Source organism: Neolamprologus multifasciatus, chromosome 8 (genome assembly GCF_963576455.1).
Source record: "Neolamprologus multifasciatus chromosome 8, fNeoMul1.2, whole genome shotgun sequence".
Taxonomy (NCBI): domain Eukaryota; kingdom Metazoa; phylum Chordata; class Actinopteri; order Cichliformes; family Cichlidae; genus Neolamprologus; species Neolamprologus multifasciatus.
Genome location: NC_140446.1, coordinates 8,959,797 through 9,027,133, shown reverse-complemented (window position 1 = coordinate 9,027,133; position 67,337 = coordinate 8,959,797). Strand labels below are relative to the sequence as shown.

General features: G+C 41.1%; 3 protein-coding genes across 4 annotated transcripts; 1 reads left to right on the top strand and 2 right to left on the bottom strand.

Moving 5' to 3' along the window:
* Window positions 1-6,635: 6,635 nt before the first annotated feature.
* timp2a (TIMP metallopeptidase inhibitor 2a) lies at window positions 6,636-38,211 on the bottom strand. The gene is made up of 5 exons (XM_085171157.1): window positions 37,789-38,211; window positions 28,412-28,512; window positions 28,219-28,327; window positions 10,330-10,454; window positions 6,636-8,649 (listed from the first exon to the last, which is right to left on the bottom strand). The coding sequence occupies exons 1-5, from the start codon at window positions 37,916-37,918 to the stop codon at window positions 8,452-8,454; spliced, it is 663 nt and encodes a 220-aa protein (XP_085027283.1). The 5' UTR covers window positions 37,919-38,211; the 3' UTR covers window positions 6,636-8,451.
* A 2,710-nt stretch (window positions 38,212-40,921) lies between these two features.
* Window positions 40,922-55,926, bottom strand: sfxn2 (sideroflexin 2). 2 transcript variants are annotated; one of them, XM_085171153.1, is made up of 13 exons: window positions 55,833-55,926; window positions 54,530-54,589; window positions 50,177-50,427; window positions 49,233-49,403; window positions 49,039-49,137; window positions 48,287-48,362; window positions 47,885-47,970; window positions 45,202-45,262; window positions 45,051-45,117; window positions 44,902-44,951; window positions 44,773-44,822; window positions 44,639-44,686; window positions 40,922-41,665 (listed from the first exon to the last, which is right to left on the bottom strand). In XM_085171153.1, the coding sequence occupies exons 3-13, from the start codon at window positions 50,329-50,331 to the stop codon at window positions 41,566-41,568; spliced, it is 963 nt and encodes a 320-aa protein (XP_085027279.1). In that variant the 5' UTR covers window positions 50,332-50,427; window positions 54,530-54,589; window positions 55,833-55,926; the 3' UTR covers window positions 40,922-41,565. The 2 variants fall into 2 exon arrangements, with proteins under 2 accessions (XP_085027279.1, XP_085027278.1); XM_085171152.1 differs by lacking the exon at window positions 55,833-55,926 and adding an exon at window positions 54,748-55,224.
* Window positions 55,417-59,151, top strand: arl3b (ADP ribosylation factor like GTPase 3b). The gene is made up of 6 exons (XM_085171158.1): window positions 55,417-55,517; window positions 56,004-56,147; window positions 56,236-56,352; window positions 56,447-56,497; window positions 57,735-57,920; window positions 58,021-59,151. Exons 1-6 carry the CDS (start codon window positions 55,515-55,517, stop codon window positions 58,066-58,068), a joined length of 549 nt encoding a protein of 182 aa, XP_085027284.1. The 5' UTR covers window positions 55,417-55,514; the 3' UTR covers window positions 58,069-59,151.
* The last annotated feature ends 8,186 nt before the right edge of the window (window positions 59,152-67,337 follow it).

The following is a 67,337-nucleotide window of genomic DNA, read 5'->3' as shown; positions in this document are numbered from 1 at the left end:
TACACATATAAAGATAGAGCTGCAAGAAAGATTGCACTATTGTATGAAGTCCTATGTGTTAAGCAGTGTGGGGTAGGGGGTATGTGAGCATCCAAAAAGTATTTGAGTCTCATTTAAATAACCTTGACTAACCCATTTGGAGGTCTCGTGACATAGTTCTCATTGACTTATGGTGGAAAAAATTATCACAAAGTCATTTGTGCAGAATAATGCTTATTACTGTGTACTAATCATTTTTGCCCTTGGGCCCCCTATCAGATTCATTCAGCCATAGCTTCAGTGTATGAGGGGGGGTTTTTTTTAGCAGCAAATTATTCAGCTCTAAGGGTGGTGTCTGAAGCTGGTAACTGTCAAATGAGTAAGCTTTTGGTTATGGGATATTGTGGAGTGTTTATTACACCATTAATCCTCTGGATTAAGGGTCAGAGATGTTTTATTTTGTATCACATAATAGAGCCCTTTAGAAAAGAATGACTAATGGACAAAAAAGAATGTTTTGTTTTTGTCAATGAAGGCCTGAAGGATAAGTGTAGTATCAGTAGAAAGGTAGCGACACTGAAATTCACAGCATTAACGTCAGCAGCATTTGAATAGCAGTGTCGGCAGTAATAGAAGCACCAGGCTGAATCAAAACCACTTCCTAGCAGAGTGAAAAAGCCAGACAAAACAACATTGTGCAAGACGTGTGAAAAATGTCAGCAGTTGTTGTAGCACTCCTTGCATGAGGTTCCTGTATAGACCAAATACTTAAAGCTAAATATAAACTGCATCTGCCATAGAGGCCCAGTGCCACCACTTAGACAAACAATGGCTGAGCTGGCGAGTCTTTTAATTCACAGCATCTCTGCTCTTTCTTTGATTTTCTCTCACACCATTTCCTATACCTCTATTTCTCTCTTTCACCCCCTTCACTCACTAAATTTGTTCGATCCTGTTCTCTCCCGTTTGTCTCCCTGTAGAGCCGACCTCTTTGTGTTGCACTTGACCTCATCCACTCTTGAACTTTTTGTGCCACTTATCGCTCCACGATGTGTGCCTCTTTTTCTCTCCCAGAGCTTCTGTCCTCTCTGTGCAGATGAACAACCAGAATTAGTTTCTCTGTTCAACATTGTTAACCATACTTATGAATGCATGTATATGCATATACATACATATATATATATATATATATATATATATATATATGCAACTAACTCTTAGAAACCAGGCACCAGAGGTGGCACTTAAAGCAGAAAAAGAGTGGGCGGTGTAATGTAAGCAGCTGCAGTGAACCTTTAGGTGATTTGCATATCAAATTAAAAAATACAACACAGCATCAGGCTTTGTTGGTCAGTGAACCACAGTCTGCATATTAATCAGCATTTCAGATGATAAATCCTATTCTGTTAAAACTTCTTCTGCTTATCATTCAAACTATTTCAAATATAAAAACAATAAACAGAGTCTGATAGGTGGGTGATGCATCGGGGCTCACTGCACGTCTTTCCCCCGTTTCTTTGCTTTGCACACACGAGCTTATGCAAAAATATTAAAACAACATTGTTCACGTGACAGACATGACATTAAAGTTCATTAAAGCAAAATCAAAGAAGTAGTGAGAAGTAAAAGTTATATTTAAGTAGAAGTAACAATGGATACTATGTGCAAATTATCCACCATATCCTTCAGGCCAATAGGTCAGACTCTTACTGGCTTCTTTTATGTCTCAAATGGTGACATGATGGCTTTGTTACTGTGAATGCATCGCTCGTCTTCACCTTTTCAGGGCATCTCAAACACAACAACTTCATCAGTGAGCCGGGGGAGTCGTACCCTTGATTGGGTGTCTGAGTCGAGTTTGGCCACAGCCTTCATCCTCAGCTCAGTAGATCACTGAAAGGGACTGGGCATTATCTGGTTGGCTTAAACTGCTCTTTCCTACAAGGGTCGGCTTAGTATGTCCGTACTGGTCTCTACTGCTCCCATGGCATTGTAGCCGCTGGATCTCCAGCTTTGATAGAAGAATAGAATTGAATAGAATAGAATAGAATAGAATAATCCTTTAATTGTCCCACGAGGGGAAATTTGGGTGTAACAGCAGCAGGAAAGACACATATACAAACAAACAGTACACAAGACACAGAACAGAAGCATACACAATTTTTACATATTTACATATTTACATCAAGGATAGTAACATTGTGATTCAAGCACCATCCTTCTCACGGAAAGTAGGAAAGACTGGATTCGTTATCGTTGATCTATTTATTGAGTTTTTGGTTCCTGTTGTATTTTTTTGCTTTCTAGTTTCTTTCTGCCTTGTTTATGTTGTAGTGCTTTCTATGTTCCCTCTATTTCAACTATTATTAAAGTCTGACTTCTGTTTTATGTTTTTCCCCAACTTCTATCACTGTCGTCATGTTGCTTCTGAATGGAGCAGGCAGTTGTATTCAGAAAGGTTAAAAAGGCTGTACGCCTCAGCACTAAGAAGGTGACACATCAGGCTAGCTTCTAGACCTTTTAAGACACTCTCGGGTTGATTGTTGTTGTAGTGCAGAGACGGAGATGAATTTATTTCATTTGCGAGTTGTTATCATGGAAACGCTGGTTTGCTGAAGCATAGACGATGCTCTGAGCAAAAGTGCACTGATGCAACACCGAACGACAGTTGCACAGAGACAAGTTTCAGTGAGCTCAACACTTATCTGGAAATGATGAACTATGTGAAGCCTTTTTTTGCCCTCCTCCTTTGTCAGCTGCTGTTATCATTCACATATGTACTGTCACACAGCTAAATTAAAGTATGTCAACAGCTGTTAGACAGTCACTGTGAAATTAGCACAGACAGTCATGGTTCTGATTACAATTTATCTTGTAATGACTTTAGTCTGCCTCACTTTTCCCCAAGAGCCTCCAGAGATTTCTCAAATTTGTCAACACGTAGAGTAAAACTCGCAGTTTCTGTTGCAACGAGAGAATTTCCTTTGGGATGAATAAAGCTTTCTCTTTCCTGCTTGGTGTAACACTTTGATAGTCCTCTCACTTTTTTATTTGTTTTGTTTTTTTGTTTTTTAACTGGAATATCTCACTGAACTCTATACATTACTGTGATATTTGGCTCGCGGTCTCCAGAGGATGACTTGTAAAACCTTTTTTCCCAGACTTTCTCCAACACTTTTGTTTATGATGAAATCTCAAGAAAACGTATAGCGTAGCATTATTCACATAGGCCTCGGGGAAACGAAAATGAGAAATGCTGAAAGAAAATGCCGGCTTGTACATTTTAAAAATGAACCTGATCAAATTGGGAACGTGTTACAACCTCAAAAGTGTGGTTACCTTCAGATTTAAAATAAGAACAGGGAACAGTTAAAGATAACAGATAACTGCTGGCAGTCTGATGTATGTATGTAGGGACCTGGTGCCAAAGAAAGGAGGTAATAACTAGTTCCATTTTCTGTTGTCTTCCTCTGAATGACCTACACTCTACTGTGTACATCTTAGTATAAAATCCTGGTATTAAATCTCATAGATATTCTCAGTCCTATGTGTTTTGAAGAGGCAGCTGTGCTTGAATTGAAGGCACCTGGATTTATTTTTAAGGTTTGTTTCATCTTCTTGCCTTCAGCTCGAGCACTTAAACACCATCACGACCTGGATGGATGAGAACCTACACAGATGCTATGTCTCCTGATGGCCACTGGGTGGCATTATAACTACACAATTACAGCAGCCTGTGTGGAAACACAAACGTGTAGTGCACCTATATGATCAAAAATGTAATGATGATGGACCAAACTGATACGACTTTTATTTCACTGGGCAAAAAGACATCAGCTGTAAGAGTTTACTATGAGAGTGTGACATCATGTGACTGCAGAGGTTGTGGCTCAGAAGGTAGAGCAGGCTGTCTACCTCCTAAGAAGTGAAAGGCCAGACAGTTGATCCCCGGCTCCAGTCTGCATGTTCATGTATCCTCGAGGAAGATGCTAAACCCTGAGATGCATCTGGGCTACAACTGGGATCATCACACTGATGAGCCCTCACGCGGTTAAAGGCAGGATCTTCTATCATCATCTTTATTGTCACTGGGTATATTAGCAAAATCACATAATAACACATCTCCATTTTTCATCAAACACGCTGCTTTCGCAACACTGATTTGAAATCACCACAAAGTTGCACTTATGAAACTTTACTTGTGAGCTGTTGTTGCTCTAAAAATGTTACACAGTCAAACTTCTTGTTGTTTTCCTGTAAGCTCTGGATTTGCTTCATGAAAGGATGTCAACACTCGGTGACGCAACGTCATTGTCACCTTGTCTCCTCATTTGATCCATCAGGAAAAAAAAAAAGATTATAATATGTAAAATAATAATTTTATTTTGCATTTGAGGATGAAAACGTATTTTATCTCTGAAGAAAGCAACATGTAACAGAAGGTTTAATCTTTGATTTGATATTTCATGTGTACACTTCTAATGGTTTAGTTCTTCCTTCTGTCTTCACCAAGTTGACCAAGATTGCAAAGCAGAGGGTGCCGCAATAACACGCCAACCTCACACACTCCAGACTTACTCAACAGGTTCCGACACAAAGAGGAACAGCAAATGTATTGAAGAGAAATGACATGAACGTTCATATATATAAACATTCCCTTAAATATATACCAAGTTGACCTTAGAGAGAAAGCTCAGAGTAGGAAGAAGTGAAATCCTCTCTGGCACGGGATGATTTATACAATCCTGTTGAAATTACCAAGAAGAGAATGAACAGAGATGACAAAACCGCCCAATCTGGGCTCTGCCTGCACATTTCTCAAATAGTTTCCTAGCTGAGTCGACCACCGCATCTACTCGCCCTTCTCTGTCCAGCCTCGCTACTCACTCCACTCTCACATTTGGAGGACGTCCCTCACACACAGAGTACCTCGGTGGGAAATTAGCAGAAGCCAAATGAAAGCAGAGACTGACTGCTTAACACCAGTTTTAAAAATCTTTGGATATCACCAGTACTTGAATTAAAATATACATGAGTGCGGCAACAAAGCAACCATTTTAATTTATATCTGAAGGAATTTGTAAGAATGTGAGAAGTGCATTGTTTACCTTTGTTTTGACTCCCAAACGTCCCCAGGCATCCTGAGGACCTTCTGAAGGTTTCAGGTGGCACCAAATATGATTGAGAGGAGGCTGAAATATGTATATCAACCTTTATTTTAGATTATAGTTTGCATGTCAGGAGGTTATTTTAAATAAAGTTATTCGTTTTTATAGTATTAATCTTATGTCTATTGTGTCTTTTTGCTTAAGTCCAAGTTTAGTTGACAAGGTTAGCCCATTCTGAGGTACAAGCTTGTAGCTTCTAGTTAATTTCAGAGGCAGCTGCTGAAACCAAGTGCCAGCTGTGGTCTTTTCTTTTTTGGTTATGCTTTGAGTATCTTTAGATTTGGTGAAGAAACCTCTGGTTCATTGGTAATCCAGCCGCTTTGGGGCATTCTAACCCTGCCATTTACACTCACTGACCCTCTGTTAGCTACACCTGCTCATTCACACAAATATCATGTGGCAGCAACTTAATGCATTCAGGCATTTGGGCCTATCCAAGAAAAAAGGTAATCTAAGTGACCTTAAACGTCGTGTAGTTGTTGTGCCAGACTCATTTGAGTATTTCAGAAACTGCTAATCTACTAGGTTTTTCGCACACAACCAGTTTCCCAAGCTGGGACAAGTTTGGTAGTTTACAGAGAATATTCTGATTAAGAGAAAATATCCAGTAAGCAGCAGGTCAGTCCATTCGTCCGTCTTCAGTGTTTCTGGGGACGGAAGTCTGTTTCAGCTGTCAAAGGTTGAGAGTTGAGGCAAATCCCGGACAGGATGTCTGTAGCAGGCCTTCAGTGAAAATCCCCATTTGATGCCAGCAGGCAGAGGGTAGAGGACAGACTCCTGTGAGCTGATAGGAAGGCAACAAAAAGGGTCAGAAACTGACTCCATCATCAAAGATGGAACTGTATCAGTGGTTCAAGCTTCTGCTGGTGGTGTAATGGTGTAGACGCAATTTTCTTGACACACTTAGGACCCCTTAGTATCAACTGAGCATGATTTAAACACTAAACACTGACTATGTCCATCCTCCTATGACCACAGCATACCTATCTTCCAATGGCTGCTTCCAGCAGGATAACACAACATGTCACAAAACAGAAATCATATCAAACTGGCTTCTTGAACAAGAATGAGTTAACTGTACTCAAACAGCCACCAGCTCTCCATCCAATAGAGCACCTTTGGGATGTACAAATCTGCAGCCGCTGTGCGAAATTCTGAGAAATGTTTCCAGCATCTTGTTGAATCTATGGCATGAAGAATGAAGAATTATAGCAATTCTGAAAGCAAAAGGGCCGACCCAGCACTAGCAAAGTGTAAATAATAAAGTGGCCGTGAGTGTATATATAAGCCTTTCATACGGCACTTGATTCTCTAAAGTTTATCGGCCTCACATCCATGGCCATTTATAATCACCAGCTGAGTTAACATGTATGTCATTGGACTGTGGGAAGAGGTCGAAAGAAACCCACAGACACAAGCAGGATGTGGTTAGCGTGACACTTACTTGGTCTCCCACTTGAGGAGAAATGACAACACACAGGCAGCGTGTACTCTTTGAAACTTGTGGTTTTTTTATTTGATAATACTGAATACTTTGTCCTTCGCCCGGACTTACACAAAGCATCAAACACATGCACAGTCCTCTATTCACACAAGGAACCCATTTCCCATTTCTCTATATCTTTCTCCGGTTAATCGCTCTCACTCTCACGTTACTCCAGCGCAAGAGGACCTTCGACACTACAGCTAAAGACATCGTAGACAAAGACAGCGAAAACACACGCACGCACACACACTCACAAAAAAAACCAACCAAACAAAAAAAGACAGGTATAATAATAACACTGAAAAAAATACAAAGTAATGGAAACTGGAAAGAGTTTACTTTTAAATTATGCCTCTAATACTCCATCATATATATATTTTTTGTTAATGTAGCTTGAGGTTTATAAAACAGCACTGTAAACATTAAGTAACTGCTTTCTAGGACAGCTATAAAGCTTTCATTAATAACTGGAAGGAGCAAGAAAGTCAAAGCTAATATTAAGCGTATAAAGACCTTATTTTTTTATTACTCGTGAAATGAACCGTCTGCAAGAATATATCATGAAAACTGCTGTTTGCATTTACAATCAACAGATAATACAAAGACACTGAAATAACATCCCCGGAGCGCTTTTTTTGTTTCTCTTTCACACATAAAATCTGCAAAAAGATCCCTTTTATCCAAACCTTTCACACATCCACTTTTTTGTTCACTGCAAGTACTACTTTATATGTTATGACAAAGATAGCAAGGGATATGCTCGCGCTTTTTTCTGAATATGAATCACCAAAGCACTCAAAATGGGCGAAAAATTCTGCACCTGAGGTGGATCTGTCGGTCGGTCGGGGCAAACGATAATATCTGTCACATCAGAGTGTTCAGGCTCTTGTCTTTACTGGAACTCATCCTCAAAAAGTGCAAATCTAGTTCTAAAGCAGTAAATAATAATAATTATTATTATCAAGTAACAACAAAAGTATATGCATAGGTTCCCTACAGCTACATAACAAAGAAGAGGGGAGGATGTGAAGAGGAAGAAAGGAGGAGGAAGTGTGAGAAATTTGAGATATTTCTGATTGGACTCTGGGGCAGTGGAGAGGTGGTATTTAAATTTAGAGCGCTCATCTTCACGCAGCATAGACTGGTCCAGTGAGGCCGGTGACGGACGCAAAAATCCCCACCCAAAGAAACCAGAGAAGATTGCAAGATGATTCACGATCTTTTTAAAGAAAGCGTGTCGTCGTGTGGGCGTGAAAAAAAGTTCCCGGCGGAGACGATGAGAAAACTGTGAATTAAGAGTGCTCGGAGAGAGAGGGAGAGGGGGAGACAATCATTTTAAACAAAATGAAATGAAAAAAATAATAATAAAGGCAACTTGGAATTTGGCTTTGGAATAAAGAAAACTGGAGGATGAGGTAATAAAAGCAGGAAGATGATGGATAACCAATGGCTGTCTGAATACTGGGAATTGATTGGTGGAGATCAGAGCTGTTAAAAATTGCTTTGAAGGGGCAGGAAGTGCTCTGTCTCACTGAGAATTTTTATCCTCCTGACGCCAGCCTCAGGAGGAAGTTACATCACTTGACCAGTCTATGTCTCATGATGCTGTTTTGTTGTTTTTACAGAGCTGCTGTGTCTGAGAACAACCCCTGAGCCTCTCCAAACATAAAGAGTGACAAAGGGTTATTTTCAGACCAGCAGGTCATTTCTGTCACATTAGCTTTGCCTTTTTTTTAATTATAAAAAAAAATTACTTTATTTCATTGGAATTGTGTACATTTATCTCCGTCAGGCTCTGCGGCGTGCAGTCGCATGTGCTTAGGGGTCCTCGGCATCCAGGAACTCCTTTTTGGGTGGTGCGACGCCGCGGTACCAGGAGCAGGAGCCGTCTGCCCTCTTGACGCAGGCGTAATGGTTGGCTTGGCGGCCGTGCACCTGCTTCTCGATCATCAGGTCTGTCCACAGGCACTCCTCAGGAGCCGAGATTTCACAGGGCAGAGAGGGACAGCGCACAATCTGCAGAAACACAGCACAATCCGCTCTTTATGACATCAAACTATCAGAGATGGGTGTCACCTGAAATACCACTGCTGTTAGAAGACCATATCAAATGTGCCTTAAGGTCTAATCCTCCAGATTTTCATTAAATCAAGCCTCAGTTTTGCTTCTGATGGATAACTTTCAGTGCCAGCGTGCTCATATTACCCAACATCTACCAGGAATTTACTGGAAATGTTACAGCATGTAATCTGGAGTCATTTTATCAGCCTGAGTAGCTGTGGCTACACGCACACATTTTTTCCTCCTGACTGAACTCACGTAGATTTAAGATATCAGGGCAACTGTTTACATAAGATTTGACTGTCACGCGGTTTGGTGTTTAGGCAGCCATGTATCAGTAGATATGCTTTCTTTTTGGCATCTCCCTGAAGATGGATAGCCATCACCTGCTCAGTGTCTTCATTATGGCGGTTTTAACTGTTGGGGCGATCGTGGCTCAAGAGTTGGGAAAAAGCAGAAGTGTATGTTTCCAAAGTTACTTCAACATGGTACAACCACTCCTGTGAAGTATGTGGCATTGTGTTAAAACACACGTGAATGCTCCAGACCAACAAACTGCCAAAATTCCTATGACCGAAGTAAGAGTGTACTTAGATTGTACCTATATGACCATAGCCAGAGTTTACAGATTTATCTCTCCATTTAGAGAACTTAAGCAAACAGAACAAGCCACTATTTGTGCTTCAAATTCAAAGTGTTCAACTTGTGAAACACTGAGGGGCTTTTATTGTGAAACACCCAAAAACATTTAGAACAGATTATTGCCATTTTTAACTTTTAATGAAATAGATCTAATAGATAATTGCCTAAATCATCATTACATCAATAATGAATCATTTGAGACCCTCAAAGTTTTCCATCAGCTGTGTCCTGTAACATTTTGTAGTTTGCAGAAAAAGTTTGCCTGTCGTAAAAGTAGAGCGCCCTCTGTAGGAATTTAGTAAAATGAAAATGCACACCTATAAAAATCATTTGCTATGAGATTTATCAGCATAAGATTGCCTTCTGTTGGTTTTTGAGGTACTGGTTAAGCTAGGTTTTGCCCATGTGCACCATAAAGACTGTAAATCTGCCCAAAAGCACCTTTAAGGGTCGTTAATCAATATATTACTTTGTTCCTATTAAACATCCAAAAATCAGAGATCAGAGTGTGTACAAGCAATCCCTGTGAGGTGAAAGCTCACGCTTCAGTTCTTTATACTCTTGCCGGTGTATGACTTCATAGAGAAGAGATAATCATAATATGGTCATCTCAGCGCAGAAGCACAGAAATCCTGCCCACCCGAGCTTCAAACCTTATGTTTGCGAGGCAGCCAAAAAGAAGGAAGAGGGCTTACAATGACTTGTGGATGAGCTATAAGATCACCGATTATTTTGAAAGAATACAATCAGTATAAAAAAATACGAGGTTGAAAACGTGTAAGACGTCCCTTTTAATCTCTAGAACAATTAATAAAGAAAACAAGAGTATTCAAGTTACATTTACTGCTCTTTTGTTTGTTCCCCTGAATCGTGCCTCGTCTTGTTTGCTCTGCTATGTCTGGATGTGTAGTGGAGGAAGTGAATAGCTGTCTTTTTTTTCCTCCACGCCACGAGATAAACTGTACATGCAAAGGCGGCCCTCTGCTGCCTTACCTTGCAGTCACAGCCCATCTGGTAGCGCTGGCTGAGGCTCTTCTTCTGGGTGGTGCTCAAGGAGTCCCAGGGCATGATGTAATCACACAAAGTCACATGCATGCTGCCGCTGGCCTCGGCCTTGCCTGTATATAAAAAAAAAAAGAAAAAGTACACGTGTGACAGACGAACTTTAGACATAACAATATGCATGGTAAACACCACCATCACCAAGGCCAGGGTGCATCAGTATAAATGTTCTGGAAAAAAATCTGAACTTGTAAACATCAGATGACAGATTCGTGGAAAACCACTGATGAAATCTGTTACTTTCCAGACTGGTGCCTGCAGGCGTCAACACAGGCCACCTGTCCTTGTCAAGAGCTTATGTTTATGTTTCGTGCATAAAGGGGCACCAGTCAAAACAAGCGGATATTTCGAGATGAGATTACAAATCTATGGAGGCTGCACCCCCTCCACTTTGCCACTATCTGTCTGCATAGCAGCTCTCAACACGTATGTCCTCGCAGACGGGACCGACTCTCATTTCAATGCAACTCCTCTACTCATTAACCCTTCGCACTAAAGAAACGATGAATCATTCTGAAAGATGCCCCGGTCAGCAGAAATCAAACTTTCTTTCCCACTGCACAAAGTCGCTACATCTTGAGAAAAGAGAGTTGGGGAGAAAATGCTGGCTTCAGCAGTTCCTCCTCTTACAACTCTCTGTAATTACGGGCCAGTGTTTGCGGGCGCATCTCTGACTGTGATGGAGAAACCAGAGCACGAATGACATCACGATCCTCTGTGTCTCCGCTACTCAGCAAACTGAGTCTCATTCTGACACTGCGACCGCCTATCTTGCTTTAAAAATCGAAACAACCACCACAGGAAGGAAGCTGTGTCCAGGTATAATTATATTTGATGGGCAACACATTGGTGTGCCTCACAACAAGAAGGTCTGCAGCTGGCTGGGCCTTTTCTGTTGAGGGTTGCATGTTCTCCTCATTTCCTTCCACAGTCCAGAGACATGCACATCAGGGTACTGGTGATAGTAAAGCGGCTGTAGATGTGAATGATTGGCTGTCACTGCCTTATGACAGACTGGTGACCTGTCCACAGCGTACCAAAGAGGTGAGGAGCTGAGGAAAGGCTGTCGGTGGAGCTGTGGGTGGCCGCATGGTATATAACCCACAGAGGGCACCAACCGTAAAAACATAAAACCCAAACAGGTCAAAAAGATGTTAAGTGCGTTATGAAAAACAGCAAATTATAAAGGATACTCTCATGTGTAGGGATGGGTATCGTTTAGGTTTAATCCGATACCGGTGCCAAACCGGTACTTTTGAAACGGTGCCGGTGCTTAAACGGTGCTCAAACCGGTGCTTAAAGAATGGAAAACACAAAAGTGGTCCAAAAACCTCTCATGTTCAGCTGTTTTTTTTGTAAAAAGATAACAATGTTAGCCTTTTCTGCAGCTATGGGGCATATATGGTATCATTCTTGGCTGGAAGCAGTGCTTAAACAATGGAAAAAAACACAAACTTTGTCCAAAAACCTCTCATGTTTAACTGTTTTCCACTTTTTCTTTGGTCATTTTAGCCTTTTTGGCCAGGGTGAAGGGAGTATCTGCCATCAAAGAAGAAGACAGCTGCATGTAGCTATGATGGTGTTTGCTGTTCACCTTACATGCATTAATGTAATAACGTGGTTAGCCTACTCAACGTAAATTACACACGAACAACATTAAGCTACTCACGCAGAGAAGAACGGCTGCTGCTGCCATTATCATCCGTCATCATTTCTGTTACACTGGCAGGGCTAGGGGCCAGGACTCTCCTCTTCGGGTTTTTGGGGATGTTGCTAATTCCGGGTCCGATAACAGGCAACCCACAAGCAGTAGATGTGCTCGGTGTGAGGTCTCGCAGCAAGCTATCAAATACGGCGCATTTCTCGGCTTTAAAAAAAAACACTATGCGTCGCCAGGTGTTTCATCAGATTTGAGGTGTTACCTCCTTTGACAGTATCACAGTATCAGCTTAAAGCACTTGTTGCAGCTGCTGAGTTTGCATCTTTTGCTGTGAAGTACAGCCAGACTTTTGACCGCTTCGCCTTGGACATTTTTAATTTGTAGCTCTGCTCTAAAAGAACGTACATACCTGGACCCGCCTACTATTCTCGGAAACTTAAAATGATTGGCTAGAATCTAAAGTGTATCATTCCATACCAGTTGGTGGCGGTAATGCACCTTTCAGTTGTTTGCCAACCGCCAATACAAATGTAAGGAAGAAGAAAGTGTATCACAGCTCAGGAAAAAAAGCACCGAAATAAAGCACCGAAATGTGCGCTGCTTTTCGGTCTGGTTACTACCGTTTATGTCATGTCGGGTGAAAAGGGGTGTTTTATTTCATTTTTAGCAGAATCATCATCATTATATCAGAATCATTTAATAACCATTGCATTAAACATTGATTGAAGTTATTGACATTACATTTAACCTTTGAATTACAGTGATTGTTATAACCTGGTGTTAATCTTTTATTTACAGGTGTCAGAATAATTATATGATCTCTCTTTGCAGGTGTAAACATGATCACCTTACACATATGGCAGTTTGTTGCTTATTATAGAGTTGTGCCCGAGTTAATAAAGGTCAAAAACTTCAGTCAGCGCTATGACTGGCTGATCCATGGTGTGAGATGACTTTGGGCCCAGGAGGTTGCACGCGCTTACATAACACTGATATTATGTGATTCTTTGTGATTTTTATTCAGTTATATCTTTTTAACTAAACTTTGCTTTGTTTATTTGTCTCTTTTGATTCTATGTTGATGTACTTTTTTAACATGTTCAAAATAAAGATTCAATCAATCAATTTATTAAGTTTTTAAGTAATGGTAGTTCATTAAACCAACATGCAGTTAATATTGTATCCCTGACTCAGCGTAATATACAGGTCAACTTGATCATTTGGAAAACCTTGCAGCTGTAATGTTGTGTCTCCGTAGGGGACAGTTGGCTCCGAGGAGAGGCGCTGGAGCCAGTGTCTGTCCTCGAGACGAAGAGAATGTTTTTCTTGATGTGTCTAAAGTTGTCAATATTGACTGTATTGTATTATCTGTACGCATGAGGGGGCGTTCTAATACCCTGATTTCTATAAAACAATGAGTGTGTGGAGTTTGTATTGAGATCTGATGCTGTCTGATGTATGGTGTCCATCTCCCACGCGTGTGTTCATTAAATCATCGTTTGACTTGACCCGGCCGGACCAGTGTGGTTATTTTGGGTTTTCCTCCTGTATCCCTCCTCAATATTTGAATCCGTAACAGTTTTGGGGGCTCGTCCTGTGGTATTGAGGGGGAAGGTTTGGAGGTTTGGACGGTCCGAGGTGGTCGAACGGGCAGGCACGAGCCAGTGGTCTGACGTGAGTGGGCAGGCCAGCACATCTAAAGGTAAGGCACAACCTGTTGAATGTAAATCCAAACTGTGCCAAATTGGATTGTATAAATTAAAAGTCTACTCACTGAAATTACTGGTGAAGGCCTGTTTTGATTTTGATGAAAAAATCTCATGAGTGTTGAAACTTGAAATAAGCTTAAAAGTAATAATACTGGGTTAGAGTCCCAAGGTAAAGGAAAATAATACTGAGTTAAAGTCTCAGGTAGTGTGATAGGGAATTGGTCATTTTGTGAGTTAGAGTCTCCATTGGTTTAAAGGATTGCATCTGTGTTGGCCATGTTGAGAGTTAGAGGCTCCATTGTCCATAACGTTGCATCTGCGTCGGTCATACTCTTGTTTTAGAGGGTTGACGGCGGTTTAAAAGTATTATAAATTTTGTTAGAACGGTGGTTAGAGTCCACTAAGAGGCGCATAGCCCGGAGGTTACGCTCCCTCCTGGCCGCGGACGCGCGACCTTGACCTGTCGGCGAACAGGGTTAGTTCAGTTGGTCACTGTGGAGCTTGGGGCACTCCAGAATAACTAGGAGTTCGAGTCTCCTTATCTGCGCTTTTTTGGGCACTGTAAATTGACGTAGGGATTTTAGAGATGAGGCCAGATACAGTTCGAGTCTGATACTGGTTAATTGATTACAAAAAAGTTGGACTTTCTTCGGTTGGACCCGTTATCTTAAATTTGTCAAAATTGTGTAGGCGCTAAAACTTTCAGGCCTGAGAGTGAGTGTAAATAAAAGACGTCTGTGTAAAATAAGATAGAGAGTGGAGTGTGAAACGAGGCTGTGTGTGACGATAGCGTGCTGCAGCGCTGCGTGTCTGATTGGATTGTGTGTGAACATGCAAATGACGTGGCTGCTGTGAGGTACACAGAGGACGTTCATTTTTGTTTAGAGTGTGATTGACTGTTATAATTATGCTTTGCAAGTACTGTTAAAGCCCTGTAAATAACATGCTGGTTTTGTGTATTATGATAATATAAATGAGTTTTGAATATTGCTGTGAATATATGATTAATGACTGTGGTTGGCATATTTCTCTTGTGTTACATGGCTGAAAAGTGAAAAGTTTAAAATGCTTTTGATTCAAGCAAGATATATATGAAGTTATAAGACTGTGAGCGTCTTTTTCTTTCAGTGTGAGACTATAGACAAGTATGCTTGATTAACCCAGTTGCTTTCTTGTGATAATATAAGATATAATACATATAACTCTGAAGTTATTGTGGTGTATGCGGAGGTGAGTGTTTACAATTTGGATCAAATGGTAATGAAATAATTTGAGACAAAATTTAAGTGTACTTAGAAAACCACCCATTTATTCCCCTAGAAGAATATTAATGAATAATACCTTTAGATAAAATTGTTAAAAGGTTATGAGCTGTCTTGATACAGAGAAAGTGGAGTTTGTCACCCTAAAAAGGATGAAATGATGCTCTAACTCTGTGTTCAAGTCTAGACATAAGTTTAAGTATATATGAGCCACTAATAAGCGTGACATAATCCATAAGGAATAAATAAAGGAAAATATATTTGTTGAATAACTTTAACAGAAGTGAATCTATGAGCACGCAATAAAGTGGACTTGTGAAAAGTAAGAAATTCATTTACATTCACACACATATTTGGAAAAAAAAAAAAACAAACCCACTCAATATTGATAAATTCCTGTTCATATAAAGTTATATAAAAAACCTAATAATGTTGAGATCAGCGTCCTGCCACATTGAAGTTACAGGGGTAGAGGGGCATCTGGAGGTGAATTGTGACTGTTCTGCACAGACAGAAGAGGGAGATACCCCTTATGAGGTGTCAGTAAGTTCAGAAATAGATCTGGACGACCTAGATCTATATATTAGTCGATGTTTACTTTTATTTAAAGGAGTGATTGAACTAGCCATACAGGCGGATGACCCCGAGTATGAAGTCACAGAGGCGGCTATGTTTGTTTTCTCCATGGTACAAGCGGTAATGACCGGTACTGAATTTGATATGCTTTCTTAAAATTTGTGGAGTTAGTGGTGGAGAAGTCCCGAAGTGAGAAATTATTTAAAAGGAGATAATTGGCTTTTTGAAATTGTGTGGCTGACATGAATGGTTTGTGACTGTGTGTTTGAAATGGTTAATGGTGTCTGGAGGAAATAAGACTAAGTGGAGTTTGATTGTTTAGTGTTGAAGTAAAATAAGTAAAATGGTGAACTATTGAGGAGTTTGGGTTTGACTGGTTCATCACTCTCCCACCGGTTAAAATAAAATGGTGTTTATTTATTATTATGTGATACGAGAGCGCCTTGACGCAGGTTTTGTGGCGACTTGGTGTGGTGAGAAGGTGTTAAATTGTGTGGCTGTAGCGTGCATAAAGTACAGCACACAATGTATTTGGGTTTATTAAATTAAATGGGAGAGTGAAATATTGTGATTAAGTGTGAACATTAATAAAACCACGGTCAACTCTCTGACGCACTGGGTTAATTGTGTGTCACCGAGCAGGTCTGGAGGAGACTGTGACCGTTGGAGTGGTGAGATTAATTCTGAGAACTCTCAAGGAGACGTAGTGGGGTGACCCAGGAGGAGGAGTCGAGTAACGTCATTGAGAGGGAGGTAAGCCTGTGTTTCAGGAAAATGGCAAACAGCTCCAGCGCGACATCTAGTGGGTCTAGGGCATTTAGGCCTATGGAGGAGCAACTGCAACAGCTAAAAAAAGCCATTCGCTTGGCTTTCCCTGGATCATTAAAAACAGCGGAGAAAGAATGCAAAATGATGGATGTGGAGGTAAGAAAAATTATTGCCTCCCAACAGAGAGGGCTGGAGGAGAAGATAGCCCTAAACATTGTGTTTAAAACGGAAGGAGAGAGATGCGAGCAGAAACTGGAACAACTGGAAAAGGAAACAGAGGGACGTTCAGTTAACTGGAAAGCCAAAAAAGAAATCAAGAATTTAAAGGAGACCCATGCAAAGTGCTGTAAATGGCTGTTCCTGTGGAATGGAGCATCATCTTGGATGATGGAGGATGTCATGGAGGAAACAGGAGACATGGAAAATGTCATGGAGTCATTGAAACAGCTGAAGGAGGAAAATAAGAAGATAAAGAGCCAAATGAAGAATTTAATGTCAAACTCAGAAGATGCTAACAAACTTGACACACCAAAATTATATACTTGGACCGCAGTATCACCTAGTGCCCCACCACATTCATACATCATGCCTGTGATGACTCTTGGTGGGGGACAAGTTCATGGTCCAGATGGACAAACTGGAGTGGTTCTTGGAGGAATAGCAGACGTTGAATATACTAGCCCACATATAGTTCGTCCAAAAGAAGGGTTAGTGACAGTTAAATGTCAGCCCCAAAGTGGGGCAGGGAGAAAGGTAGCCTCAGCTGCAGATGAAGGCTTAACCTCGCCTGCCCGCCAACTAAGTAAAGAAAAAATGTCAGACTCAGAGGTAATAATGGAAGAACAGCCAAGTTGCAGTGGACAGACTGAACAGACTCTTAAAATGGAGGATACAATCTCAACGGAAGATGGAAGTGAACGGTCAACCTTTCAGGAGTTGCCAACACCAGCAAGAGAAGGGCAGACCCAAACCAGTAGGTCGGAGAAACCTGACACAACGGCTAAGGACAGAAACTGGAGAGGAGAAGTCTATGGCCGGATGCATGAAAATCCAAATGCATTAATGGAAGTAATAAAAACGCTAAAAGACGTCAAGAAAAAACTGACTGAAGCTAAGCCAGGGAAGGAGAGTGAAGATGGTGCGACTTCATCAGAAGAGGAGAGTGATGAGGAAACAGACAGAGTAGTTCAGTCAGACTCAAATGTAGGCAGAAATTTGAGATCGGGACGTGGAGGAAGAGTAGGGAGAAGGCCCATGTTTCAAAGTTTAAGAGGAAAACAACACGCGGTTCGCTATAAAAAAGTGTCCTTAGAGCCAGGAGCTGCTGCCCCTGGTTATAATCTCCCTTTAATAGCAGGTTCAAAAAATGAACCACTGTACCGCCCATATAAAATAAGAGATTTGGAAGCATTGGTTAAACAACTTCCACCTATAACTGAGGGAGGAGCGAGTTGGTTAAGAACATTGAGTAGATTGACCGAAGGCCAGGAACTTGCCATTGGCGATTTCCGTGCTATTGCTGGCCACTGTATGCTCGGTGGTGGGCTAGCTGATGTAGAGGCTATAGCCCATACAACTCGGTATGCAAATGATCTGCCATACCATGAAGTGCAAGGTGCCTTATCTGACGCAGTCCGTGAGAAGTACCCAACCCCTAATACTGGAGCTATACCTAAAATAAATTGGGACCCCCAACATACACCTAGGGAGTTTTTAGCAAAAGCCAAAGAGCAGTGGTTGTCAGAAACAGGTATCCATCCAGGTAATGAAGGTGAGCATCGTGCGTGGTTCCGTTCTGCGGTGCTGGCAGGGCTGCCCAACCAAGTAAAAGCTGACTTAGAGAAAAATCCAGATTTCGCTGTAGCAGACTCTGTGCAGTGGGAAAGACATGTAACACATCGGTTGCAGGAGGAACAAGACACCGCGAACAGACAAAAAAAAGAGTTGGAGGAGGCACAGGCGTCCTTGGTTAAGTTACAGTTGGCAGAAGCAAAAAACAAAGTTGGAGAGAAAAAGAGAGAGGAAAAGGAGAACGCAAAGAAAATAATGATAGCTGGGCCCCGGCCTGGTCCCGCGCCTGAATGGCCAGAGGGAGACCCGAGTCTGTGCTCTGATGACAGGTGGCCCGTCAATGCACCAAGGCAGCGTCAACCCATAGGGAATTGGGGAACCGGTGGTCCGCAAAGAGGGCGTGGTGGATCAGTGAGGGGAGTGCAAAGAGCTCGTGAAACAGGGAATCCCACTAACATGCCTTGGAATGCCTGTTGGAAATGTGGAGCAGAGGGACACTGGAGTAGAGATTGTCCAGAATTTTTTCAAAGCAATCCAAGGAGAGGCTATCGACCCCAGGCACGTGGAACACAAAGAGGGAGAAATGGGTACAGGGGAGCATATCAAGCCCCAAACCCAAGTGCAGCGCCAGTCGCTCAGTACCCAGTGGCTGACTGGGGCTGGGAACAGCAGCAGTACTGAAGGAGCCCGGAGAGACCAAACAGCATGGGCATGGCAGACCCTATGCTGTCAATGACCGTGGAAGGGACAGAATTGCCCTTTCTAGTGGACACTGGAGCAACATATTCCACATTGAAAGCAACACCAGACTGTGCCACACTTTCCTATCACACAGTTAATGTGGTGGGTTTTTCCGGGGTTCCAATGACTCTGCCGTTGACCGATCCAGCCGTGACAAAGCTGGGAAAGCAGACTGTGAAGCATCAATATGTGGTGTCACCTCAAGTGCCAGTGAATCTCATGGGCAGGGACCTGCTCGTGAAGCTGGGAGCTACTATCATGTGCTCTGCAGATGGACTGTCTGTTACTCTGCCAGGAGGACAGCATTTCCCGTGCCTGGGAACAAACTCAAAGACTCAGTATCTGCTTCAGAACTGTGAACAACCCAAAGCCGACATTTACTGGGGAAGGCTACTGGAGGAAGGCATTCTAAGTCAATTCCAACTGTGGAGACCCTGGATAATGAGCTTGGCAGTTTACTCCCCACCACGAGATCCATACCACGTCACTCTTTTTTATGACAGGGAAAATGATGACACCTATCGTGAACTATTCCAGTCTGATCTTGAGGGTCAGATCTGGAATGTGCAAACAAATAACATTTACATTGGGCCAGAAGGTGTAGCCGCGGCTGTAAAATTAACTGATGAACAACTGCCTTGGTATAATGTGGGAGAAAATTCGGCCCCTCACATTACATTGGCGGTCCACGAAGGTCATGGAGCATGTGATCTGGGACCAATGGTCAGGCGGGCGCTGGACGACGCCGGGTGGCAAAGCACCCAAATTCCAAATTTATGTTATGCACCAAATTCTAAAATTTATCGCATAACTTGCATGTCTAATGATGTAGTGACCCTTGAACATCAAGAAATTTCAGAAACATATGGAAGAGAGAGAGCAGATCATCCTGATGCAGTTGCTGAACTGTCAAAACTGCCTGACAGTTTGTGGTCCAAAGGGCCCACAGATGTTGGCCTGGCCACCTGTTCGCCTATCCTGTTCCACCTGAAATCAAACACACCAATCAACAGACCGCAGTATAAACATAAACCGGAAGCAGAAGAAGGAATTGCAGAAACAATTGAAGGGCTGTTAAATGCCGGAGTGTTAGAGCCATCTTACTCACATTGGAACACACCAATTCTACCGGTGGAGAAATCTGGAACAGGAAAGTATCGTATGGCACATGATTTGCGTGCCATTAATGCCATATTGCACACAAACACTGTACCTGTTCCAAACCCTTACACTGCACTATCAGATATTAAGTGTGACCAAAAGTGGTTCACTTGTATTGACCTAGCAAATGCATTCTTTTGTCTTCCACTGCATGAGTCACTCAGAGACATTTTCTCATTCACATACAGAGGCAAAAAATTCAGATACACACGTTTACCACAAGGTTTTGCACTTTCTCCTGGCATTTTCAATCAGGTGCTCAAAGAGGCCCTGTCAACATGTAATTTGCCAGATGGATGTACATTGATTCAATATGTCGATGATCTTCTCATTGCAGCCCCGTCAGCAGCGGATTGTGCGGCAGCCTCGCTCGTCGTGTTGAATAGATTGGCGGAGTGTGGCTTCAAAGTGAGTAAAGAAAAGTTGCAATTGGTTCGATCTGAGGTAACATTTTTGGGTCGGGTAATCGCACACAAATCAGTGGGCTTAATGAACACACACAGAGACCAAATTCTGACACACCCAAAACCGCGAACAGTGAGAGAAATGCTTTCTTTCCTTGGTTTGACAGGTTACAGCAGAAAGTTCATTCCTGACTATGTAGGTAAAACTGCCCCTTTAAGGGGCCTACTGAAGCAAGTTGGCGTTCGAAATCTTAAGGCTGAATTGCCTTGGACGCCTGACACTGAAACCGCGTTTATTGCATTAAAACAGGATCTGTCAAGAGCATCTGATTTGGTTACACCTAATTATGATGAGCCATTCTATTTGGATATTTCAGAAACAAACTCCGTCGTAAACGGGGTGTTGTTTCAGAAAAAAGGGGGGAGTAGGGATGTTCTCATGTATGTTAGTATAAAACTGCATCCAACAGAAGCAAGACATCCCACATGCACACAACATGCAGCAGGAGTTGCCAAAGTCATTCAGAAAACAGCACATGTAGTGAGAGGACATCCACTAAAAATACTCACTACACATAGTATAGTGGCGTACGTGAACTCACAAGCATTTAGTATGACGCCACGGGCACAACAGAAATTGAGTAAAGTTTTGGAGGCTCCAAATTTGACATTCACACATGAAGGAACTAACATGGCAGATTTAATGGGAGCAGGGGAACCACATGACTGCGTCAAAAGAGCACAGGTTGAAGAAAAAATTAGAGAGGACCTGAAGGCGGAACCTATACCTGGAGCTGAGGATTGGTTCACAGATGGATGTTGCCACAGAGATGAAGAAGGACTAAAAACCGGCTATGCGGTGGTCTGTAGAGTAGGAAATGAGTATCAGGTCAAAGAAGCAGGAAGGATTGAGGGACAGCAGTCGGCTCAGAGAGCTGAAGTGATAGCCCTAGCTCGAGCTTTGAGGTTAGCTAAGGATATGAGAGTGAACATCTACACTGACTCAGCGTATGCATTCGGAGCAGCGCACGTGGAGCTGCCTCAATGGAAAAGAGCAGGATTCAGAACAGCAACCAACGCACCTATTTGCCACAAGAAGGAAATGGAGGAACTGGAGGAGGCCTTGGCCGATCCAAGAGAAGTGAGTATCATAAAATGCAAAGGGCACTCACAAGGAACCAGCATGGTGGCAAAAGGAAACCAGAAAGCGGACGAAGCCGCAAAGGAGGCAGCAGGTTACAAAGGACGGAGACAAATGATACAGGTAATTGCAGAAGAGGAAGGGCCAATTAACCAAACGGAGGAGGTCAAACAGACCCAGGAGGAGGCATCCCCAGAGGAAAAGGGGGTGTGGAAAAATAAGGGAGCCTGGCAGGATGGAGGCTTGTGGAGGGGGCCAGACGGGCGTCCCGTGCTAACAGACGAAATGGCGAAACAGAAGGTGAGCGAGGCCCACGGGCTTGGACACGTCGGAATAGCACAGATGGAGAGGAATCTGTGTCACTGGTGGCACCCTAACCTCAGAGAAATGATAAGGGAGAAGGCCAAAAGGTGTCTAATCTGTGGAGCACACAATCCCAAGCCAGCGATCAAACCAGAATTGGGTAAGTTCCGGATGCCTGAGAGGCCGGGAGAGGAGATTGTCATTGATTTCACTGATATGATTGATTCAGGCCCTGGTGGTCTTCGTTATTTGTTGGTGTGTGTAGATGTACTGACCGGCTGGCCAGAGGCATGGGCGACTAAAAAGGAAGATGCGAGGACCGTGATCAAATGTTTAATAAATCATTATATTCCTCGACATGGGTTCCCTAAACGGATCCGATCAGATAATGGAACCCACTTTAAAAATCAAGATTTGGCAAAGGTGGAAAAAATGTTGGGAGTTCAGCACAAATTTGGAACAGTGTATCATCCTCAATCCCAAGGGAAAGTAGAAAGGATGAATTTAAATTTGAAAAACAAATTAGCTAAAATCTGCGCGCAAACAGGGCTCAATTGGGTTGCGGCCCTGCCGGTCGCATTGATGACCATAAGATGTTCTGTTAATCAGTCCACAGGTTTCACGCCATACGAGCTGCAGACTGGGAGACAGTTTCCGGCACCTTGGACGGTGGGCCCGGTCGAACAGGGCACGAGAGGGAACAGGTCTCACGCAGACTATTGGAACGAGTTAAAGGCGCTTGTGTCCAGCTTCACAAAGCAGGTGGCTTGTGAAAAACCCCCAGGAGAAGGAGAGGTCCCAGACGCGAGAGTAGTGTGGCTGAAGGTCATCAAACGCAAGTGGAAGGAACCTCGTTGGACTGGTCCATACGAGGTGTTTGCCCGGACGGCGAAAGCGGTTCAACTGAAAGGGAAAGGCGACAACTGGTACCACTGGTCGCAGTGTGCACCGGCACACGACAGCTGGGTGGAAAAAATTGCAACTCCACCCAACACAGGTGAAAAACAGAGGCAGAATAAACCCTCACACCTGTGCAACGGGCCGACCGGTAGTCTATCTGGGAGGCCGAAGAACGAAGACCAGCTTAGGAGGAAGTCACCGCGACAGCAAAAGGGAGCGGTATCAAATTGAAGATTTCACATAAAGGCTTTGATAAGAAGAGTTTTGAACTTGTATGTAAAAAAAAAAAAAAAAAAAAAGACAAAAATAACAAAAAACAAGTCATACATGATACAATGCCATTACAACAATCAGAAACCTGTGATGAGAGAGAAGTTACAAAAATTAACAAAATGTTACTTCGTTTGATGTTAATTATGTTATTAATCACCGCTATATGTTTTTTGGTTTATTTGTTGCAGACCGGCCCACGCAGACTGTCTGAGCACGGAGGTCATTCCAGCCCAGCCCCACTCGATATACCACTCAGTGAACTCAAGTCGCGGGCGAGAATGAAGCGCGAAATCTCTGGTAAAAAGGATGAGTGTCTCAGCACTTATGGTGGTTTAGAATTAGATTATGTTAACGGCTCCACAACCTCTTTTACGTTTGATTTGTGTGATGTTTTTAACTGTAAGGGCGCGAGCGGCAATTGGCGAGGATACAATGTGTGGATCTGCTGGGATTACTCAGTGAGTACACACTGCGAAAGGGGAAATCGGCCTTATGACGGGTGGTGTAGGAATTGGAATCAGGTAAAGGGTTATACTGGGGAAAATTGGGAACCGTCAGAATTAGGACCAGGACATGAGCTTAAACTTCAAAGGGATTACAGTCCATCTAAAAATCTGTTAACTTTGTCATTGGGGAATTGGCAGCGGGAAAAACCTGTATATTTAGTTGTGGGTGTGGAAACTGCAGGAACTGATCCAAAAAGATTAATTAAAGTTAATTTCTTAGGAAAACATAACATAGTACAGTCAGTTAGAAAAGAAACAGAAACACACGTGACTTTCAATCCAATCAACTCTGTTACTTCTTTTACAGGCCAAAAAGGAAGCGGGTCGTCGGAGGCGGTGCCAGAGGAACAGGAACCAAACGGTAGACGGGTCCTGTCGGTGGACTACAGCACATTAAAACCTCGAGATTTGATTGAACGCGCCACCGGGTTCAGTGACAGCAACATCTGGCTGGACTGGATGGCTCAAAATGCGAGAGAACAAAAATTGTCTAATTGTGTAGCTTGTGCTTCCGCTAGACCGCGTTTGTTCACAGAGCCGGCGCCACTGCATCCAGAAGATCAGTGGGGCTATAATTGCATGTTGCGAATGACGAGAGAAGTGGTGAATAGTGGGAATTGCACTGTTTTGTCCAGTTTATTTCCCCCTATCCACAAATACACCCAAGTAGGACCGTTTATGCCTAGAAAGGATAATTATACGTGTTTTAAGTTCTCCACCGATAAAGTAAAGTATAATTTGGGAGAAATTGATCCCAGTTGGTGTTCTGTTACACACCTGGGGAGGACCACAAATAATGTAAGTGATGCGACTACATTGATTGGAACCTGGGCCAGAAGCGGGCTGTATTATTATTGCGGCCATAAGACTCTTTTGGTTCGTGTTCCTCTGGGAAGCGTGGGGACGTGCGCGATGGTGAGACTAGGAGCGCCACTTATGCTAATTGGAAATCAGGTAAAAGCGACCCCACAGCGCAACACACGCACATTGGCAGCCAGACGAAAGAGACACATTTTGCTAAAAACACAAATTGATGGAACACATGTTTATGACCCTAGAATGAATTCACCAACCTGGATCGACTCCATTGGAGTGCCCAGGGGGGTTCCAAGTGAATATAAACTTGCTGATCAAATAGCAGCCGGTTTTGAAAATCTTCCAATAATCTCTGCTTTCTTTCCAGTGACCCCAAACAAGAACGTAGATAGGATTAATTATGTTCATTATAATGTGCTGAGACTCTCTAACCTGACCAGAGACGGGATGGAGGGGTTAGCGGAGCAGGTGGGTCCCACCTCATTAATGGGTGTGCAAAATAGGATGGCCCTTGATATGCTATTAGCAGAAAAAGGGGGCGTTTGTGCCATGTTTGGAGATCAGTGCTGCACCTTCATTCCAAACAACACCGCTCCGGACGGCTCAGTGACTCGGGCTCTTGAGGGCTTAAAGAGCCTGTCTGAAACGATGCATGATCACTCAGGAGTTGACAATCCGCTGGAGGGCTGGATGGACTCGGTGTTCGGACGGTGGAAAGGGCTTGTGCTTTCGGTCATGCTTACTTTGTCTATTTCGGTGGGTATTTTTGTTATTTGTGGGTGTTGTTTTATTCCTTGTGCCAGAGCATTGTTGGAGAAAGTGATCACAAGGGCAGTGGACCCTGGAGTTGTGACTCCCATGTCCATGATGCCACTGATGCACGTAGAACAGGCTGTGTAGATCAAGAATTGATATAACATTTGGTGTTGTGACCTCTGGATTCTCCTAGAGGTCAACAGAGGGAATTGTCGGGTGAAAAGGGGTGTTTTATTTCATTTTTAGCAGAATCATCATCATTATATCAGAATCATTTAATAACCATTGCATTAAACATTGATTGAAGTTATTGACATTACATTTAACCTTTGAATTACAGTGATTGTTATAACCTGGTGTTAATCTTTTATTTACAGGTGTCAGAATAATTATATGATCTCTCTTTGCAGGTGTAAACATGATCACCTTACACATATGGCAGTTTGTTGCTTATTATAGAGTTGTGCCCGAGTTAATAAAGGTCAAAAACTTCAGTCAGCGCTATGACTGGCTGATCCATGGTGTGAGATGACTTTGGGCCCAGGAGGTTGCACGCGCTTACATAACACTGATATTATGTGATTCTTTGTGATTTTTATTCAGTTATATCTTTTTAACTAAACTTTGCTTTGTTTATTTGTCTCTTTTGATTCTATGTTGATGTACTTTTTTAACATGTTCAAAATAAAGATTCAATCAATCAATTTATTAAGTTTTTAAGTAATGGTAGTTCATTAAACCAACATGCAGTTAATATTGTATCCCTGACTCAGCGTAATATACAGGTCAACTTGATCATTTGGAAAACCTTGCAGCTGTAATGTTGTGTCTCCGTAGGGGACAGTTGGCTCCGAGGAGAGGCGCTGGAGCCAGTGTCTGTCCTCGAGACGAAGAGAATGTTTTTCTTGATGTGTCTAAAGTTGTCAATATTGACTGTATTGTATTATCTGTACGCATGAGGGGGCGTTCTAATACCCTGATTTCTATAAAACAATGAGTGTGTGGAGTTTGTATTGAGATCTGATGCTGTCTGATGTATGGTGTCCATCTCCCACGCGTGTGTTCATTAAATCATCGTTTGACTTGACCCGGCCGGACCAGTGTGGTTATTTTGGGTTTTCCTCCTGTATCCCTCCTCAATATTTGAATCCGTAACAGTCAGAACCGGTGCCATCATGGCACCGGATACCGGTACCCATCCCTACTCATGTGTCATAAGAAATATACAAAGAAATGAAAAATTAATCTTATTAATAAAGAAGATAATCTTCGTGACTCATCTACTAAGATTTTTTTTGCTTCTGTGTTCCGAGTACTGCAACGGACTAAAGATCTACTAGTAACTAACAGACAATAACGCGGGTAATGAGCTAATCTAATCAAAACTGGAAATCAGCAGCTCATATTCCCATATGCGTCTGCTCTGTTTAGCAATGACTGCAAACACAGAATCAAAGCCATCCATGCTGTCTTTTATCTGCCTGCTTATTTAAAGAGCATTAAAGTATAACACATTATTTAACTGTAAAATATTGTTTCATTCAAACAAAACTTAAAATTATGTTCTAGACTCCTTTTTTGTCCAGTATCATTAACTATTTAAATATTAACTCTTTAAATATTTCCAATTTTATTCTGCTTCTCCAGGGCTGGGGTCTAACCTGGGCTCTTCCTTTGTTGGGACGTCCCCGGTATACACTTCACCCAGGAGGGATCCTTGTCATCCTGACCCACCTCAGCTGACTCCTTTCGATGTGGAGGAGTAGCGGTTCAACTCTGAGCCCCTCCCGAATTACTGAACTTCTCACTCTATATCTAAGCAAGCGGTTGGCCAGTCCCAAAGTGAGAATCATACTAAGCTAAACCAACTAAGGCCTCTGTCAGAAAGGCCTAGAGACTGGTCATTGATCCACTAGGGAAAAGTATGCATTTCCCAACCAGTTTCTGAGTGGTTACAAACCAGAAACTGTGACTCTTTAAAGTAAAAGTTGCACCTTTTGAAATGTGTTGGGTAAAATATTTAGGCAGATTTTATTCCATGCAAACTGGGAACAACTGTACTAATCTCCCAGCAACAAAAGCAATCACAAGGGCCTTTGTGGTGGAGCACCCTCTTGCTGGAGCAGGAGGAGACTAGGTATGGAAACCAATTTTTATCTGGAACTGGGAGTACACTGGCTTGTGGCCCCACTGTGGATGGGTTAACTCTAAATATTGTCATCTAATGCCCAGCTATGTTTTGGATTTCTACTATCTCTACAGAAGTTAGAGGTCAGAAGCCTCTAACTTCTGACCCTTTAGCAGCAGAATAAGCAGTTTATCAACTTGTCGCTAACACTGTTTGTCTGTTGTTTGGGCAGTGGGTTTCACAGCTTTTCCTCTAAAGACAAGCAGCTGCCTGCTGTGGCTGACAACGGTGCTATTGAGACACTGACGCCAAAGCCAAACTGTAAAGCTGTGGTCAGAAAGGTAAACAATTGGCTGAAATTTGTTGCTCTGAGTTTAGAAGGTTTGTTCACCACTTCAAGCTACTCTGTTGACTTTAGGGCAGTCACGTGATGTGCTGTTAGTGTTAAATAATGACTACAGCTGGTTTCAGTTTACAAATTTTGAAAAATGACGCAGATGTTATGCAGATGTAAACAGTCACTAAGGCATAAAATACCTCAGGAGCTTAAGCTGTACCACAACAGACAAGGTCCCTCCCAGTCTCCACGGGATTTAGCCAGCAGAGTATCATTACCTATAATAACATAAACAGCTGCTCCACCAACATGCAAAATTGCCCACTACTCTTTATCCGATCTCAGGTTTGTCTGCCCGGCTGTTTGCACCTGCAGGACCATATCTGATTATCTGTTTGCATGTTCTGTGCTGTGCTTCTCTCTGTCTGTGCATTCTTTCACTTTTTGTTTTATATAATGACGTATAGTTTGTATACATCATTATACCTATCCCTCCGACAACAGCAGCTTGTTTTCCACAAGCTAGTTGAGATTATCAAATTTCATTTGCAGTATTATTTCCGGGAGACAGGGGATATTCACACAAACCTGAGATCAGATACTCCTTCTTGCCGGTGGCATCAAGGGTGACGCCGCAAACGGCGGACACGGGAGCAGTGAAGACAGATTCGATGTCCTGGGTAGGTCCCTTGAACATCTGAAAATAAAACACAGTGCACAGGGTATTAAAAGCGGACTCAATGTCAAACCTTTTTGGCTAAAACAGTGAGGATATTCTTACCTTGATCTGTTTGACCTCATACTGGATCCTCTTGATGGGGTTCCCATAGATGTCGTTCCCAGAATCCACTTCTCTCTCTCCCACCACCTTTGCTCGAATCACTGGTTGGAAAACACAGAAACACGGCGTCAGAGGCTGCAGGAATTCATCGTATTTACTCACTGAAGCTTTCATTATTGTCTTTCATACCAATGAACAAAAGAGTAGAAACAAAAAAAGTCAATGATTCCCACTAAAAAGGATAAAAAGGGAAACCTGCTAATGTTTGTTGGGTAACGGCTAAAACTTTGGATGCAGGCCCCATAAGCCCCATACTGTAATTGGTGTTGGTCTGCATGTCCACCAATTAGGTCAAAAAGTAAATGAATGAAACTAACTCCCTCCTAATTAAGTTAAAGTAACTCACAAATGAAGCAAAAGGTTAAACAAAAGGTTAACAACTATGTTACAAAATATCAGTTTCTTTTAATCAAAGCTGAAATTTACGAGTTTGTATACAAACAAATGCATTTCGACAGGAATCACCCCATCACTGATTTAGCAACTGTAAACCATCTGTAACTTAAAAGGGACCTACTATGCTTCTACTTATTTTCAGTTTTACATACACTGTTACATGGCGTTAAACATGGCCAAAGTTTCGAATAACGAGAACAGTTCATGTACAAATAATGTCTGTGATCAATGTTCACACGTCAGCCTGCTCTAAACACACAGTTTAGCATAGTTTTTTCTACTTGTAGTTCTGTGTGATGTCACTGAGAGCAGACATCCCTAATATGCTGATGTGCTGAGGTGTGTTGATCAAATCTTCTACTTGTGAGGAATAGCTGCCTGGACAAAGAGGCTTAAAGGGAGGCATAAAGGGGTGACCCTAAAGGACACGATTAAATTCAGTTGTAGTATATACAGCGTCAAATCACAACAACGGTTTCCTCAAAGTACTTTATGCTGTAAGGTAAAGACTACAATAATACAGAGAAAATGCTAACAATCCCAACACCTTATCAGTGTGCAGCTGGTGAGAGTGAGAGTGTACCCAGTACACAGGAAATAATGACATAACCCTATAATAAATACATTTGTTTCCAGAGTTATAAATGTGAGGCTTATGAATACTGATATCTCAACCTTAATAGTACAGTATACATTATAAATTGGCTAATCCATCATAAATTTATTATGTCTTTTGTAGGACTGTGCGATATGACCAAAATCTCATATCCCGATATAAGAATTCTATCGTCCCGATAACGATACAAATCACAAAAATGTAACATTTTCTGTAAATTCTGTGAATCTCGGGCAGCTCGACTTGCGGGAAGTGTTTCCTGCTGCGCGTCATGTAGCTGGAGTCGAGTGTTTTAACAGACATAAGTTGTAAAGGCCGCCGTTTTCTTTGTGAGTATTTATTACACGGCGTGCTGCGGGGAAAAGCCTGTTCTAACGTTTGAGTCTAAGGTTTATTTTTTAGCATCTGGCGGCTCTTTTTTACTTCTCATCCGTAAATAACCTGCTCTTTCACGTGATTCAGTTTATTTTGAAAAGTCTCAACAGGATCTTGAGCTTTATTGTGAAAGGTTTATGTGGAACATAAACACGTGGACACGCAATGGTTTTACCGTCGTTGTTGCTAACCACAACGCATAAAAACAGGCGCTTGTCCATCTGTAGTGTGGTTATATTAAATATAAGATAAAGAGAGAACTTTAAGAAATTAATATAGCCACTACAGTGACCATCAAAACGATGAAAAAGTATTGCTGTAAACAGTTTATTTTGCGACACCACAAAACAAACGATAGCGTAAAATGAAACGATAAACGTTTTTATATCGTCATCCGATATATATCGTTATATCGAACAACCCTAGTCTTTTGTTTTTTCCCCGCAGCATTTCATCCAATTTTTCTGCTTGTTATTACAAATGAACAAAAGTGAAACCCATAATTACGTTAACTCCCATACAATGTAACACTGCATAATGGCTATGTTCAAAATCTGGCCCTATTTATTATAAAATGCACTACATTTATAATAAATAAGTCCAGATACATGACAGTCATTTTACTTGAGTCACAAAAATTCGTCACTGGTCTCAAAAAACAAAACAAAACAAAACAAAGCAGCTGGAAATGTTCACCGCTTACAAAATTAGAGGCCAAAATCAGCATTGCACAGCTCTGATAATGGTAAACAGTAAATGGCCTGTATTTGTATAGCTCTTTACTTAGTCCCTAAGGACTCCAAAGCGCTTTACACGTTCAGTCATCCACCCATTCACACACTGGTGATGGCCTCTGACCACTACCAATAGGCAACGGGTGAAGTGTCTTGCCCAAGGACACAACGACAGAGACTGTCCGAGCCGGGGCTCGAACCGGCAACCTTCCGATTACAAGACGAACTGCCAACTCTTAAGCCACGATCACCCCGCCATCATCATTGACGATGATGAATGACGAATGATGATGAGTGTTTAGTAATGGGTAGCCACTATATTCTGAGAAATGAACGAGTTAAAAGCATTTCTGAACATACAGCAGTATGCACAAGTATACTATTATCGTATTTTTTAAATGTATTTTATTCTTTTTTTTTGCCCTTTACTTTCTGGATACAGAAAGTAAAGGGCAGGTACTTTGTTTGTACCTGCCAAGGACTGACTAATAAATAACTGAGCAACACAATCAGCTGCCTCTCTAGAGAGTGTCTCATCCCGTGGATGAACTTCACTGTTTTGCTCTGCAGCAGAGAATCTTACTTTTCCACCTACTGCAGTGACAAATGATGCAGTTGAAGAAAAAAGCATTCAGAGTGAAGACATCAATGACCTTGTCAGCTTGCTGGTGATAAAATACTGTTAGGTAGGTTAGGAGCGACTAGACTTTCAAAATAACAGTTGCTAGCAAATCATTTTTGGATGGTGTTCTCTCAGACAGACAAAAAAAAAGAAAGAATTGAAATAACTCTGGTACATACCTCTGTTACCCGCCTAAGTAGGGTCTATGTGTGGAAAACACTGCTTATGACTCCACATTGCAGGCTAAAAAAAAGCCCAAACCACCCATCGAGCTGCCTTAAAGTCTCATCCAAACACCACAACAAAATGAATTTTAGCATCTAAAGTGGTCCAGTCAATGAAAACCCAACCAGAAGTCGCCATCAGCCAACATTAGAGGAGGGCCAGACACATGACTTGGCGTGCAGTACAAACCTTCCTGCTTCAAAACATGACCAAGGAAACCATCACAGGACAAGAGCTGAGGATTAAGAATACAACTTGAAAGCTGATATACTGAGAAGGACTTGGCCAGAGGTTTGTTTCTCACCATGCGTGTGTGTTTGTGCGCGCGTGTGTGTATTTTAACGGCCTGACTGACTTCAAGCTTCAACTATGCTTAGGGCATTTATTCAGAATGGAAAATATGAGCAATACAGGGGGGAAAAAAAACATAAAGTAAGCAGGAACATAGGACACACACACATCTATAAACACACATACAGTCGACTGCTGCTGCTCTTACACCCTCGGGTTCAGTTTATGGCTTAGAGCAGATACAAATATGGAGGTTCACAGCTCCCAGAGTTAATAGTGTCTCTCTTTCTTTCTCCTTCTTTTTTAGTCTTACTAAACATGCTACTAAACTCTGTACAGAACAATCATTTAGTCTAAAAAATGTCCAGAAAGTGAAAATGATACAATGATAACACGTGATGTAAATTATTGTTAAATCCATCTCATTATTAATTCAGTTAGTAATTCAGCGGCCAGCCAAAATAATACCTGCCCTCTTTAAATAAACATGTACACATGTCCAAAATAACACTGCGTTTCCTATAAACACTTCTCCCCATAGCAACCGGTGGTTGTCAACCAATCTTTAGCCTTTTGTGACTCGTGTTGAAATAATTCATACTGAAAAAAACTACATATATAAAAAGTTCACTGGTAAAGACAGAGACTAAAAGCAGAGTTAAGGAGCCTTTACAATGGTTTCTCGTATGAAAAAGTCGTGGCAACAACACATGTGGGCTGTTTGTTTTTTGGGTGTCTGTGAATCATTATAAAATTTTAAAATATTTTATCTATACCTCTACTAATAAAAAAGTATTACACTGTTTTAAAATTGGATTAGATTTAAATACATTTAGTCCTCACATCATGAGAACTGCCTGCATGTAATGCAGCTTTTTTTCCTCACCTACTACATATCATTCAGATCATGCAGTGTGTCTGTATCGTTAAGGCTGCACTTTACCGTTTGACTAACTATTTCAGGCTGTTTGTTAATGTGTAAATGTAACACTAGGCTGACGAAATACATCTGCCAATTTAACCATCATAGTTAAGATGTAGTTAAGCTCTCAAATGTCCAACATTCATCCATATTTAGTCCTCAGAGCGAGTTGATTTAGGCTCAGATGGCCGTTGGGCTTGCAGTACATTGGTAAAAATCCTGAAGAAGATGATGAAGAAATCGTTGCAAAACAGCCTCCTCAGCTTACAGATGGACATTTGGACCATTTTCTTAATCTCAACAACACTTTAATTGGACCTGACTGCTAATTTTGAACTGACACCATGTTTACATGAAAGCAGTGTATTACTTCGCAATGTGAGGCTGTTCTTAAAGCACACTTAGATTGATATGAAGATAATATGATCACCTTGCTTGGTATATAGCCTGAAAATGTAGGCTGTTATCTTCATATTACGCCTCTTAATGAGGACCAGATTTGATCTGAATATTAGATTTAAAGGGTGATATAAACTAATTGCTGTTATTATTACGGCTATTGTTGTGTTTACATGTTTTTTTATATTGTCTCTATGTGGCAATAAAGGTTTTAGTAACAAAGTAACAAGAAAAACCTAAAGGCTAAATTACAGAACAGGTTTTAATTTACCAGGATTAACAAAGAAGAAGATGAAAGGTTTAAGAACAAATCTTCTTCAGAAGAATGAATCTGTTTTTTTAATCAGCACCATGAGCACAAACATACTGCTTTTTAAGGGTTTTTTTTTTTTTTTTTTGTAGAGAAACCAAGTTCCCCAGAATCAAACCCCCACATTTTGGTTGCACTTTGATGGTTATGCAAATGTTCAGCTGCAGCAGCCAGAGCACACATAAACACACACACACACAGCAGTATACCTGTTTGGCACTCGCTCCTGCATTCCTCCCAGTTTTTCCGCTCTCATTTCCTGACCTCATTCTGAGCCACAAACTAATGAGCAAAGAATCAGCAGCAGGACACAATACTGAGAGGAAATTACCCTGTTATTCACAACAGATTGCTGTTATGGGAGCTTATCTGTCTCCCTCAGTGTTGCAGACATGTTTACTTCTCAGTTAGTTTCTCCCCTTCAATAAAGCCAGAGCGGATCATCCTGTGCAGTCTAAACAGTGTGTTGCAGAGGCGGCAGACTACTCAGCACGATGCTAAAACAGCATGACGCCCACGAGCCTGCAGGCAGTAGTTTCACCGCAGGTTGATCCAAAAGTCATCCGATCAGCAGCACTCAATCAGCAGCCATAAACCACCAACTGACCCACATTTCAAGCGGTCCCCTACCGTCAGAGCGGGACGACACATAATGACTTCTACATACATATTAGTTGCACTACGCAATGTTTTCCATGCAAACCCCCATATGAATGCACACACCACATCCTAAGTGCCCCCCGATTCGTTCCACTGCATGACTGTCCATTTCTTTTTTCATACGCCAGTGACCACCAAATCATCCCTGACTCTCTTGGTGTGGTTTGTTCAGCTCCAGGCTTATGTGAGCCTTCTGTTTAACCTGTCATTTGAACAGAGACAAACCGCCCTCAAACACAATTCAGCCGGCACCTCTGGTTACACCTGCATGAAGACCTGAAGGCTCTGGTTTACCCTGACACAGTTACCGGAGCTGACATGACGGTGATCGAGTCAGCATGAAAAGGATGAGCTGGGGTGGAGGTGGGTTGCAAAGCAGCTTGCAGGGAAAGAAGTAATTGTTCGTCCAAACACCCCACCTTATATTGGATTTGCCAATGAAATGCATAGAAGTGGATCAGCTGAAGATGAAATCAGAGAGCCAAGCTTGACTTGACCTGCCTGAAGTAACAATTTGCAAACGCATTGAAACGTGGTGAACTCCTCAGCGCTTTTGCCATTAAATCCTAATTGTTTCAGCATGCAACATATGATGTATGTGCTGAACCAACACTGTACACCTCTCCAGGTGAGCCTGAAGCTATTTATTAGTGTTTCCTCCCCCACAGGCTGCAGAAGCCTTTGCAAAATCCTCCTCTTGATTTTCTTCTTAGCTCTATAGTTTTGTGACGATGAAACCTCTGCTTAACATCACAGACTGTTGAAACAGGGTTTTAAAGATAATCCAAACATGCTTTTAGAAGAAAAAGTAAATAACAGAAATACTACTGTTGTCCCTCAGAACACTTTTTGTTCACGAAAGGGACAAAGAAGAATGGAAAGCTTATGGGAAAAAACGGTATAAACCATCCAAATCCAGGTACTTAAGGTTGGTTTGGAAAACTCATAAAAGGCCTTTACTTTTCCGAGCTGATCTCCAGTACCTGGATTTGGATGTTTTATTCAGTTTTTGGGTCAAGAGCTTTCCATTTTTCTTTGGCAACTGATGTGTTTGGTAAAAGCATCTTGCACAGCTCAGACAGCTCCGTTGCTATCGTGAAAAATGAAGAAATACAGTTAGAACAATTACACCTTTTTGTCCAGCAAAAGCACCTAAGACAGAAACAGTTACATCAGGTACTGTGAACACTCCAAAAATGAGACATTTGACTTTTTTTTTTATTAGGTTTGCAATCATAGCAGCAAAATGTGGTTCAGGCTGACATCTGCCTTGTTTTAGCGATTATCAGCTAATCAGTAAATCAGAAGATATTTATGAAAGGCTCTGGCTGGAGTTCATCTTTCGTGCACATCGATGTCACATTAGCTACATATTTAGAATAGGTGTGGTGAAGATAAACCAACTTAGTCACTTTACAGCAAATATTTCTTTGTTTCCCTGTCGCTACAGGCAAAAGACGTAAGGAAAAACAAACCATCTGTACCAGCTTTATTTTACACATCACTGTTTTCCACAATCGGTGCTCATTTTTACTTCATTTGAAATTTTTGACATTATTACGTCTGTATTGATAGTTTAACTGTAGAGTTTTTATGCTATACTTTATGCATTTTTTTGTCTTTGAATCTTTTACATTTTTGGAGTGTTAATAATTGTTATCAAGGCTGTATAAACAACCATATTATAGGACTTTTGTCATTTAATTTTTTAGCCCAAGTTTCTTATTTACTATCCTCCAAAGGAGTGCCATTATATTTTTTTTAGTGACATGTGTTGGGGACGTTTCTGTATTTCCATGAAAGGACGTGTACACGTGCTATCATCCACACCATGTCCACTGCTGAGATCGGTGACTCTGATCTCTCAGACCGCTGACCAGAGTGAGCTAAACTGGGAAAGGGTGAGGGAAGTTCCCCTTTATGGGCAACGGATTTATATGAAAAGAGGATGTTTGTCGCGTTTGTGTGTGTGTGTGATTGTACCGTGGGTGCATGACACTGCACGATTTTTATGGCTTGTGGTCTGACCTAGAGTATCACTTTGACTGGAAAACAGAAGATGACACACACAAACACACAGCTGGTTCCCGCCTATGTGGTTTGTGTATCAACAAGCAAGGAGTGGGATCCCATTCCACCAAAACAAATCCCAATTGTCAGACCGCGCAACTTTTGACAATGTCACTTTGTTGCTGCCTACATGCACATTTCAGCCAACTCTCATCCGACACTCCCCGCCCTTCACAAGCCCTCAAAACCCATTCCACCCCCTTCTTCACCTCTTCCTCTGCAGTGTTTCATCTAGATGTTTCTAGGCTGGACAGTGACATCGACCATTGTTGCCGTTTGCGTGCATCCTCCCCCAGCTGCGACAAAAGCTTTCCTGACTCACAGATGCTTTAAAAAAGACAAACAATTGGAACACCTTGCCTCTGAGACATCCTGTCTGCAAGACCTGCCAACTCAGCAAGAGATTGAGTCACACCTCAAAATAGAGCTGTCATTTTGCAATAAGGAATTACAAGGATGCACATCTTACCAGCATAGACTCAAAAGTAAAATGCAAGATGAAAAAAAACAAAACATCTTCAGCTTTCTCGTTCTCATTCATACCATGCATATTTTAACTTGCACTGTGACTTTTATTGTTTTTCCCCTCTAAACACACCCTGAACTGACAGCCAGATGTCATCCGAGCCAGTGTGTCTGTGTGTGTCAGTCTACCGTGCATGGCGGCAGGCCTTGCACGGTGTCTATCTGGGGTGTGAAAGAGTGTGTACAAGTGTGTGTCCGTACACTGCATCGGAGCAAAGTTGGGAAAACCCCAGAAACATTCCTGTAATTCCTCTCAGCACCACCCCATGCAGGAAGAAACTGGACAGGAATGGAAATTTAAAAAGGAAAAAAAAAAGAAAAAAAAAAAAGAAGTGAGGGAGGAAAGCTCGTGGTGTGACATATTCTGCGGTTGAGATTCAATCCCCCCCCCCCACCACACACACACACAAACCCGTTAAATTTCTCCCTCACTTTCCCCATCCCTTGTCCTCTCTTCAGCTCGCTCCCTCCTTGTCTCTTTTCCCTCTCTGGTGCCACGTTGCCCTGCAAAATGCAGGCGACGCCGCTTCGTCCCGAGGCTGCTGAGGGTGAAGCTCGGTAAGCAAACACTCCCAGAGCCAAGGCTTTGGGTTCACACAGATGATCTCAAACTGCTTCCAGTCTCTTAGCTCTCACGCTAACAGAGTGGAGGTACACCCTTTGAGTTTGTATAAAGTGGATTTTGGGGGAGATTTAAACCAAAGTTCATTAAGGTCATCATTAACTTATCAATAAGTGTCACAAATGCACTCCTAACTCCTCACAGTGTTGCAGAGCAGAACATTATGGGGATCTGACCTGAGTGTGTTTCTATTTTTAAAAATAATAATTCTGAAAGAAGACATTTTGGACGTCTAACATTATCAACATGGCATGGCAAAAAATATGACAATGTGATCTGTAAGTGTAGAGCCGAATGTAGTGCAAACTGTCTGGGCCATGGCCTTGAGGAGCAACACCCCTACCACCACCACCACCAGCAGCACCTTCAGGTTTTCCAGGGTTTCCAGCAGCTTAGTTGAGTCCATTCAACCGTGGCCAGAGGATGGGCTAGTTAGCTGTGCAGGAGCCTGGCTCACTGCACGAGAGGCCGGGTAAACATAAACAACAACAACAACAACATAAACAACAACAACAACAGCAGCAGCAGCAGACACCGCGGCTGGACTCACCTACGTCGGCGTTGCAGAACGCCTGTTGCGGATGTACCGGAGCGCAGCTGCACGCTTCCGCGAGCTCCTCCGCCCGCCACAGGACCAGCAGCGCGAGCGTGCAAAGGATGCCGTTAACGGAAAACGGCATCGTGGTAAACACTGATGGCGATGTTTTTCAGCTCCTGCGTGGATGTTGTGCTCTGCGCAGATGCGTTGCAGTGTGGCTCCAGCGGCAGCGTCCCCTCTCCGTCGTTTTCCTAACGACACACACGTCAACGACAACGCACGGGCGCGCGCTCAGCTCCAGGTAAAAAGGTGAAGTTACACGGTGCGTTTGGTGCCCTCCGGATTTCCCCCGACTTTCCGTTTTCTGCAGCTGTCTGTCTGTCTGGACTGTTTTTGTTTCAAGGCGTTTTATAAAGCTGGCCGTGCGACTCCTCCCCCAGTGCATGGTGGTCCTGCAGAGGGCGCTGAGTGCTCAGTCGGACCCACCGGACATTTGGATTTTTTTCTTAAAGAGGGTCCCAAAGGAAATTTGAAAAATATTGCCCCTGCGCCCTCATAATACACGGTATTGGTTGAAAAGTGAGCCTGCACTCGAGTGTAAAGCTGAAAATTTGTTGCAACAAGTATTTAGACAGAAAGAAAAATATATAAAATCATTAAACTTATATTACTGGATACAAGGTTGTGATAGTTCACACAAACTAATCTAAAAATCTAAAAGTGACATGAAAAAAAAGGTTTTACTTAAGTAGAGCTTATCAATTCCAAAAAGATAAAATTAAAAAAAGGTTTGGGTGCTGTGGAAAATATGTGTAATCTCACAAACTCATATTTTATGCACATAGGATTACAGAAAACATATCAAATGTCTCATGGAAAGTAGTAGCTCATTTTGACTCCGTTGGCAGTTGCCAATAAAAGGCTTAAAAACTAAGTGGGATTAAGAGGAAACTGTTGGAGGAATGCTTTGCAACTAATTAGGGTTGTTGGCAACAGGTCTATAACATGACTGGGTATTTAAAAAAAAAGCTTTACAGAGAGTTTCTCAGAATTAGAGGTGGACAGATGTTCACTGTTCTTCAAAAAACAAAATGTGGAGCACGTTCAGAATAATGCTCCTCAGTGCAAAATTGTGAAGACTTTAAATATCTCCTGATGGGCTCGGGAACAGATGCAGGTTGGAGTCCTCACAAAGCTCATTTTAAATGGACTAAAGTGAAGTAGAAAACTGTTAATATTATTTCTGGTTTGTTAATAATGCTCAGATCAAAAATCTGCATCTCTGATGGTATGGGGGTACATTAGTGCCCATGGAACTGGCATCTTACACATCTGGAAAGGCATCATCAGTGCTGAAAGGCTTATACAGATTTAAGAGTAACATATCCAGTTCCAGGGAAAGCTTTCCATCTTTCAGTGTGACAACGCTAAAATTCATACTGCAGCCATAACAACAGCACAACTTCATAGTAGAAGAGTCAGAGAGCTGAACTTTACTGTCTCATTTTAAACGTGTGGTGTTTTCTTTGTTCTGTTGTGAATAAAATATGGACTTATGAGTTTTTACAAACAGTATTTTGTTTTTATTTACATTTTACTGAGCGTCCCAAATTTTTGTAATAATAATTTTTGTAATAATTTTACTCTTTAGTCACAAAGATCATTTTAGTCTTTGTGATTTTCAAACACAAACTAAACTGAAACAAATACACTGATTCTGTAAACTAAGGAGCTATGGAGGAGTCAGGCAGGAGAAAAGGGGAAAACCACAGAGAAGATTTATGGATGTAGTGAAGAAGGACGTGCACAGTGTTACAGACGAGTGACAGGGTGAGATGGAGGCTTACGATCCACTGCAGCGACACCTAAAGGGAGCAGCCGCAAGAAGAAGTCTGTTTATCTTTGCACTCCTTGATCCTCTCTTTGCTTTCCCACCAACTCAATTGGCTCCCTTCCCTGAGGCCCAAATCTACACCCTCTTCCTCCCCACTTTCAATCTGCCTGCCACATTAAGTGCTTTAAACCAGCTGTTTTAAACAAGCTAGTCTTAAGTGAAAGTGGATTATTAAGCCTTCCTTAAATAAAACACGTAAAGGTGCAGAATCTGTTTTTCGTCTGATATGGAGGAAAAGCTGCAGGCTCACAGAAAGAAGTCCCAAGTGATTATTTCAGGACTGTCACAATGGAGCTGTTACTGTTTAATTTTTAATGTTACAGAGCAAGACAGTCAAAAAACGATTTTGAGATGTGGGAGCATTTTGGAAGTTTTACTATAAGTGCCTAAATGAAAATGAAGTGAAACAGGTAGATATTCAAAAAAGGGATGGACATGGCCTCAGCTCAATGTGACAGCAGTATCAGTCACTGCAGATGCTGAAGGGTGAGGATTGGTGCTTTTCTATTCAGCTGCCTAACTCTTTATTTATCAGCGCTCCATTGAAATTTGTGTTTGAGAGAAAATGCAAATGATTCCTGAAAGATGAGATTATTTTGTAATTTTAGAGCCAAAATTATATATAAAAAAGGGGTCCTTTAGAGCTGTAGACACTTGGGTGATAAATGGTTAATTAAGAGAGCTTGTAGACTCCATCAGAGGGGGAACGTGTAAAGGCCTGACTGGGATTGGCTCTGTCAGAGGTCTCGCACTTTTTCCATGTTAAATTCAGAATTACCTTATATTACTCTCACATATAAAATCTTAAATTTGGGCTAGTCATATGTTAAAGACCCCATAGTACCTTATTATCCTAACAAAGCACTTCACTGTCAGACTGCAGGGTAAAAGCAGAATGGGAGGCAGAGCCTTCAGCTATCAGGCTTTTCTACCATGGCACAAACTCCCAGGTTGGATTTGGGAAACAGACTTTTAGTTCTGTGGGTTCAGCCCACTGCAGGACTTCTTTTCCTTCATGTAGCTGCAGAAGAACATTTTTTATTAAAGCAGCACTGATACTGCTGAGACATGCAGTGAGTTCTGGCATTCACATGACTCACATAAATGTGCCACAGAAGCCACTGAGTTTGCTGTTTTCCTCATGTGCTCAGCTGAAGTCATGACTAACTTTCTCTATAAAGTTTGTTAAAGTTTGAGCATCTTCCACACGATGAACGATCACTGGATTAAATAAACACCACTGTGAGGAGATGTGCTTCAATTGTGTGTGGTTTTATTCCAGCTTACAGAGGTCAGAGTTGACACGGCGAAGGGATCCAGCTGTCAAACATCTCAGATAAATCACAGAGACACATCACACATTTACCTCTTTTCTGGCAGAAGAGGGCAGCAGCCTCCACTGAACAAGCTCACTAGACTTGACTCATGCATAGAGGAACCTTTTCTCTTTTTTTAAGGTTTCACAGTTAAGGCATTAATGCCTTCAGTGTTGCTTCTCTCCTACCACTTTGTAAAAAGGCACAGACTGTAAGAAGGTTTGGGAGACCCCATTTTCCAACATTGAGACAGAAACAATGGAAGCAGCTACAGGAGAGCCACACTACGACGAAAAAGCGAACAGATTTATTCTGACGTGCTGTTCCTGAGAGTAGATCATTTGGTTCCTCAGCAGGAATCCAGACTGTTGTGATTAGAGTAAGAATTAAGTGACAGCATTGATCAAAAGTCCCACAGCAAACATCCAAAGACAAGCACCAGTTTGAAAATGTAATGAAAAAAAAGGAACAAAGAAGCATTTCATTGTGACTAATAATCACAGACTTAGGTCACGATATCGAAACACATGAATTGAGTCTTGTGCGTCGAATAGAAAACTCTAATCAACCCTCTTGACCTCAGAGGCCTTTGTTGAAGTAGACGTGTCGTATGCTGTCCCCATATTGAGACCTGATGGAGTCTCTCAGCTCAGGCTCCAGCTTCGAAACAGCCATAGAGCTGCAGGAGGAGGAAGAGAGGACAGAAAGGAAAAGAGGAGCACAGTCAAAGGTTTGTTTGCATATCAAGGCAAAACAAAGTGGTGTAGTCAATGCTCAAGTGTAGAGGACAAAACACATTTTTGTCAGTAATAAATAATAAAATCTACTCGGGTAATTAGGAAAGCAAATTATTATTTGTCATGTACTTAATATTCATTGTTATAACGTTGTTATTACAGCTCTTCAAGGCCTCAGTAAAGAGTTATAAATGGGTTTTACAACACAGGATGCAAAATATAAGTAAATAAAATCACATTTTAAAACGAGCAACATATTGAGGTTAAAAAGTTGCACTATTCTACTGTACGTTTATAAAAGCTTGGCAGGTTTTAATAAAGATAACTAGACATGTGCCGGTCTTTAACACCGTGTGTGAACACTTTACTTCCTGAACCTTAAGGACGAAAGAACAGGCGATTTTAGGTTTATTCTCTCGCTGAATCGTTTGAGTTCTGGCTTAATCTCAATATAAAGAAAAGTGAGTCTTATCCCCCCCAAATTTTTAAAATAAGAACTGCATTTTACTTTATTTTCTTTAGTGTAAACTTACATTAAACATGGACAACATTTCATATAGTTGTGTGTGTGCTTTTACTCGTGCAAAAGCTTAAAAAGAGAGTGAACGTAAAGGTGGAAGCCAGTTTATGAGCCAAGGCCCAGTTTAACATGACTGTGAACCGTGCACAGCTGCTCCAGTAGAAAATATAGAATTGGTAAAGTAGAGAATAGACACTCTTTAAAGTTGAAATACTTCCAATGGGGGAAAAAAAAGCATGCTCTCCAAACTGAAAATCCATGAGAAAGTTTTGTGTTTTTACCCTAAACACCAGCTAAACCATAAGTCACAGTGAACATCTGGAAAGCAGTTGTTAAGCGTCTTCATTCCACACTTGCTGGTGCTGCGTTTTAATTCCACTCACCTCACTGACATTTCATTTTTTAGCTTTGCCTTCAGAGAACAATGAGTTATGGACTACTGATCTGATTGTAGACCATTAGAAGCACCTGTTAACCGCACACTCATCAATCATTTTTTTCTTTTATAAGCATTTCATATTTTTATGAAACAAGAGCAGCGGAGAGAGATGAGAATTAAACAAAGGGAACGGCATGTGGTATGCATCCTCACCATTTTACTATCGGTTCACTCCCAAACCTAAAATTTAAGGCGGTAAGTCCAGGCCTGGGCTGCACAATCAGACTAAACCAACATTTAAATCAATGATCATAAGTTCCCAAGCAGGCTTACATTATAATTTATATTTATAATTTGCTGGTAAGATGGAAATAAACTTGTAAAAATATGATTTGCCACATTTTATCTGAGTCTTTCAAACAAACTAACATACAGATAAGCTGCATCCTTATTTGAAAATCTAACTTCAGTTGAAATTGTTTCCCAAAAGTTAATTTTCTCTGTGAGTTTTAAACTGGATCTGAAGACTGAGATGATGAAATATGTCTGAGCGAGCTTGAGCGAACAACACGTTTGAAAGCTGATTAGAGGCCAAGACACTGCAGCAGGATTTATTGTAACTCCAGGAATTCCAGCATCGCAAATTAATCCACCAGCTGCACTAACACGAACATCTTTTTTCGGACCAAAGCCACAAGACTTGAAAACCTGAGCTTTCTGCTTTGGATTTTTAAAATCTAGTCAATTAGTGTGGACTAGTTTCTGTAGCAGAAGCTAATTGTGTGAAACAGCTACAACTTAACTTAGACACAGGTCTTGATAACCTGCTTCCTCCTATAGAGAAGGTTCTACAAAAACCCTTATATTTATGATTTATTCCTAAGTTTTGTCAAACACCACACTGTATTACTTTGATTTTTGTTAATTCAAACATATGTGAGAGAGAGCATACCATCTGAAGTGTTTTAAGGGCTATTCTGAGGCAACTCTAATGAACTCTTTTGATTACAAATACTATATTTCTATAGTACAGAAACCAACTCCACTCCTCCCTTCATCTAGAACTTCTCTGAACACTTTTCTGATGAGTTGAAGATCAAAAATTCGAGTTGAGCTTCAAAAACAGAACCAACCAATGAGCAACTGTGCTGTAATCCTCCATCTTTTATATACAGTCAATGTTTATTTAAACAAATGACTTTCTTTTTCCCTATTAATGTAATTGTGTGCAGTCCTATGAAAGCTAAATGCACCCTTACTGTTTCCACAGAAATTAAGAGAGTACGTAACGGCCAGGAGCTGCTAATCGTCAGCAGGTGTGGAAACCTCTATAAAAACAGAGGTTTTGGCAGTTTGCTGTTCTGGAACATTTGCCACAGTCCCAGCAATTTCATCCCAAAGTCAGTTTGTGCTCAAACAATCTGCAAAAAACCCAAGAGCTACATCACTGACTCTGCAGGCCTCAGTACAAAGAAAAAGACTGAACATGAAGGGCTTGTTTCTAAAGGTTGCCAGGAGAAAGCCCTTTCTCTCCAAAAGTAACGTGACAGCACAGCTTACTGTGAGCACGGCGGTGGAAGGCTGATGATGTGGGTTTATTTTGGAGCCACATGAGCTCTACATCTTGTACTCATTAAGTTAACCGTGAATGCCTCTGTATACCGAAGTATCCTCAAGTCAAATGTGAGATCTGAGGCTAAAGCTTGTCGTGCTCTGTCACGTCACAGGACAACTTAAGCGCAACAGGCGGATAAAGAAAAGAATTGAGGTGTTGCCATGGCCCAAAGTCCAGACCTCAACCTCATTTAAGAGAATAAATGAATGCTCGCAAACTTCAACAAACTGTAAAGAAGGGTGGGTCAAAATTCCTCCACAATGATGTGAGAGACCAACAAAGCACAGAGAAAATGTACATAAATACGCATGTCAAGAAACCAGGCTGACTAAAGCTAATTATTTCTTGATGCTCCTTAAAGGCCACAAACTTGTGTGAAAGTAAAGAAACAGTTTCATTACCATCTCTGAGGGAACAGGGAGCAGGCAGCCGGCACCATGAAGATCAAACTTTGGGAAAAAAGGACAAAAGTTACCACTGAAATACTCCAGAGGACATTATAGTACACCTGACCCTGTAAACTCTCTGTACTTACAACCCTCCCACCAGCATCACTTGAATTGGTCCATGGAGAAATGTGATTCTCTGTAAAAAGCGAGAAAAGCACAATGAGGACAAATGCACACATTTAGCAGGAGGACGGTAATGAAGACGAACATCTTACCTGCATGAACTTGTATTTTTCCAGCCTTTGCATGATGATGGGGAGGATAACTGATAAAAGGAGAAGAACAGGAACATTAAGTGAAGAAGAGAGAGAGGATTTATCATATCTTCATGACATAACTTTCTCTTAAACACTTCTTTGCGTACTCATTCCTGGTGCGGCCATGGTAACCCGAGAAATGACCACCTGAGCGATGCCTTTTACTGCTGCTTTCTGCAAACAGAAAAAATGGACACAATTTAAGAAAAAATGAACACATTACAAAGTGTCTTAAAGTGCCTTAAAGTGTGTCCGGACCGTAGAGTGGCCCAGTTTGTTGCCATTTTCGTCTGTGACGGCGATGCCATTCAGAATTTCCCTAAAAAACAGAGAAAATTAAGATGAAAAGACTAAAAACAAAGAAAAAGGAAACTGAACATGAATAAGTGTTTCTCTAAGAGGGGAATGTGTTTATTATGTTGTTTTACTAATTTATTTTGGATTTATTTTATAGCTTTATCGTTTTATGTCTTGCTCTGTACTTTAACAATATACAGTATCAAGTACTGCACAGTTCACAGTAAACACTCTTTTATTGGGTCGCTATTCTGACTTCACTTCATCTTAAACCTTCAATACTGAAAACAAAAAACCCCAAAAAGAAGTGTAATAATCTGTAACGAGAGACGATCTGTACTAAAGGCCCCAGACCCTTCCCTGTGTCTCATTCACCTTCAGTCTCTCCCCACTTTCTTAATAAATGCCCCAAAGCACCAAAATTAAGCTTTAAAAGGATGAAAAGTGCTCTCTCCAAATCACAAATGTCACAAGCATCAAACTGGAGAACAAAATTGTGAAAATGAGCCAGCTCCTGTTTTTCTACCCGTGGAATGCAACGATCTCTGCTGAGATTTCCAGAAAAAAAACTAAACAAAAAACATTAAGAGTGTGTAGAGTAACATTAAAAGTATAGTCAAAGGAGCTTGCAAAGAAAAGCGTCTGGACTTCTTTAAGTTACTTGAAGACGTTTCACCTCTCATCCGAGAAGCTTCTTCAGTTCATGAAGAAGAAGTGAACTGAAGAAGCTTCTCGGATGAGAGGTGAAACGTCTTCAAGTAACTTAAAGAAGTCCAGACGCTTTTCTTTGCAAGCTCCTTTGACTACGATGACCTGGATGACTGAGAACCTTCACAGACACATTAAAAGTATAGATTTCTTGTTTTTGCAAACACAGAAACTTATAAGCAGCTCAGAGATTACACAGATGCACACAGAAATCAAGGTAAGCTAGTTAAAGATGTTAACTTTATGATATTTCAGCAAAATGCTAATATCTTGAACTACGACTACTTCGTCTGTTGTACCAACTCTACACAAACGCATGCAGAAGTCCTAACCATCCCAGTTTAGCAAGTAAATATGCCAACTTTAAATAATTAGTGCAACTGGTTTGGCAGGTATTTAATTATTGAATAATGGCCATTCAAAGTAAAAGTTAAAAATAAGCTTTAAGGAGGCGTGATGTTCCGAGAAACAAACACATTTACTGAAGTTAAAGCTGGAATTTTCTTTGCGTTTACGAGCCTTAATTAATCCTAAAAACTCAAAATCTCTGAAATTTAAACCACAAATTTATGGAGAAAAAGCCAAATCTGCTTTAAATTTAATTCAACAAATGATATGACTTCACTTTGTGAGGGTGGTTCACAAAGTGAAGTCATATCACTTTGTCTGCCTGCATACCGACTGCAGGCAGACGGTAAACAATGACAGCACACATTAGTAAGAAGGTGCGACAGTAAATGACACCATCGGTACGCTGGAAAACCTTTCTTCTGATAATCTGGTGATTCAAAACTCAAATAACAAGTATTTCCTTATTGCTTTAGTTCCGGCACAAATAATTATTTAATTACACAATGGCTATAAGCTCTGCTAGTTGTTGTAAGGGCGACCGTGGCTCAAGAGTTGGCCTTGTAATCAGAAGGTTGCCAGTTCGAGCCCCGCCTCGGACAGTCTCGGTCGTTGTGTCCTTGGGCAAGATACTTCACCTACCGCCTACTGGTGATGGCCAGAAGGGCCGATGGCGCGATATGGCAGCCTCGCTTCTGTCAGTCTGCCCCAGGGCAGCTGTGGCTACAACTGTAGCTTGCCTCCACCAGTGTGTGAATGTGTGTGTGAATGGGTGGATGACTGGATGTGTAAAGTGCTTTGGGGTCCCTAGGCGGGACTAGTAAAAGCGCTGTACAAATACAGGCCATTTACCATTTACTATTTGTTACTTTAAACCCTATTTTTCTTCTACTTTTTTTTTTTATCCGTGTCATTAGTGCCAAGGCTTTCTACTAAATCTGTTCTTTCCTTCTTATTTTAACTTCAATGGCCCAAATATGCCGTGATATAAAACAAAAGGGTGGAGACAGCTAAATTTCTGACTTCCCAGGGACCCTTGGTAGATCAAAAAGGTCTACCAAACTGAATAAATAGAGTTGTGCTGGAAGCATGGACATGTGAACCAAATTTAATGAGATTCAGTGCAATAGTTGTTGAGATCACTGAGATAGTTAGGATTCTGCTTGAGTATTGGTGCACTTAACCTTCCATCAAGAAGATGTTGAAATATAAAGTAGAAGTTTGTTTGAAAACCATGCTGGTGGAGCTAAAGGAAAACACGCAAAGACCGAAGGCTTCATCATCTGGAAACCATGAACATCTGTGCAAAATTTCACGGCAAATCATCCAATAGCTGTTGAAATATTTCAGCATGTACCAACTGACCTACATTACCATCCCCTGAGCCATAGCTAAAAGAGATTTACACATCACGCCACTATTTTAAGATCAGTAATTCTCCAGAAAACCTTCTCTCAGGATCTAACACAGCAAACACTGCTCTGTGGTTGAGTATCCTCAGGAAGCCTGCCCTTACAGAGTCGCTGTGGTTTCAGCAGACATGGCCAAAAAAACCCTGCAGTTCAAAGAAAAATGCAGGAGGACTCACTGCTGCCTCATCATGGGAATGTTAACACAGTTGGCAGCTGCCACAGCTACAAAAGGGACCCAGCGAGCCACGAGAGGAGGAGCTTTCTGTGGGAAAAAGCAGAGAAAAGTCATCATGAATATCAGTGTAATACCTGTAAAGATCTGTGCAGCTGTGACTGGGTTAAAGGGACATTTTCAGCTTTTGTTCCTGTTGGTTTTTGTTCACCAACAGCAACAGGATATATATGACAGAAACCAAGAAAAAGCATAACAGATGTGACCCAAACTATTATTTATAAGTTGGTTTGGCCATAATTTTAAACATAGGGCATAAAAGTGATCGCATCCAGATAAGTTTGACGACAAAACACTTCTTAAAAACAGTCAGCGCTGTATGAGTTCCTGCGTGCAGCATTTGTACCTTTGTGTAGAGGTTCAGTCCGACCGCTGTTGCTAAAGCTGTGCTGGTCGCTGTAACGTAGGCTACTCCAATCTGTCTGAGACACAACAAAGGCATTGAACAGCAGCTGCTATTAGAAAACAGGTTTTTTTTTTAATGTTTACATAAATAGGCATATAAAATAGCCAGCATTCAGTATGTGGAGCTCTCACACGTTTTGTTTTGCATCCACATAAAATTAAGGTGTGTTTAAATGCACCCATGTTTACATTTATCCAAACACTGCAAGTGTGCATTTGGTTAATCTTCCACTACATGCCATTTTTATGATACACTGTGAAAAGGATCATTTCCTGCTGTGTGCTACAGGTGAGAAAGGATAACTCTAAAGTTCATGTGTGAAAACTGCTTTACAGGTGCATGATATGATATCCACCAGTACACACCATGCACCTGATGGCTGGATATGAAGAAAGCTACCTGTAAATCAATCCAAGAAGACAGGATCAAATCAGTTTGTTGTGCAGACCACTTTGGAAGGAAGTTTGAAACAATTATTACCGATAAGGTAAAAGTATCTGACGAGAAGTCTTTCCCCGTGGTGACCTAGTTACCATGGGGGAATGGAAAGTGGCAGTGAAACTTGCTACTGCTCTTTTTACCTCTACTGATGCCCTCAAAAATTTCTAGTTGCTCGCTGATGCTGTGAGAGTTCACTGCATTCTTATCTGGAGGATGTGAAATGACAAACTTAAAGTCTTAAGAGCGCTTACTTGGGAGTGATGGGGGAGGCAGCGTTGCGGTTGGTGTAGTTGACTAAAGCGTTGAAGGACTGATTTACCCACTGCCAGAACACCACAGCAGGAACTGTCCTAGAAACAGACATGAATTATGAAACCTGTAGAACTTCCTCTGCAAGAAAGTAGGATGTGGTAAAATGCAGCTTTGCCTGTTCGCTCTTCTCTACCTGTAGAACTGCAGCATGAAGCCGGTGATGGCCATGCCTCCGGGTACCTGGAATGACATGCGGCCGATGAGGTTCATGCGGTCTCCTGTGTCTGGGTGAAAAGCTGAGTCGTAGAGCTTCTTAGCGTAATAGAGCTGCTCTGCTGTGGTGCCGGGAGGGATGGATCCCGCTCTGCAAAGCAGCAAAAAAACAAAAACACACTCAATGACGCAGGCGGAGCCTTTTGTAACTACAACACAGATTCATAATTAAATCTGCAGCAGCACGGTTACATCATAGAGAACAGGGTATGAAGCAAAACGTTGAAGGTAAAATGGGAATTTCTACGATTTTGCCAAAGACATGACAGGTGGTTTCCTTCTTTACTTAAACTACTCTTCTGCCGTTAGTTTTGTCTTCTGCATGTGAAATGCAGCTCTTATTTGATTGCAGAATGCTCTTTTTTTCAGGGTGAGTATTAGGACTGTCCTACTGTGGCTGTCTGCGGGGGGGGTTCAGGGTTTCTGTGGTTGCAGCCAGAGCTGTGTGCCTGAGATGACCACTCTTACTTGTACTTATCATACAGAGTAGCTAAAACTGTCTAAAGCAGTCTGCACGCAAGTTCAATAGTTTAACATAAGAATATCAAGTTTAAGGTTATATTTTCTTTCTCCAGAGTTTTGTTTCTTTAACAATGGAGTGAAACTCTTTTTGTGAGGGTGTCCTGGGCCATCATAGGCAGCATTAACCCAGGATGGTTTCCAATAGAGGGGGAAACCAGAGCTCCTAAAAGGAAACCCACTGGGAGAACATGCAAACTGCAAACAATCTTTCCATTTCCAGGATTGAACCCAGGATAGAGCAAGCCAATGAGCCACTGTGCCCTGAATGTCTTTTATCAAAGGAAACTTGAGGACGGTCACATGACACGAGACATTTTAGAGCTTGTGCATTCATTTTCTCACCTGCAGCTTTCTACTAAAGCTTTGGCCTCATCTAATCGCGAGTCAGGCAGGAGCGCTGTTCGGCAATCGGTGATGTTGAAGAAATGTTTTAGTCTCCCCATGAACGTAGACTGATCCCATCGTGGTGCGTCGATGTCAAACGAGCTCAGAGCCATTGCGTCTGTTAAAATCCAGGTGCAGATTAATGCATCAAAAAGCCTCGCAGCCTGTGTTCGCTCTGCGGGACGTCACTCAGCAGCTGCAGTCAGATCCTGAGGAAAAGAGGAAGAAAGACATTATTACAGGACAACCAAAGAGTTGGTGAATAGTTAATGCATGCTCTTGTCCTCCTTTGAGCTGATTAACATTATTAACATTATGAAGGTAATTAACATTAACATTAACAGATTTTTGTTTTTTTAGCTCAGCGGCTCAGAGACACTAGTTTTCTCTACCTTTGGACTCAACGTCCCACATGCAGAGGTGAATGTTTATAAAGCTGAGACACAACACAAAACTTATTTGGATAATTAACATCCAAACAGTCTCTTCGGTTTCCCTAATCTAAGAATTTCATAACACTCCCTTGGGTTTGAAAATACATGTATCCATAACAAATTGGAAAAGCTGTGAGCTTTAGTTTAGTTTCTATTACCAGTCCAACGCTTCATTCCATTGTGGTTCTGGATGTAAGGAGTCCATGCGAACACGTAATCACCCTTTTAGCCTTTCTGCTTCCATAATGAAGGATTGACTGGACTCATGGGGTCACTTAATTAAATTTGTGAGAGCTTTGACAGTGATGTCAGTGTCTAGAGCACCAAACCTACAACAGCAGAGTGAACCCAGACAGCTGTTCGTTATATCAGCGTACATGCTGAATTTGATGCTCATGACGGTGATGTTTAAGAGGAGAAAACTGAGCAAATGAGCAGGATACAAAAACAGCTATTTTAATATTATTGATTGATTCATTGATAAGTCTTACAAGCCATCATTTCTTACAACAAATGAAGCAGATCACACATCTGGAGTTAATTCAAAGCCTTGAGTTTGTATTTTATAGCTTTTAACTGTAATTTTAAATATAAGGTCCAAAGGAATGCAAGTGCAAGTGAGAGAGACTTTCATTAGACTAAAAGAAATAAATAAATAAACCCATCCGAGAGACAGCAAAAACTTCAGGAGTGGCCAAATCAAGAATCTGGTATATTTATAAGAAGGAATGAGACGGCCAGCTCAGCAACACCAAAAGGCCTAAAGACGTCAAAGTCTACCTAGGTCACCTTGAAGGTGCAAGCCACTGGTTACACTGGTCTAGAAGTCCAGAATAGACTGTGCCAGAAAGCATCTAAAAGAGCCTGCATAGTTATGAAAAAAAATGTAAAAACTGAAAATACTAATCAAGATAGATGAGAAGAGAAAAGTATGAAGAAGAAGAGAAACGGCTCATGATCTGAAGTGTAAATGGTGGAAGCCATGTTATGGCATGGCTGCCAGTGCAACCGGGTCACTGGTGTTTATTGATGAAGTGACTGCTGATAAAAGTAGCAGGATGAACTCTGAAGCATGCAAGGGTATTTATTCTCTGCTCGGATTCAGCCAAACTATTGGAACGGGCTTGCAAATAGATAATCACCCAAAGAACTGTAACAACATTCCTCTGCCTTGAGTTTCTCAAAGCAAAGAAATTAGATATTCTTTAACAGCTTTACCAGAGCAGGCTTTTCATTTATTAAACCAGAAAGGTACAAAGACCCAGAAAAGATCCTTGAATTCAAGCTGAAAGTCTGCACTTCAGTCACAGCTAAACTACTAAAATTGTATCTTTATCCAACAAATTACTGACCTGACAGTATAAAATGCTTTAAGTGCAAAGAATAAAACCTGTGGCTTGTATTGTACAAAGGGATTTCAGAGCTCAGCAACTTGCCTTCCTCATAAAATTATGGTGGTTATAGCCACAAAAGTAACATATTTAAAGACTTTGCTCCACATCTCCTAGAGGAAACGGTGCCCATGTTGGCATTAAACACTGGTAAACATACTAACTTTCGTCTGTTCAGCATCATTCCTCCAACCCCTGCTGCGATATCGTTGCTCTGACTATCCTGTAGCTTTGCAGATCAGGCTCTCTAAAGTTAGGCTGTTGGAAACATCTGCTCTTGGGTTTAAACCAAACACAAACTGCCTAAAAACCCTCAAAGCCCAAACGTCTACTAGAAATCATCAACCACCTCCTGTTAATGTGTCCTCGGGTAGTGATTTTGAGTTTTTTGCAACTGCACCATTGTGCTTGCTTTGAAGCAACTGGGGATCCAAAACGTGCTGACTACAGCTCAGCCTATCCAAATGTCCCACAGTTCATCTCCATTAGGCATTTATTGTAAGTTTTAGGTAAGTTTTGAAACAGGTGAAATGTAAGGGCGAGGAGAGGAGGATATCGGCGGTCTCTGAAGGTTCAGCCTGGTTGGAACTGGATTATTTCTGAAGCTGTTTGTTCACAAAATAGGTCAAAGGTCTGTGGAACATAGTCGAAAATAAGTCAACGTAGATCCTATTACCAGGACATATAAATAATAATATTAAAGAACATATATAGGACTGCATCTGAAAAAAATTATTATACCTTCGTAACTCTTTACTTCATTTGATTAAAGCTTCAGTTTACAGTTAATTTAAAACAGAGAGAACAACAAATCCATACATCCATTCACTTCCGCTTATCCTTTTCAGGGTCGCGGGGGGCGCTGGAGCCTATCCCAGCTGTCATAGGGCGAGAGGCGGGGTACACCCTGGACAGGTCGACAGTCTGTCGCAGGGCTAACACATAGGGACAGACAACCATTCACACTCACATTCACTCGCACATTCACACCTAGTGGCAATTTGGATTATCCAATTAACTTATCCCCACAAGCTGCATGTCTTTGGACGGTGGGAGGAAGCCGGAGTACCCGGAGGGAACCCACGCAAACACGGGGAGAACATGCAAACTCCACACAGAAAGACCCGCAGCCCGATGGTGGAATTGAACTCAGGACCTTCTTGCTGTGCGGCAACAGTGCTAACTCCGTGCCACCGTGCTGCCTTCACATTTAAAAGCTAAAACTAGAAAAGACTGAACTTTTTTTCATGACAAATTATTAAACACTTAAAAAAAAGGTGATGAGGACAAAAAGCCTTAGCAGCAGAGCACGTATCCCGAAACTCTTGATGTAGTGTTTTGTTCACAAAAATGCAGCTTTAACTACATTTTTAAACAACTTATCAAGCCTTTATCAAATAATGAAACTGTCACCTGTAGTGAAGGTCAGCAGGGTGCTAATCAATTTGGCCACGGTCACGAAGAACATGATTGATTTGTTCATTGATAAATCAATAGGGAGGCTGATTGATTATAATGTGAATAATAATAATGGATTGCATTTATATAGCGCTTTTCAGGGCCCTCAAAGCGCTGTACAATTCCACTATTCACACACTCTCACATTCACACTCTGGTGGAGGCAAGCTACAGTTGTAGCCACAGCTGCCCTGGGGCAGACTGACAGAAGCGAGGCTGCCATATCGCGCCATCGGCCCCTCTGGCCATCACCAGTAGGCGGTAGGTGAAGTGTCTTGCCCAAGGACACAACGACCGAGACTGTCCGAGCCGGGGCTCGAACCGGCAACCTTCCGGTTACAAGACGAACTGCCAACTCTTTGAGCCACGAATAAGACACAACATTGCAAGAAGACCTAAATGTTTGCTGCAGGGCAACAGCACAGCACAGATCCCATAAATTATTGATAGGAGGAGCAGTTACTTGGGTAAAACTGCAAGTATTGCACTTTAGTAATGCTCAATTACAAGTTCAACTCCCATAGATAAATCACTAAAAGTACTAAAAGAAACTAAATAATCCCTGATAGATATGATTATGTAATAAAATGATAATAAGCAATGTTTTGATGTAAAACAACATTTCACTGCTTTAGCTGGCTAAGATGAGGCTTGGTTAAAGTGGACCAACTACTGAAACAAATGAAGAGCAAATTGCGAAATATTCACATTTAAGGGGCTGGAACTGTGTGGGGTTTTTTTTTTTTTGTTGTTGTTGTTGTTTTGTTTGTATATTTTGAATAAAAAATCAGTGATTATTAGTGAAGTAGTAGAGTCAACTGATCGATCAACCAAGGATTACTATTTCTTCATCCATATGGTGGAGTAAACGAAATAAGAGATGTCACGTGCAGAGTACTGCAGTACAGGTAGTTACTACTGCTGACTAGCAGAAGGTTGCCAAACTGGATCTGTAGGCCAGAGCCCTAGTAACATCTGGATAAGTAGTAGCACGTGGCTGCTAATGGTTGAAATGTTAAATTACTTACATGCAGTTTGTGAAGAAGAGAAATGTGTGGAGACCTGTGTGAAGACAACCGACCAGAGTGCTGTGAAAAGAGTGAAAACATGTCAGTTGGGGGACTGATGCAACTCAGTCCTCGCGTTACCAGCTGGATCTGACCGGGGGGGGGGACCCCCAGCAAAGCACGAGCCAAAACACCGACACACCGGCTGCTAACACCGCCCTTTGAAACCGAAAATATACCTGTGTATACACCTCCAACGGAGCAGCAGAGCACGAACTTGCCAGGTGATCAGCTCAACTCCCGTGCAGGCATAGTAAAAGAAAAAAAAAAATGCACACGTGGCACGTTGTCCTCCAATCAAAGGCTGGAGCAGATGGGCAGATCCTTGCGTTTAAACCGGTGGAAACCGAACCTGATATTTGGCTGAAGACTAAAATTAAATCAGAAACTGTGGGAGCGGTTCCAGATGTCGAATCAACCCCCCTCCAGTTTACAGCTACTGTTAGTAGCTAGCTAATTACTTCGGTGACATTATATCCGGTTTGTTATGGTAAAAAGTAGTAAAAATTTATGTCCGTTGACTAACATTATGGACAAGAAGAGTGCACAAAATGAAATTTCAAAGTGTACTGCCTAAAGACAATTAAACGTTTAGCAGGTAGCTAACTAAACTCGTCCACCTTAGTTTTGGGTTTAGCGATGCCTTCATGGTACTTTGTTTAAAACAAAATGTAAATACTGCTGCGATAATGACCACTTAGTAACGAGCCGCTACAAGAACGAATAACACAGGGAAATAAATGTTAATGAACAGAATGTATACACTTCGATTACAAAAGAAAAGCATATCCCCTCAAAACAGAATCAGAGTCGGCATTATTTATTTTACCCATTAAAAAAAAAGTTTCGTGAATGCAACACGACGCAGAATCCGTGCGTATCTCTACGTCTGACGTCACTCCCCTTAGTAACCCTCGGCGGCGTCTCCAGGAGAGAAGGCAACAAGATGGTGAGTTTTAATTTATCGCAAACATTTAGCGCATAACCTAACACAAACTTCATCGATTGCTCATACTTCTACACCTTATCGTCCATTTTTAGTTATATCAATTGTAATAAATTCCGTCACCACCAGGTTGACAAAGAAAAAACTCGACTGCCTTGTTGCTTCGTTCAGTTATCAGGGGAGATTAGCTTAGCACGTTAGCTGTGTTTAGCTCCCATTTGCGTGCCGTTATCTAGCCCTGCCTGGGAAACAAATTAGCCGTAAGGATCAAGAAAGTCAAAGCACAAGATCTGACTTGCTGCTCAGAGGATCTGTTACCGTTAGACGAGTGTTTGTACATCATCAAAATCCATAGAGGGTGCTAGAAATGGCCTGTTGGTGGATGGAAAGAAGAGATGTGTTTTTGCAATGGTGGTTAGCTGCAGCAGTGCTCCCCCTGTCCCCCCGGAACAGTAACACCACGCTGTTGTTTTTAACTGCTTGTTGTAGGGATTGCTGTCCATCCTGCGCAAGCTAAAGAGCACACCAGACCAGGAGGTGAGGATACTGCTGCTGGGTCTGGACAACGGTGGGAAGACCACACTCCTTAAACAGTTGGCATCTGAGGACATCAGCCACATCACGCCCACGCAGGTAAGACACAAAGGATGTTTGTATACAAAGCGTGGTCGAGGAACTTTCATGCGTTTCACCTCTTACTTATTTTATCTTCTTCCTGCAGGGATTCAACATTAAGAGCGTGCAGTCTCAGGGGTTTAAACTAAATGTCTGGGACATTGGAGGCCAGAGGAAGATCAGGCCGTACTGGAGGAACTACTTTGAAAACACAGATGTTCTGGTGAGGAGATGATGCAGCAAATGAAGCAATATGACCTTAATTTCAGTAACATGCAACTCTTTCACACACTAACAAAGAAAACTTTTTGTTTCAGATTTATGTCATTGACAGCGCTGACAGAAAGAGGTTTGAGGAAACAGGTCAGGTATGTAACTGTGTATAAGGGTTTTGGCTCCACACCAAAAAAGTGTCAGTTTCCTACCAAATGAACGGTGATAAAAAAAAAAGAAAAAAAAAGAATTGGACTATATATAGTTATAAATGAATTATAAGTAATTAGGGTTATTCCATTTCAGATCTTTGTAGGTCTTCTGCTCAACCTTGTACCATTCTTCGTAACAGAAATGAAAAATAAAACCAAGTTTTGGAGTTTCCAGATGGTTCTCTAATTATGACTGAAAAAAATAGTTAAATATATGCATATTTAAAATTTTTGAACCTTCCTTTACCTACCGTTTTGAGAAGTACTGCCCTGGAGGAGTCTTATAATTCAACTTTAATTTTTAATGTACTAAGAGGTGTTAAAAAACAATGTTAAAAATGTCAAAAAGGATTCTACATGCTTTATTTTACAGTATTGTGAAACTCAACTCTATACCAACTCTATAGTAATTGTCACTAGTTGTCTTTCCCATTTTTTTACTGGTGTGTGTTCAAATATGGGACTTTACACGACTATTTGAATTTTTTTTTAATATTTTAATTACCCAGTACTCAGACATTTTTTTTAATGTATCTGTCCCAGATCATACATACTGGTTCATTTTATGGCAAGAAAGCCAATTATTTTATTTATTTTTTATTAAACAGCTGATTATTTCCCCCAAATCATTTGTAAATGATACCAAACCAATCCTAAAACTTTTAAATTAATAAGCAAGAAATACATTTTATTTATAGTTTTTTAATAATTACAGAAGCTGAGGATATAGTGTTTAAGGTGTTAGGCTATATAATATATATTTTATGTTAGAAATAGAGAAAACATGGATAATTCCATGTTTTGCTTCTGACTTTAAATGTGGCTAATGCGTTCACCTTACACACGAAAAATACTGGTTTGATTCCGGGAGGAGACCCAAACCAGCCTCAGGATGTACAAGCTAGTGCAAGCCCCAAACCCGGATAAATTGAAAGGTTGTGTCAGGAAGGCCATAAGGCATAAAATCATAAAATCTGACCCAAATCAAATATCAAATATATCCATGTGGCAAACTCCTGGGAAATAAAGTAGCAGCTTAAAGGTCTTCTTCTTCTTAAGGATCTGAACCACTAGAGCTGTTTTACATTACAGTATAGTTGAAGTCCCTTCTGGTTGTGTAAGTGTGTGTCTGTCATGATGTGTAGCTGACCAGATGTGTGTGTCTGTGTGTGTGCTGCAGGAGCTGGCTGAGCTGCTGGATGAGGAGAAGCTGAGCGGTGTTCCTGTGCTGATCTTTGCAAACAAACAGGACCTCCTGACCGCCGCCCCAGCCTCCGAGATCGCAGAGGGTCTCAATCTGCACACCATCCGGGATCGCATGTGGCAGATCCAGTCCTGCTCCGCCCTCACTGGTGAGGGGATTCAGGTGAGCAGATGAACTGTGCTTCACCTTTGTTGCATTTAAAAAATATACATATATCTATATTTTCCTTCTCACTCCACTGCTTCCCCTAAATTTAATACAGGAGGGCATGAACTGGGTCTGCAAGAGCGTCAACTCTAAGAAAAAATAGCTTTGCTTGTAGTCTTCTGCTAATCAGGAGGACCAGCAGCAGCAGCAGCAACAGCAGCAGCAGCACACACGCATACACTGACACACATTGCACCCTCCTGAGCCTTAGTACAAGGGATATACCTGTGAATGTACACACACTACTAATCCAACATGGACTTGGAGTTTTTAACCCCTCTGCATTCCCGCATCGCTGATGTTTACTAATCTCAGCACAGCTTTCTGTGCTGGCCTCTACAACGAGGAGGGGCGTTTGCCTTCAAAAGGGAACCCAGACCAGCATATCGACCCCTTCCACCCCTCCGCCGTCCACCCACGTCACCATCTCTGTCCAACCGTAGCCACCCATGCGCAGCCTGTCACAGCCTCAAACATTCCCATTAAACTGCTGTCTTTCACTGGAATTCCAACATGTTCTTTAAGCTCTTTCACACGCTGTCCTGGAAACCTCCCCGCCCCCTCCCTCCATCTCACCCCTATGTCGTGACAGTTTTTGTTGTTTTTGCTTCTTCTTCATTCCACAAAAGGCTGTAACGCGCTTTTCCTGCTATGGCTCTGTTCGAAGTGACGTATATTTTTGTAATTGTCTTATTTATGGTGAAGTAGAGTGTAGAGCGCTTTTAAACAACAGCTCATGCGGCGTGTGTGCGCGTGTGTGTGTGTGTGTGTGTGCGTGTGTGTGTGTGTGCGTGTGTGTGTGTGTGTGTGTGTGTGTGCGTGTGGTTTCAAGGATGTTTGAGAAACAGTCCAACTCTCCCCACTACAGATAAAATAATACTCTACATGTTAATATGTAAAAAGGAGGCTGAAATTAAATGGTTAAGGACATTTTTCGATCAACTGTAAATAGCTCAGCTCTGTGTTCATATGTTACGTTATGCACATGTTATAGAGTATTTGTTACCCTGCTGTAGTCTATAATGTTTGCATATCTAATGTATGCTAGCAGATCTGTAACAGAGGAATAGGTACTGTATGTCCCAGTGCATTTCTATGTGCAGGTAATTCGCTCCTTTTGATATTCTTGAATGTAATCTGTTCAGAGCTGAAGATACTGTATGTGAATAAAAACACGAGAAAAATGTTTCACAAGCCTTACATTTATTTAGTTTCTGGATGCAGTAACATACTTGGATATTGAAGACTTGGTCACATAAGCAGGTGGAGTCGTGTGCTTAATGACAACAACCACCCTCTGTGGAGAGGCCGCTGTGGGAGCTGATGGGTGGGGCGCAGAGCATTGTTTTCCCTATCAAAATATGGATTTGATCTAGCAGTATGATACCCTACTTGTATGGAACTGCAGCACACATTTGTCTCTCTTGTGTGCTGGTATAAGCCTGCGTCACACAAGATTATTATACAGTGAGATAATAGGTGTGGAAAAAGCAAAGATTTTAGTTAACCAAAATAGAAATAACTAGACTTTTATGACGGGAAAAGTGTTCACTGAGACAGTGGGCATGAGTATGAGTCAACTGCCTTCATTTAGTGTTTGTGTTGAGAGTCATGACAATATAAAATCAAACAAATCTGTAAAAATGCCTCCAGAACCTTCCAGAATGAGCTGATTGTTTTATATTAAGTAAGTTTAGTACATTTAATGACCCAAGCAAAATTTTACCTTTCTTCTGGGATTTCCTTCTGAATTACCAGCCCTTGAATTATATAGGCATTGCTATAAGTGTTCTGCTTTTCGAATTGCGTTATGTCTTCTAGCATATTTGAGCTGTCCTAATTTTTAAATACAAAAGATATCCACATGAAATTTCCAGGGCTGAAAGACACATTTACTGAAAAACAGCAACCAAACCTGTTTTACACGTTCCCCATGTGTCACGATCTCATTTTTGTTCATTTTTGTTCTATGGGGAAACTTGAGCATCAGTATCATGGGATATATGACAGCTTCAGTAGCAAAACTGGACCACTTTAATGTCTAGGATGTAGAGTAATAGAAACAAGCTCTGGCACCCAGGATGTTTTCTCTGTTTTCTGTTAATTCACTGGAAAAGTTCAAAAAGTATATATTGGGTAAACTTGCAGGGGATATATCACCATGTGTGGTCAGTGACGGCTAAAACAAGGTTTAGCATATTATAAAGGTCTGGGATCATCTTCTAGCCACAATTTGTTTCTAATATAGTCCAATTTTGGATGAATTAAATCCAAAATCTGAAATTCTATTTATTCAAACAATTAAAACCATGTTAATGTTGAATAAGTGAACTTTAAACATATATTCAGCCATCGATCATCTCTTTAGCTTCTCTAGAATAAATAAATAAATAAATGCTGATGTTTAATAAAATATTCCTTCTAGATTTTTTTGAAATTCCATATTATTAACTAAAAACTCAGAGGTCTCCTGAAGGTATTTTCAAACTCTTTGCTTAATATATAACAGCCGATGTGCAGTAGAAAAGCAATTTGGAAGGCCCAACTTGAAAAACATCAAACTTAAACTTAAAGTTGTTTTCTGTTAAATAGGAATTAGAGATGAATGCAATGTGAAACATTGATGTAATCATTAACATAAAATCATAAATGTTGCACTTGCATAGGTGTACAAGGTCAAAGTGTGAAGGATAATATAACATTAAAGATTTGACACATCCACCAACCTGTTTGAAAATCAGTGAACTTGTCTGTAATTATGATTACAGCTAAAAAAAAAAAAAATGTATAAAGGTAAATTTAACTTCTTGTTTCTTGAAATAAAATCTTAACCTGTTTAAAATTAGGGGTAAGGTTTAGGTTTATTTTTTAACTCCTTTATGTGCACGTTTCACCTAGTGCACACAGCACATACAAGTGGAAATGTTATAACTGATGTACTCAAGAGCTAAGATGCATGTGTAAAGGAACTGATCTGAAAGATAACACCTTCTAGTTTTAGAAACCATGCTTGTTTAGCATGCAGCTAAAATGCACCCTCACCCACATAGAGCTCTGCCTGTGACCTAATGAATGATAAAGCTACAGTAGTTCAACCTATGACATGGAAAAAAACATGTGCTTGTGTTTTCAAAATATCTACAGTTGTGGTAAGAAATTTTTATGCACTCATGAATGTCATGGTAATTTTAGACGTTGAGTGATTTCTTTGAACTGCTCTTTTTACAGAATGGAATGACTGTACGACATACACCTTTAATGATTCTAAAAGCAAAAATTGGGTTTATAAGTTTGAATCGACTCTCTTCCGCTTATCCAGTTCAGCGTCAACAACCTTCAGGCATAATTCCAGTTGGATATTTGACCGCTCTTCTTTGCAGAGTTGGTGGAATTGGTTGGCTTCCTGGTACAAACCCGGCTTAAGCATACATTTTCAATAGGGTTGAGGATCAGGGCTTTGCAAAATCCCTACCAGAAGCATACTATTAGCTTGCTTCATCCAATTCCAAACCACTTTTGATATGTGTTTGGGATCATTGTCCTGTTGGAACACAATTGTGTTTGACATTTGAACCATCTAAGCTGCCGATTTGACCTGAAGTTAAAAAAATGTAATCTTCCAAACACTGTGGCCAAATAGCTCAATCTTTGTGTCTGGCCATAAAACTTTTGTCCAGAAGCCATTTGGCTTGTCCAAGTAGGCAGCTGAAATTTCACTCACGCATGTCAATTTTGGAACAGGAGCTTCTTTATTGGTCAGCACCCTCTCAGTGCATGGTAGTATATGGTTGTTTCACTGTGGACACTCACGTTCCAGTGAGTGTTGAAAAATAAATAACTTTTATGCTACCAAAGAGGAAACTGACTGTTATAGTCAGTCGTGATCACTAGTAGGAAATAAATAGAAGCTTCAGCACCTTATTAAAATATATAAATCAGTATATGTATATATTTGAGCTTGTATTTGATGCTGTGTAGATTGGAGAAAACCCAAAATAAATTCAACCTTGTTATCTAAATTGGGTTTTTTAAAGGCATTAAATATGCATGCTGTATAATCATTCCAACCTGGAAAAAGAACAGTTCAAAGAAATAATTAAAACCTCAAAATTACCATGACATCATGCTCATGATGAGTGTATGCAAATACTGACCACAACTGAATGTTCTTTTCCGAGATGCTACAGGCTCAACCTGTCCTAAAATGCAGAATGACAGCTGTAAGATACCATCGTGGTACATCTGGAAAATTACTTCCACTGCTGACTTGTACAAATGACTTATAAATGTCTAATCATTTATAAGTCATCACTGATGATGCATGCCTGTGTTGCTCCAGGTACTACTGGTGAAAACCAGACAGTACTGCCTGGAGAGGATCAATGGCTTCCTGTGTTACAAAATATTGTGTCACAAAATCATGTCGTACTTGTGAATATGTATTACAATATAACAGTTGCAGTGTCAAATCAAATCCTGACAGGCTGTCAGGTTTCAGGCAGGTGGTGCTGCATCCACCGGTCTGGGTAAGTGCCTCATGTCCCGGGGCTGTGCTCGAGGAACCGTTGAATCTTCTCCCCCGAGCTGTAGTGACAAATATCAGGAAACAAATACACCTCATCCACCCACAAAGGCCCCTGTTTAACTTGAGAGCACTTAACTGTTACAGACGTGAGCGATAAACAGTTGTATGACACTGCAGTCTTTCACCTCCACCCAGTAGTTTTAATATAACTATGCAAAGCTATTTAACCTTCAAATGACTAAGTTGTATAATTGGAAAAAAATGTTTTATGTCATGAATTCTACTTCTACTTTTACATAACTTTTATAAGAACTGGCAAATGTGTGTTGAGAAATGATAGAAAGTTGTATGTATGTATGTGTTTTTTTAAACATTTGTTGTCATAAGTTTTGGTAGTGACAACTTTTTGATTGTTACAACTTTCAGATATTTCAGTGATCTCAATATTTGAAGGAGTTTTTCTGCCAAAGTAAATCACACGCCCACAAACAGGATGTGTGCTTAGGTGTTGTTTGAAACAAACCTTGTATCAGGTCGATGGCTGAGTTTTAAATAATGAACAGGAAATAAACTGAGGCCCAGAGCTATGGAAGCTTGTTTCCACAAGTTAAAATATCTTTAATTTTTTTTTAAAGCCAGACCTAAGTTGAAATTTTGAGTTATTACCTCAAGATTTTGACTTATTGACTGAAACTTCAAGTCAAAAATGTTAAGATAACTAAACTAGAATTTTGACATATGGATATATTTATCTTTTTTCTTTTGTAAGCAGCAGAAACAAGCTTCCATGAAAGTCTTCCTATGTGTCTCTTTTCTCTGTCTTTTCCCTCACCTGTAAAGTGGTGTGCTCTCTCTTCCTGTTAAGAGGGACTTCTTCGTCCCCACCATGGCCAAGTCTTTACTTAAATAAAGTGCCTTGAGATAACTGCTGTAAAACGAATGCAATCTATTTGACTGTTTCCAAGTTAGGCTACATTTCAGAGATTGTTTTCTTGCTTTTGTTTAGTTTTCACTGGTTTTGCTGTTATAATAAGATTTCTTTTTATCAAAAAAGGGATTTAGAACAGGTATTACAACACAAGCACAATACTTTGTTTGGCAGCTCACTCACAGTCATGCAGACATCTCAAGTCTCAGTAAACAAAGCCTCATCAGACTGAAACTACAGCAGTCTGTTTACTTTTATTTTATTTTAGTTATTGTTTCAGTTTTTTATTCCTTGCAGCAAAAGTTTTGTCTTTTTTTTAATTTTATTTCTGTTAACAAAGATTTTTCCACTCATAATTTTATTTTATTTTTTCTAGTTTGGTTTTAGTTAACCATGGCAACGTTGCTCGGTTACCCTGACCCTTTTTGATTTTACATAGAAAACCCATGAATGGCTCATATTTTCTGCTTAAGTGAAGGCAATCACTGACTGCAGGAACCTTAACTACAGCACTGAGTCCACTTACTATATAACTGATTACTCCCAACCCTGAGTCATTTCATTTTAAAGCTTAGAGAAGCAGCATGTGTTTGTTATTACTCAACCCTGAAGTACACTCAGATCCTTAATACTGATCCAGAAGAAGATATTTGGAGGTATTACATGTCTAATAGTGTGTTCCGGGTGCAGAAACAGTGTGCTATGTGTTTTACTTTATGCATAGCTTTGTATGTAACTGATTCAGAGGGCCTTGGAGGCCTGAAAACAGCCTCTTCTTGTCTTACAAAGATTCTCATTGTTCAGTCTTCCTCTCTGCTCACACAGACAGAATGTGCAAGTGTTGTTCCTCATTTCTGGCTCTTAAACGCCCAGTTGCATTTAAATCTAACAAAGCACTGCGGAAAATGTGATACGCCGCGGGAGTCACATTTAGAAATATGAAGGCGTTGGGGGAAACAGTGTGGGAAAATATCTTTTTGCTCTTTGGTGGAGAGTTGGAGATAAGTTGGTCACACAAAGACTGAAAACACTGAAACAGCTAGCATGGCCTGACTAATTCACCTGCTCAGGCTTGTTAATTTGCACAAAGTGCTGCTTTAAGGGGGTTTGAGTGCTGGAGATTTTTTGCCGGGACCAGTTGTCAGGCAGCTGTGAACACAGACTGGTCCCGGCAAACTGAATTACTGGTATCGAATAAATAAACCTGATGAAATGTAATTTAGTGAGCATGCCAGGTGTTCCCAGTGTTTATGAAACCTTTCTGTGGCACCGTTAAACTAATATACATAGTGCTATCAGTATTTTAATCTACTACTTCTTTAGCTGGCACAAAAATGGTTTTGGTCTCTACGGTGAGTGTCTTTGAGTCTTTGAATGTTGTGAATTACAGCACCTGATTAAGCAAGCCAGTTAGCAACTCCCTAGTATTACACATTATCATATCCAGTATACAAGATGGTAGTGTGCTTCCTGATATGAAAACCTAAGTTAAGAGTCTATGTGTTTAAGTCTGATGGTTCAATTGGTGATTTTTGAGCACGACTAATAAATGATGGTACTTTTAGAGGCAGAAAGGCTAATGTAAGTCAACCACAAGTTATTAGCTAATGAGGATCCTGGATATTGTTAGTCAGATCTTGGCCAGTTACAAAACACTAAGATGGTGACAGCAAAAATGCTCAAGTCAAGGCTTCCTAACAGGAGTTTAAATTAAAGAAGGTATGCCCATCCTTTATACTTTCTAGCATCCAACCAAAGACAAGATTTTTGAAGGTTAGCACCTTTACAGCCGCTGGTTTTTGTGAAGCCAGAAGTTGCCTTAACATCCATTTGGGACGTTTTTGCATTTTAGGGTGATCAAGTAAATAAGGCCCAGTCATGCAGGCCTAATGACCAATCAACCACCTGTCAAATAGGAATAATGAGTATTCCCCACAGTTTGTTGCTGGAGGTTGGTGGGAAATGATTATTAACAACTGGAACTATGGATGAGACCTGGCAGACTCCAAGTCAGTTATCCAGGTGGGTAAGTTATTAAATAATTGTTATGTAAGGAAAATGTTCCACAGGAGCCAAAACCACTTTTAAAGTTAACCATTTTTATGGGGAAGATTGACTCCACTTAACAGCCAACCTCAAGCATCACCTAGAGGAAGTGCAGTTTTTGCCACTTAAGCTGCATATGTCTATGGTCCACCTTCCCACCTAAAAATGGTGTCAGGGACCAAGCAGTAAAGCACAGAGGACACGTCGCATTCAAAAAGGTCAGTTTTTATTGATCTAAAAATATGAAAAATGACAAACAAATCCAAAACTTATACAGGCAGACCAATAAAAGAGGTCAATTCAATAAACTCAACTCCAAACAACAACTAAGAAAACGAGACATCAGGGAAGTTAAATACTGGCTTAGCTAAACCATATGAGACACCAGGGGAAGACAAAATGACTGCCATATAGAAAACGAACACAAAACAATGAAACAAACTCCAAACACCCCTCGGGCAATGAAACATGTGGTTCAGTCCAATGAGGCTCTCAGCACTGCTTAGCCTCCCTTAGCCCTTAGCCACACCTTTTGCAACCAGGAAGGAGAAGCCATGTGCCCCGGGTAACTCAAGCAAAGAAAGATGTATTAATACAACATTAAAACATGTTTTGTAATGTGTGATGGAAAAATAAACCAATTTAATTTAATAATGAAAAAATATATTGGACAATGAGTAAAATATATTTTAAGGACTGACTGCAAAGTGAAGTAAACTAGTGGTGAGGTGTGGCTTGCCATCACAGGTGCTCATGCCTAATTAAAAAATATCAAATTTAAGGCTAAAAAACATCCAAAAACAAATTTAATACTACTTTTTCTATGGTTTGTATGACAAGTTTTGTTGCCTTTGCCCTGTTAAACATCGATTCATAAGCGCTGCAGATTTACTGCACATCCACTGTAGGCAGCATTTTTTCACACCCACAAAGTCAAATAACTGACAAATGAGAGAAATTTCCTTTTAATCACTATAAAAATAGAATACCCAGACAGAAAAAAATAAACAGAGGATTTTCAATATCAGCAAGCTAAGACATTAAATAGTAGGTTTTGGTAGCTGGTTGTTTTGCATTATTTTAAACTCAACAAATCTGTGTGTATAAATGATAAGTTTTATCAAGATTCCTTTTATAATAATTACATTTTTTAAGCACAAAAGTTACCATAGAAACATGAAATCAATAACACTTAAATGACAAATATATCAAAGAGTCTGCTGTCTTTTAATGCCATATTTTTAGAGTTATATCTGTCTTTTATGTGTCTGTTGAAAGCTTCAAATGAGAGTACAAAAAGTTCTGTGGCTGTTTTATTGGTGAATAAAAAGCCCTGCTGTGTGTGGTGGTAATTCTAAAGTGGCTCACTGTGTATGCATGTGTGTGTGTGTGTGTGTGTGTGTCATAGATGCATATCTGAGAGGTAGGCGACCGGATTCTTCTTGTTTCTCCTTGTGGATCAAGCAGCTGTTCGGCAGCTGTGTGCGCAAGTGTGAGAAAATGTGTGTCAGGGGAGAAAGAGGGGAGTGTTTGCTAATGTGTGTGTGTGTGTCAGCAAGAGAGAAAGACTGAAAAGCAGCGCTGTAATTTATGCTGCACCTCCGACCCCACAGCTCTTGGCTGCCTGTCTCTGCTGAGGTTTGCTGACGTGAGAAAAAGAAGCAGCACATCAGACCTCTGCTTAAGCTTGAAAGGGAGAAGAAGTGGGAGGAAGACGAGGGTGGAGCAAGAAGCAATGTGATTTAAAATGTTTGTTTTTACGTGTATGTTAACCGCTGACTGCTGCTGGAGGGAAAGAAATGGCATTCAGACATTGAAACTGACATATAATGAGTAAATATCTCATAAAACTGTGAAGAGAGTTCAAAATGTA

Excerpts from the sequence above, each read along its gene's own strand:
- timp2a (XM_085171157.1), bottom strand. The coding sequence starts at position 37,918 with ATGCCGTTTTCCGTTAACGGCATCCTTTGCACGCTCGCGCTGCTGGTC. Across the intron at positions 28,328-28,411 it reads ATGAGGTCAAACAGATCAAG|ATGTTCAAGGGACCTACCCA; the intron begins GTAAGAATATCC and ends TTTTATTTTCAG. Across the intron at positions 10,455-28,218 it reads GAAGGAGTATCTGATCTCAG|GCAAGGCCGAGGCCAGCGGC; the intron begins GTTTGTGTGAAT and ends TTTTATATACAG.
- sfxn2 (XM_085171153.1), bottom strand. The coding sequence starts at position 50,331 with ATGGCTCTGAGCTCGTTTGACATCGACGCACCACGATGGGATCAGTCT. Across the intron at positions 49,138-49,232 it reads TTCATGCTGCAGTTCTACAG|GACAGTTCCTGCTGTGGTGT; the intron begins GTAGAGAAGAGC and ends GTCTGTTTCTAG. Across the intron at positions 45,118-45,201 it reads ACAAACTGGGCCACTCTACG|AAAGCAGCAGTAAAAGGCAT; the intron begins GTCCGGACACAC and ends TTCTGTTTGCAG.
- arl3b (XM_085171158.1), top strand. Across the intron at positions 56,353-56,446 it reads TTGAAAACACAGATGTTCTG|ATTTATGTCATTGACAGCGC; the intron begins GTGAGGAGATGA and ends TTTTTGTTTCAG. Across the intron at positions 56,498-57,734 it reads GGTTTGAGGAAACAGGTCAG|GAGCTGGCTGAGCTGCTGGA; the intron begins GTATGTAACTGT and ends TGTGTGCTGCAG.